This window comes from Pinus tabuliformis, chromosome 4_1, assembly GCF_031772625.1.
Source record: "Pinus tabuliformis cultivar Carrire ecotype Pingquan chromosome 4_1, CPIR1, whole genome shotgun sequence".
NCBI classification, from domain to species: Eukaryota; Viridiplantae; Streptophyta; class Pinopsida; order Pinales; family Pinaceae; genus Pinus; species Pinus tabuliformis.
The window spans coordinates 436,330,304-436,402,392 of NC_142303.1; the positions used below are offsets into that span (position 1 = coordinate 436,330,304).

At 37.9% G+C, this 72,089-nt stretch overlaps 1 protein-coding gene across 1 annotated transcript; it reads left to right on the forward strand.

Moving 5' to 3' along the window:
- Nucleotides 1-31,742: 31,742 nt before the first annotated feature.
- LOC149176181 (ethylene-responsive transcription factor ERF037-like) lies at nucleotides 31,743-32,745 on the forward strand. The gene has a single exon (XM_089423046.1). The coding sequence runs from the start codon at nucleotides 31,802-31,804 to the stop codon at nucleotides 32,387-32,389; it is 588 nt and encodes a 195-aa protein (XP_089279172.1). The 5' UTR covers nucleotides 31,743-31,801; the 3' UTR covers nucleotides 32,390-32,745.
- Nucleotides 32,746-72,089: the final 39,344 nt, after the last annotated feature.

Here is a 72,089-nt window from a genome sequence, read left to right on the forward strand (position 1 = left end):
CCCCTTTCTCACTAGCTTGCATTTCAGGTGCAAATATTTTCGAAAGGTAAAGATATACATAGAACTGTCATCGATGAAGGTGCTTCTACTTGCGTCATGCTGGCTTCATGTTGGCTCGCTTTGGGTTCTCCAACCCTATCCCCACCATTGAATTCCCTTAAAGCTTTCGATGGCCACACATTCATTCCAAAAGGTTACCTTGCTAGCTACCCCATCACTTTGAGTGGGAAAATGGTAACGGTGGATATTGAAGTTGTGGATCATAAACTTAACTATAATCTGCTTTTGGGCAGCAATTAGACTTATGCCATGAATGCCATTGTGTCTTTGGTCTTCCTATCATCCTATTTCCCTTAGATGGAAAGATAGTCACACTGGACCAGTTGTCCTTTTGCACCCCAGATTACTCCCCTTTACCTAGCGGCTTTGTACCCTTAGTGGGTGGTGCACCTGACTCTTACGTTAGTATCGATACTTATCTATTGAAGGGCCCTTCCCTGATGGGTTGTTTCCCTCTTCGCTGCCCGCAGTTCCACAGATGGTCTTTATGGTTTCATCCATTCCTCACGAACCGACCGATCCTTGGATCCTCACTGCCCCTTCAGACATTGTCACTTATGGAGAAAAAATGTTGTTGTCACCAGCTGAATTGGCCTACCAGGCCATTCAATCTGTATCCAAGTCTCTGGTCATTTTGGTGACGGCCAACAGTACCATTGCCCCTCCCATAACAGCTCCTTCTTTCGATCCCCTCAATGAAGTCCTACTTGTGGACGAAGCTATTAGAGAGATCACAAGTTTAGAAGAGCGACCTTGGGAGGACTCGCACCATCGTGTTTTGATATCTGATTCGGACATGATGCCTCTTCAAATCCTGTCATCTGACACACCTGAAATCGTTTCCTCACCATATACGATTATCCAAACTTTGGACTCGGAGGGAAACATGGGAAATCTTTCCAAGACATTGCTTATTGATATTTCAGTTAAGACATGCATCGTGGACAACATACAGATTGGAGCCAATCGCAATCCTGAGGATATTACGAGCTTCACCTACCCTTTTAAGGACTTCCACGATGTTTTCCCTTTGTCTTATGAGTAAATTCATGGCATAGATCCTTCTATTGTCAAGCATGAGATCAAGAAGTGTCGAGAATTCTTTTTATGGTATTTTTCTTGCTCGTTAATCCGAAAAATCCTCGAGTCTCCTTCTTTGGGCTCATTAAATTACCACGAAGAAAATCAACCGTTCTTTTTATGGTATTTTTCTTGCTTGTTAATCCGAAAAATCCTCGAGTCTCATCCTTCAGGCTCGTTAAACTACCACGAAGAAGACCGAGTGTTCTTTTTATGGTATTTTTCTCGCTCATTAATCCGAAAAACCTTGAGTCTCCTTCTTTGGGCTCGTTAAGCTAATACAAAGAAGATATGAGCGCTTTCATTTATGGGATATTTTATCGCTCTTAAACTGAAAAGTACCTGAGTTTTTCATCGTTGGGCTCGTTAAACACATACGACGACGGTCCGAGCAACTCTTTTTCGCTCTTTTTCTAGCTCATTAAACTGAAAAAGATCATTAGAGCATTCTTTTTAGGCGCTTTTTTCTTGCTCATAAAATTGAAAAAATCCCAAGTTTTTTATTTAGGCTTGTTAAACATTTATAAAGATGACCCAAGAATTCTTTTAGGTGCTTTTCTCACTCGTTAAATTGAAAAATCTCGAGTTTTGGTCACCAGGCTCGTTAAAACATCTCGACAACAACAAGAGCACTTGCTTTTTTGGGACCATTTCTCGCTCTTAAATCGAAAAAATCCCCGAGTTTTTCCCCTTCTTCGGGCTCGTTAAATCTATGAAGAAGGAATGAGCAGTTCTTTTACCTCTTTTTCCTTGCTCAATAAACTGAAAAAGCTACCTTGAGTTTTCTTCATTTGACTCGTTAAAATTTGATGAAGGTATTGAGTTTATTGTCGCGTGACTTATTTAAAATTCACGATGAAAAATAAATTTAGTTTGTCTCCTCGTACTTGTAAAAAAATGAGGTCAACATCTATTAAACATAGGTTTTTCTCTATCCGGATTCAATAGATTAACTCATGAAAAAGTAACCAACTCGGGTATACTATTAACCTTTTGTCACACCCAGTTAACAACTATGACAAAGGGACCACCCTGGAGTCGTTCTTTGCAATCTTTTCAGACTCTCTAAATATGAAAAGACCACCGAGTTGTATCATTTGGACTCATTAAATTGAACAAACGAGGTATAGAGTTGCTCTTTTTACGATCCTTTTCAGACTCTCAAAACATGAAAAGATTGACGAGTTTGCCTGTCTGGACTCATTAAACTAATCAGATAGGGCATAGAGTCACTCTTTTGGCGATCCTTTTCAAACTCTTAAAATATCAAAACATCAACGAGTTTACCCGTCTGGACTCACTAAACTAATCAGACGGGGAAGGTAGACAATACAACTGCATTCAGTATTAGAAAGTGTGGTTTGGTAGCAGGCATTCCCTTGAACATGGCACTCCCTCAAATAAACCTTCCTTTTGACAGCCTCTCAATATGAATCCTACCATCCTATGAGTTTTAGCCTAAATACCCCGATGTTCTTACATCTCTGTATCCTAACACTCTTTGGTGTTCGTGAGTCTAGTGCTGCATGGTTAAAATTGTTGTCATGCCTTCTGTTGTTCAAGGGTTAACCTTTTGTTTCCTCCATCAACCCATCAAGCATATCCTTTCATCATGCCCTCTCTCGTTTAGACCCAATGCTCAAAGCTTCCTCAAAAAACAAACCATTCTTGTCCGGTTTCGTGTCGATTGATGTAGGACACATTATTTCCTACCTTTCGACAGGTATCTTCCTATCAACTTCAACACTCTATCTAGGAAGACAACCCAGAAACACATTCAGTGCCTTGGTACTTGTAGACATTAGTGGTAAGTCACCTTGTTTTTTATCAGGGGTTCTCATTATTGGCTCCTGGTTAAACGATTCTATGAGTGTTCGACGACGAAAACATTTTTCACACTTGCTAGACTGTACTATGCATCTTGGAGACCATCACCATTATTGGTGGCCTTCCTCGCGTCTGTTAACGGTCTCCATTATTGACTGGTAATCAGATGATTTTGTGCATGTTCGACATAAATGCATATATTCACATGTATCAATCTATGCTATTTGATGAAGTGGAAATCAAGACCTTGGGTAGAGGCTTGCAACACTCAGCCTTGCTTTCTCTCCCAAGTTTTGTATATTGCTTTTTGGAGACAACTCATCAGAATGATCCCATTATGACACCGGATCCACATTGTGCTTATCGGCGGCCAGCATCATCATATATATTTTTTGAGAAAATCACTCTGACATAGCTACTGAGCATGGGAATGCCCGATTCAGGACATGATTTTAGTTGTTTTATATATGTGTGTTGTATCAGGTTTCCTGTACCACCCGAAGCTCCGATCCTCTCTCTCTTTTGGTCGAAAAAGGAAAATTATAGTTAAGTAAAGTATTTTGGCCATCGTCATAGCCTCTAATCTCACTTTAGGGGGCATCTGGTATACAACAAAATGAACCCCTCATCAACTCAGAGGGGAAAGACATGATAGCTAAAGCAAAGACCAAGATCACAAGCCATGTTTCCACACTAACACTGGATAAACACTGACAAAATGCTTTATAAAGCTTCTCTGTAAGCCTAAGGGAGCGTTAGTGACCCTAATAACTCTAGTTGTTGGTTCGGGAACAACGTTAGTGGATCCTAATGAGCATCTAGAGGTCAAAGGAGCGAATTGACTCATAAATATCTCTATATTCCCTGCTAAATCTACTCAGAAAAAAAAGGAAACATATTAAGTTTGCCCTATTTGTGGGATTTCTAAATCCTAATGAAGGAGGCAAATGGGAAAAGCATGGCAACATCATTGCTTTTACCTTAAGAGACTCATGGAGGAACTTGGCAACCCTAACTCAATTGCTACATAAGCAAAGCTAGGGCTGTGGTGATAGGGGTCAGATCATTTGAAAGGATAGCTTACTTGATTTTCGAGCATAGTCTCAAATCTAAGCATAAGAATTTGGTAAGAAGGGAGCGAGAGAGAGAGAAGTTGGAGGGGTAAGGGAAGGCTGGTGCAACAGATGGTTGTAATCATTCTTTCGACATTAATATAGAACTACAGTTGTACTGTCTACTCCGTGGTGTTGGTACTATCATTCATTTACTTGTTTGTCTAATACCTTTTAACATGAGTAGCTTACTTATGTGTAACTAGATGTCTTTTATGTATTCATGTATTAGTTATCAAGGTTATATGCTTTGATTATGCTTGTCTCTTCTATCTGCAGGACTTGATCTGGAGCCGACTCAGGGGACTTCCACCTAGCGTCATTGCGCTCTTTAGCAAATGTACACAGAGGCTTGAGGTAATCAATTTGTTTTTCTTTGATAGTTAGTTATTGTTTATGGACATGCATGTAACTCTGTGATAGCTACAGATAATCTTATAGTTTGCCAAAGGTCCCGGGAAGACCCACTTTTCATATCTCCAGATTAATAAAAAAAAAATGTGTTAATTCGCAACATTAAACTATATAACCAAGAGATTATACCTTAATATTATACATGTAAAAAGTTTGTCCCTTGAAATTCATTAAATCTGAATTTAATATGGTAATCTTGGTATTTATTACATAGCACAAATTTCACATTTCTTTATGGTAAATCCTGCAAACTCCATTTAACACTTGTACTCCTTTTTCCTCTCGAGCTATGGCGGGAGCAGGTCTCTAGAAGTTCACCATCTGTCCTCCAGTTGTCCTTCCTGCCTCAACATTCTTGTTCGATTGATGGTATTCAGCATTCGATCCCATCTAATGGTAGAAGGGACTTTTATCTGTTTTGGTAACTCGACGGTGAGTCTCAAAGGGTTTTGTTATGCGTCCGTCAGTGCTATTCTTGGCTCTCTGGTTATTGTGACTTCCCTGTGATTTCTTCCACAGATGGTCAAATTTATTGTTTTCATGGCTGGGGTGTGGCACGATGGTTCTATTCTATTGCAATTTCCAACCCTCACACAGCCCTAACATGTTTGTGATGTATTATTTGTTAATTCTTTCCCTCTGTACCCATTTGTGCTTCAGGGTTTCGATAATTTGTATCAATTGACTTTATTGCCATGTTGTATTTTAGGTTTTTCTGGAGATTTCTTCGCACTCCAGAGGCCTTCATTAGGTTCCTCTTATGGGGTTTTGGTGTGGCCTCATATTCTAGTCATTGATAACCCTTCGGATATGTTAACAATTCAGTTTTCCCATAATCAGTCTTAGTCTTGATGGCTTGAAAGGGGTGTGATATGACTCCAGATCTTCTATAATGCCCGCAGTAGAGTTTTGCTTGGCTTTCCTAGCTCTCAGGTTTTGATATAGTTATTATTTTGTATATCTTTCTATTGAGCGGAATAGCTATGCCTTCTGAGGCTTGCCGTTGTTGATGTATTATAATGTATATATATCTATTCAGATGGATTATTTAGGTAGTCGGTTTACATTTTTTGTTTGTCTATTAAATCCTTGAGGTTTTTTAGAGGAGGGTATCAAATCCTTGTTGGCATTATGATGAATGTGTTGTACTTGATGGCAACCCACTTGTAGCAGAACAACTAACTTGTATATGGTAACTAGATGAATCTACATAACTAGATGAATCTACAAGAGAGATATCAGATGTGACAGAATGCATGGCAGTTGTGTTTACAGATGTGACAAAATGCAGGGAAGTTCAAAGGAATCATTTCAGAAGTAATATGGAAAATTACAGTGTAACAAGTCTATTCAGAGGTAAAAGGGCACTGGTACAGAAGAACAGGAAGATGGAACTAAGGTCTACTGATCAGAATAAAGAAGGTAAAAGAAAAGTTTGATGTAAAGCAGTTTCAAAAGTATACGCAGGTCCACCTTGTCCAAGCAGCATATACACGTAGGTTAACAGAACAAAAGGAGTGTATATGTATACACACACTTTCACAGGAGGAAAGGCACGTACATGTTGGAAAACCAAGGTTTTGGTCCCAGGTATGTAGTCCAAGGTATTTTGGTCCAAGGTATTGATCTAAGGTATTTTGGTCCGAGTTATTGACCCTAGGTAGTTGGTCCTATGTATTGGTCCTAAGTGGTTTTGGTCCAAGGTATTGAGAAAGGCCTAAAACTATATAAGGAGGAGAAGATCATTATGCCAGAAGTGCAAGTATTGAATATCTTCTGAAGTGCTAGATCATATATACAGGTTATGATCTTCTGATGCTTTTCTTGATATGATCTAAGGATGCACCTATGTGGTTGATAATGGTTGATGGATCGGGATCATAAAGCCTTAGATGAATTATCATTATGTGGTTTGATCATGGACAATCTAGATCTGAATACTGAGGCATGTTTTATTCTGTAAATGTTATGATCTGGGTATAACTAAAGTCTGGAATGTCTGTGAAGTTTTAAGTTAGTATTTGCAGACATGTACGTTGTTTCGCTTTGGTAAAAGTGCGTAAACACGCTGGTTTGACACATCGAAGTAGTGTATACATTATGAACTACGATGTTTGAAGTAGTAGTTGGTTCTGGTTGTTGATGTAGAGTTCTGAGTTATACTTTATGTTCTGGTGATAGTGTTCTAAATGTTCAGATTGATTGATTGTGATTTACTTTAGTAATGATGGATGAGATCTAATGATGGATCAGGATCATAATGACTTATCATTATGTGATCTGATAATGGATGGGCTAGATCTGATTGCTAACACATGTTATGTGATGATCTGGGAATGTCTGAAGTGCAGCGAAGTTATAAGTAAGTATTTGCAGATCTATACGCTAGTTCGCTTTGGTGAAGTTGCATATACACGCTGGTTCAGCTCTTCTAAGTAGCGTATACACTCTGATGCATGGTTTTGAGGTTACAATTGGTTCGGAATGATGATGCAGTGTTTTGGGTCCAGATCTGTGTACTGGTTATAGTGATCTATCTGTTCCAGTTGATTGGTTGAAGTTGATTAAGTATGAATGAATGTTTAATTTAGTTGTGTCAGAGGTTCAGAGGTTGTCAGTGATTGATTGAGTTTGGTTGATTCAGAGAGTGATGATTGAGTTTCAGTTATCCAGATGTATTTGATGGTTGTATTTCAATGGTGATTGATTCTAAGCTTCAATTTTGTTGATGGTTCTAGTATGAAAATTGGATGAAACGAGGCCTTCATGTGTATTGTTGTGTACCAGGAGCATCCAATCTGAAAATTTATGAAACGTGGTCCTTGGAGGAAGAAAGAATGTCATAGTCTTCTGTAGGTTGGTGCCTACGTACTAGTAAACATATCGGCTATTACAAGAGATAGGGGGTTGTAGCTCCCTTCCAGAAGAAGCTGGAGAACGAGAGAAGGTTGTAACCTTCTGCAGGTTGAAGCCTGCGTACTGGTATGATTCTACACCAGTACAATGTTGTAAACATATTTTCTTATTATTAAAAGAAGACAGAGATGACAGCAGCAGGTGGTTTTCACCCACATTGGGTTTCCACCTTAAATCTTGGTGTTCATGTGTGTTGCTTATGTGTGATGATTTATTATGTTATTACTGCACATGGTTACTATTTAATATTTAATAAAGTAGTGATGGACTGATTAAAGATCAACATATGATGAATTAACTGAATCATAAGTTCACTGGATATACACTGGTTTCCTTAAGAACAGTTGCGTGCACACGCGAGATCCCTTCATTGAAGTAGCATATACAAATCTAATTATGGAAATGAAAAAGTTATTGATTTGCTAATACTGATTCACCCCCCTCTCAGTATTATTTCCAAAAATTGGTATTAGAGCAGGTCCTTTGATCGCTTGAAGGAGATCCATATAAACAATGGGAAAGAAGAAAGCACCTCAAAATAAGAAGGCATCTCAAAGGAACCGTGACAATGCGAGAGACGATTGGGGATTATGTGGAAAGAACTCTTCAGATTCAGAATCACCTCAAAATGAAGATGAACAAGAAAAAGAACTATCAGGTATGAATTTATCCTCTGGTGATACATTTCTCTGTTCATTTGAAGACGATGAAAGTGACAACAAAATAACTGAATTTTCTCTTATGGGTGAAAGAGAAAGATATCAAATAGAGGCAGAATTTAAAAAACTCACAGACAAAATTAGAGATGAACAAGATCTATTATACAAAAGGGAGTGTGACTTCAAAGAAGAAGCTACCAGATTAAAAGCTCAACTGGAGGAAGGAAACAAAGTAAGGAAGCAGTACAAGGAAAAGGAAGATTAATGTCAAAAGCTGTGGGATGAAGTGACATCATTAAGAAATGAAGTAAATAAAAGGAGCACAACAATCAAGAAACTTAAAGATAGATCCAGTTACTATGAAAGTATTGAAGCTAAGATCCTCTCTCTAAAAGAAGATCTTGAAAAATAAAATAAGCAAAATGAAGAACTACTACAAGCTCTTGAAGAACAAGAAAACGAAGTTCTCAAATTAAGGCAACAAGTGGAAGAAAGAAGAAAAGTTGAAGAAATCATGATGAAGCAGTATCTTGAAAAGGAAGAGCAACATCAGGGTGAGGTAAATATCCTAAAAGGTAAATTAGAAGAAAAGGATAAGCTTTTACGATTTCAAGATAGTACTAAGATTTTGGATGATATTCTTAGTAGTCAAAGGTCTCCTGCCATCAAAATTGGTCCTGGTTTTCATGAATCTGTTGAAAGTGAATCTAGCTCACAAGGTGAGGCAAGGGACTCTAATGCAAAATTTGAAATGCTCATCAAGGAGATGAGAGGTCAACCCCATCAACAACCAAGGAAAGAAATTCTTCAAAGAAAATCTTTTACTCCTAACTGTGGAAGTGATAATCGATTATTTCCTCAAATGAATAATGTTGAATGTTTTATATGTCATAATTTTGGACATGTTGCAACAAGATGCAGAAGTAGAATGGTTCAAGACCATCACACAGAAAGATCATCAACTTCCAGGTATTTTAAGGGATATTGTTTTTCTTGCAACATTTTTGGTCACAAAGCCATTGACTGCTATAGAAGGAATATGAAACATGTAAGATGTTATGCATGTGACAAGTTTGGACATATAGCAAACGAATGCAGGAAAAAAATTTCGGGCACCATACCAAAAGGAGAAAACATCATCACACTCGAAGATATGGAAGAAGAAGGAAGTATAGTCTGAGGCATGTGGCTGGCACAGTGTATAGACATAATAGACTCAGGGGGAGCTGAAAGTGTGAAACTTCAATGTTCTAAATCTCATACACATGTTTCGTGAAGACAAGTCGCATATATACGTGAGTTTGAAGCTGCACAGTCGCGCATATGTGGTTTGAGGAAAAAAGGCAGTGGGACAGACTCAAAAAATTGATTTTATATGGATCAGATAATTATCAATTATCTTTTCTGTCTTGATGATTGATGACTTCAGTATATAGAAGTGCTTTTGATCCTCATAAGTTGCTGATGACTTGATGAATATCTAATTTATGATGATGCCTTGATATTTCTTATTGATATATGCAATGATCAGATCTGATAATGAACAGGTGGAATGGGTTCAGAGGGAGAACATGCTATGCTTCTAAGAAAGCATTGTTGGTATTATTTTTAGAAATCTTTGGTACCTAATCAATGATGATGATGCTTATATGGCTAAAGTGTTTAAATGATACATATTGCTATGTTACGGTATGAGTTGCCTATGATGAAATCTCAGATGATACTTGTATTGCTTGGGGTTACATAGTTGTTATTCAGATCAAATTTATGGATAATTGTGGATGATTTTTGATGATGCATACAATACATATATGTTTCTTACATGGTGATCTTCATAAGGACAAGGAGAAGTACAAATCTTGAGTACTCAACTTCATTATTTGATGATAAGCCACTCATTTCTTTTATGCTGGTGTCATCATGCCTTCAAAGATGCATATGGTGTAGTTATGATACAAAATTCCTATAGTTCTTGGCTCTCACATCTGCTGGGGTCCCACCCTAACCCCCTTATTTATGTAGTAGGATCGAGTCATAGTTATAGTTAATTAAAGAGTCAATAAATCCCATATTAATAATTGTAAGTGGTTAACCCGCAATTAATGACGGGACCACAGTTAGTTGCAAATGGGCCATGGTATTAGATAGATGGTATTAATAAGAACCATGGTATTGATCCATGGTATTGCATGTATGAGTCATATATAAAGGATAGAGACTCCCTGCGAGGAGCATCATGTCTTATTTTGTAATCAAGCTTTGCTCTATTGGAGGTTGCCCCCTCGAAGAGGCAAGTGAACATTGCTTTTTGAATAATAAAATACTTGCTCTTGTTTCTCACTATTCTATGTTCTGGGTATATTTATTCGCATATTTGGTATTCTGGTAATCGTCTTGTAGGTTAAGAGCATAACAAGTGGTATCAGAGCCCTTTCCAGGGCGGGTGGGATCTCCATTTCTTAGCAATTTTTTTTTGGCTAGAGATGTGTTCTGGCCTCTTTAAACCACGGGATCTGTCGTTGAGCGCATAAACCTGCGGATTTGGAGAGGCATGCACGCAGGAAATACAAGAGGTGGTCACGCTTGTTGGACTCCATTGTAATCCCTATGGGTACCCCTTCGAGTGGTAGCGCATTATACAGAACCGCACACGGACTGTCTTCTAAGTACCCTCTGGGTATATCGGAAGCCCCCTAGCTCCTTTGAAACCTCGTCATAGATAAACCGTTGGCCGTCTTGCTGCTACAGTACACCGAGAACAGCACTCGGAGAGATTACTCGCCCGTACGATAGGGTAGTCGGGTTGTACGGCTAAGGGTACGGTTGATCCTCCTTAGTTAGAGCCTGAAACATTGGGTCAAGTACTACTGTAAGACCCTTATGTATATTGCGATCTGTAGCACCTGACACTCCTCGAGAGGATAGTTCCCTTTTCTATCTTGGGATCAAGCACAATCTCTGCTAGATCAGATCTAACAAGGGGGTTGCAGCAGCAGCAGACATCAGTCTCGCAGTTTCGAGTTAGCAGACGCCTTTCCAATTTATTAGATCCATCAGATCCGCAGCAGCAATCTGTTCGCCGATCAGAGCTACCCGATCAGCCATTCAGATCTCTCCGATCCACCAGATCTAAGTAGTTGTGTGGGGTTCCTATACCAGGGCGTGATTTTCGCAGGAATTTTGGTAGCATTGACATTTTAAGGACGGGGCGCTTATTGGTGATATAACCCATAAGAATCAGGACGACGAGCTAAGCAAGCTGGTACCATTCAATTGTTAGTGAAAAAAATTCGGGCGGTCCCAAATTTCAAGTACATCGGATCGGTGCATGGTAGCAACTAGAGCTCAAGCTATGGCCAATGACAGATCGACAAACTTGAACAATCCTTGCAAGCCATCCAAGCTCAGCTTGACAAACTAACTGACGCACTCTCTAAGGGCAAGGAGGAAGCCCGTGAGGAGGTGTATATTGGTAATGGACACAGTGAGGGTGAGTCTAGCCACTCTCTTCACCTCTGGGGCACCCACCAACAATCCCGTCCGCGACCTCCCAAGCTGGATATGCATAAATTTGATTGTTCTCACCCGGCCGCATGGGTAGAACAAATGGAGCAGTATTTCAATCTGAATAACATCTTAGATAATGAGACTCAGCTTATGGTGGGGAGCATGTACTTGGACAATGAAAGACGGCAATGGTGGGAATGGCATCAACGTTGCAATGGAAGTTTTTTGACTTGGGCCACCTTCGAAAAAGCTCTTACAGAGCGCTTTGACCAGGAATCTGCTTTTTTGGGTCGTCTCACTAAGCTCCGACAGACTGGCACAGTGGATGAATATGTTACAACCTTTGAAGCCTTAGCTTTCCGCACTGGGGATCTCCCAGATGCGTTCTACACATAATGTTTTATCAGCGGTCTTAAAGAGGCCATACAAGCCCACGTCCAACTACACCACCCTCCCACATGGTTGGAGGCTTGCAAGGTTGCTCGTAACGTGGAACGTGCGTTAGCAGCCCAGTCCATTCGCCCAAATTTCACCGCCAAGGGTCGCCCCCCACAGGCTCACAGCACGACTCAAACACTTAAGGTTCAAAAGGTGTCACCTGCAGAAATGGACGAAAGAAGAAAGCAAGGATTATTTTACTACTGTGATGAAAAATACTCCCTAGGTCATAAATGCAAGGAGCCCAAATTTTTTGAAATTGATGCCACTGATTACAGCTCATCGAAGGAAGCCCCACCACTTGAGGACCCAGAGGAGGTAGAAGAGGACAATCAGACGGACAATGTCCCTGACGAACCAGTTATTTCGCTGCATGCTTTGGCAGGAATTTCTTCACCTCAAACTCTCAAAATCAGAGGTTTTATTAAACATCGCTCAATAGTAGTCTTGATTGATAGTTGAAGTACACATAATTTCATCCATCAAAAAGTAACGGAAGCAGTGCATTGTTTTGTACGAGCAGTTTCTAACTTCCAAGTCCAAATTGCGGATGGGGGAACAATGAAATGTGAAGGCCGCTGTGAAAATGTCAAACTTCAAATGGGGGATTATTAGTTGAAGACCCACATGTTTGCCATACACATGGGAGGGTGTGACATTGTCCTCGGTGCTGAATGGCTTCGCACTCTTGGGCCAATCACAATGGATTTCCAGGAGTTATATATGATCTTTAAGCAGAACAACTCCACACATACCCTCCGTGGACTCTAGGCGGGAGCTCCCTCTATCATTAGCTCACATAGGATGGAAAAATTGCTAAAAAAGGGCCATCATGGAGTTATAGCTCAATTTAATGCCATCCAAGCGGTTGAACCCAATTCTTTGCCGATTCATCCTAAGATGCAACAGATCTTAAATAACCATATGCCAGTCTTTGACAAGCCTCATTAGCTTCCACCCTCGAGAGGGGAACATGATCATAGCATCACCTTGGTTCTAGGGGCCCAACCACCAAATGTGCGCCCATACAGATATCCGTTCACCCAAAAAAATGAAATAGAAAAAATAATCAAGGAACTTTTGGAAGCAGGTGTCATTCGTCCCATCATTAGTCCTTATTCATCACCAGTGGTCATGGTGCTCAAGAAAGATGGGGAATGGCGGATGTGTCCAGACTTCAGGGTCCTCAATAAGTTGACAGTCAAAGATAAATTTCCCATCCCCGTTGTTGATGATTTGCTGGATGAACTCAATGGGGCTCAATTCTTCACTAAGCTGGATCTTCGCTCAGGCTACCACCAAATTCGCATGAAGGAAGTCGACATTCCAAAGACTCCTTTCAGAACTCATGAAGGCCATTATGAGTTCCTGGTCATGCCATTCGGTCTTTGTAATGCCCCATCTACTTTTCAGAGCCTTATGAACCACCTTCTCAAACCATATCTCAGGAAATTTGTCCTTGTCTTCTTCGATGACATCCTCATCTATAGTTGCACTTAGGCCGCACATCTTCAACATGTAGATATGCTCTTGCAACTGCTCCGCAAGCATAAATTATTTGTTAAGATGTCCAAATGTTCTTTTGGCATGGAAGAAGTTGAGTATTTGGGCCACATTGTGGGGCGTGAAGGTGGACCCCAAAAAGATCCAGGCATTACAGGATTGGCCTCAACCTAAGACCTTGAAGAGCCTGAGAGGATTTTTGGGTCTCACAGGCTATTATCACAAATTTGTCCGCAATTATGGTCGCATTGCGAAGCCCCTCACTCAACTCCTCAAGAAAAATTCATTCTTCTGGAATGATGACGCACAACAGGCATTTATAGCTCTCAAAAATGCCATGTGTTCCACTCCAGTCTTAGCACTACCTGATTTCACCAAATCTTTTGTCATTGAATGTGATGCTTCGGGTATGGGTATTGGGGCGGTCTTAATGCAAGAAGGTCGACCCTTGGCCTTCAAAAGCCAACAACTAAGTGGGAAGAATCTGGGACAATCTACCTATGAGAAGGAAATGATGGCCATCTTACATGCAGTAGATACCTGGCGACCTTACTTACTGGGGCGACGTTTCCAAATCCGCACAGACCATCACAGTCTTAAATATTTTTTGGAGCAACGCCTATCCTCCCCACAACAAAATAAATGGCTCGCCAAAATGCTGGGATATGATTATGAGATCATTTACAAGAAAGAGCACGAAAATAGTGTAGCAGATGCATTATCTCGTCAATTTGAGGAGGAAAGTACCCTGCTTGCAATTTCCCTTCCCATTCCAGAATGGATTGAAGAGGCTCGCAAGGAATGGTTTTCACATCCCTGGCTCTCCTAACTCATTACTCAATTGCAGGCCGATCCAAATTCCACCAAGGGCTACTCGTGGTAGGATGAGATTCTTCTCTACAAGGAGAGAGTCGTAATATCACCAACATCCACCCTCAAAAGCAACATTTTGGCAGAATTGCACTCATTCCCCATTGCAGGACATTCAGGCTTTCACAAGACATATGCTCGCACTAGAAGATCATTTTTTTGGACAGGCATGAAAAATGACATCCTTACTTTTGTAGCAGAATGCGATGTCTGTCAACGCCACAAAGGGGAGATAGTCAAAGCACCAGGCACATTACAACCATTGCCCATCCCGGCATCTATATGGACGAAGGTTTCTATGGATTTCATTACAGGTCTTCCAAAGTCAGGAAACAAGTCAGTCATCATGGTGGTTGTGGACCGACTTTCTAAGTATGCTCATTTCTGCGCCCTACCCCACCCATTTACACCGACTTTGGTCGCTCAATATTTCATGGATCAGATCTTCAAATTGCATGGCATGCCCACTTCTATTGTGTCTAATCGTGACCCGATCTTCACTAGTAATTTTTGTTAGGAACTCTTTAGGATACAAGGCACCCAACTAAAACTCAGTACTTCCTATCATCCACAAACGGATGGTCAAACTGAAGCCATCAACAAATGTCTGGAAACCTACCTTAGGTGTTTCACTTCAGAAAAGCAACATCTATGGGTACAGTGGTTGCCTCTAGTTGAATGGTGGTATAACACCAACTATCATGCCACCACCAAAGTGATTCCCTATGAAGCAGTTTATGGTCAACTCCCTCCTTCCCCTAATTCTTATATCAAGGGGTGCTCAAAGGTACAAGCCGTGGATCAACTCCTACAAAACCGCACAACCATGCTCACCCATCTTAGAGAGAATCTTCATCAAGCTCAAAATTGCATGAAGCAACAAGTAGATCAGCATCACTCAGAGCGCCAATTTCAAGAAGGGGATCAGGTATTTTTGAGGCTGCAACCATATAAGCAAACTTCACTCAAAGACAAGGGTTGTCATAAACTATCTCCAAAATTCTACGGACCATATCAAGTACTTCAGCGCATTGGAGAAGTGGCCTACAAGCTAGCTTTGCCACCCACTGCAAAAATCCATCCAGTTTTCCATGTCTCATGCCTCAAGAAAGTGATTGGGAACAATTGCATAATTCAAACTAGTCTACTTGAATTGGATGAAGAAGGGTCAATCTGGCTCCAACCTGAATAGGTCCTAGACACACGAGAACGACACCTGCGTGGCCGCATGATCAGGGAAGTCCTCGTCAAGTGGAAAGACACCTCTCCGGAAGATGCAACCTGGGAACCAGCCACTATTCTTCAGCAGTTTCCGCAGCTTCAACCTTGAGGACAAGGCTATTCTTAAGGGGGAGGGCATGTTAGGGTCCCACCATAACCCCCTTATTTATGTAGTAGGATCAAGTCATAGTTATAGTTAAGTAAAGAGTCAATAAAGCCCATATTAATAATTGTAAGTGGTTAACTCGCAATTAATGACGGGACCACAGTTAGTTGCAAATGGGCCATGGTATTAGATAGATGGTATTAATAAGAACCATGGTATTGATCCATGGTATTGCATGTATGAGTCATATATAAAGGATAGAGATTCCCTGCAAGGAGCATCGTGTCTTATTTTGTAATCGAGCTCTGCTCTATTGGAGGTTGCCCCCTCGAAGAGGCAAGTGAACATTGCTTTCTGAATAATAAAATACTTGCTCTTGTTTCTCACTATTCTATGTTCTGGGTATATTTCTTCGCATATTTGGTATTCTGGTAATTGTCTTGCAGGTTAAGAGCATAACAACATCATTGAGGATTGTTGTTGATGGTATCAAGGAAGCTAGAAAAATGACCATGTGCTCATGGTTTGCTAGATACATAATTGATGGATACACATTATGTTGGATACATGGATGATTACTTAAGTTGCATATTGATAAATATTGTTGGTTGGCCAAGAGAATGGTGTTATTGCAAGTCGCATGAAGACATAGCTATTTAAAGACATGGATATTCGAAGACATGGCTTACTTAGTCACATAATGATGATGAGTTCTTACCTTATGATGATAGGTTGATACTCACATATGTTGATTATCATGGTTGATGCTTATCAGATGTGGGATGTTCCCTAGTGATGATACATGGTTGATATATTGAAGGTTCTTATGGAAAGATCATGCAGTTCTTAATGATGATGTTATGATCATAGATGATGACTATGGTGTTTTCACATACATATGATATGATGTGAATGATTTTGTGCTATTGCTTGGAGATATGACATATGCTTAGTTGATTCATGGAAGGTTATGATAAGGCTCTTTCTACTAAGAAAATAGAGCAAGTTGATCTTGATGAGATCAAGAGGATGAGTTGATATCTATATGCAACATACTTTGTCACACATTGATGATAATTACACTTGGGAACTAATGATGGACATATACAGGTTGTTGTTCTGGATGTTGTTGATAGATGCTTATGGTGCAGATCATACATGGTGTATGATAGTTGCTGATGACTATCATGGTCTTGGTTAGATATTTGGTCTCTGTTATAAATGTCATGTATATCATTCGATGTAAAGGTCATATAAATACCTATGATGCAATAATTTGTCTCTGTCTGTCATAGTATTTTGATGAGTCCTTTTTGGTCATACGATGTAATTTGTACCCCTTCTATGCATGGGAAGGATGATGTAATAATTTTTATTTCATTCATGTATAAATTGGTAGATCCCCACTTGGTTGGGTGGATGAGTCAAATTCGGTATATCCCCACTTGGTTGGGAGATTGGTGTATGTATGAGTCATTAGTGATAGGAAGGTCAAACTCACATAGTTGAGTTATAGAGTCATGTTATTCCTTTGGAAAATATTTACAGATTCTGCATGTGCTCAGGGGGAGCATGGATGATATAATGCATCTCAGCATGTACAAAGGGGGAGAATATCTTGGTCTGCTCTTTGCCCTTGATGTCAAAGGGGGAGAGTATTTTGGTGTTGCTTGTTATCTCTAATAGTTTCTACAACTTGCAGTAATCAACACCAACGTGGTTGCCATCAAGTCCAAAGGGGGAAATTGTTGGCATTATGATGAATGTGTTGTACTTAATGGCAACCCACTTGTAGCAGAACAAATCACTTGTATATGGTAATTAGATGAATCTACAAGAGAGATATCATATGTGATAGATGGATGGCAGTTGTGTTTACAAATGTGACAAAATGCAGGGCAATTCAAAGGAATCATTTCAGAAGTAATATGGAAAATTACAGTGTAACAGGTCTATTTAGAGGTAAAAGGGCACTGGTACAGAAGAACAGGAAGATGGAACTAAGGTCTACTGATCATAATAAAGAAGGTAAAAGAAAAGGTTGATGTAAAGCAGTTTCAAAAGTATACGCAGGTCCACCTTGTCCAAGAAGCGTATACACACGGGTTAACAGAACAAAAGGAGTGTATACGTATACACGCACTTTCACAGGAGGAAAGGTGCGTACATGTTGGAAAACCAAGGTTTTGGTCCGAGGTATTTAGTCCAAGGTATTTTGGTTCGAGGTATTGACCCTATGTATTTGGTCCTAGGTATTGGTTCTAAGTGGTTTTGGTCCAAGGTATTGGGAAAGGCCTAAAAATATATAAGAAGGAGAAGATCATTAGGCCAGAAGTGCAAGTATTGAATATATTTTGAAATGTTAGATAATATATATAGGTTATGATCTTCTAATGCTTTGCTTGATCTGATCTAAGGATGCACCTATGTGGTTGATAATGGTTGATGGATCGGGATCATAAATCCTTAAATGAATTATCATTATGTGGTTTGATCATGGACAGTCTAGATCTGAATACTGACACATGTTTTATTTTGTAAATGTTATGATCTGGGTGTAACTAAAGTCTAGAATGTCTGTGAAGTTTTAAGTTAGTATTTGCAGACATGTACGTTGTTTCGCTTTGGTAAAAGCGTGTATACACACTGGTTCGACACATCAAAGTAGCGTATACCTTATTAACTATGTTGTTTGAAGTAGTAGTTGGCTCTGTTTGTTGATGCAGAGTTTTGAGTTATGCTTTATGTTCTGGTGACTGCATTCTAGTGACAGTGTTTTGAATGTTCAAATTGATTGATTTTGATTTACTTCAGTAATGATGGATGAGATCTAATGATGGATTAGGATCATAATGACTTATCATTATGTGATTTGATAATGAATGGGCTAGATCTGATTTCTAACACATGTTATGTGATGATCTGGGAATGTTTGAAGTGCAGCGAAGTTATAAGTAAGTATCTGCATATCTATACACTGGTTTGCTTTGGTGAAGTTGCGTATACATGCTAGTTCGACTCTTCCAAGTAGCATATACACTCTAATGCATGGTTTTGAGGTTACAGCTGGTTCTGAATGATGATGCAGTGTCCTGTGTTCAGATCTGTGTACTGGTTACAGTGATCTATCTGTTCCAGTTGATTGTTTGAAGTTGATTAAGTATGAATGAATGGTTAATTCAGTTGTGTCAGAGGTTCAGAGGTTGTCAGTGATTGATTGAGTTTGGTTGATTCAGAGAGTGATGATTGAGTTTCAGTGATCCAGATGTATTTGATGGTTGTATTTCAATTGTGATTGATTCTAAGCTTCAATGTTGTTGATGGGTCCAGTATGAAAATTGGATGAAACGAGGCCTTCATGTGTATTGTTGTGTACCAGGAATAAAGAAGGTCATAGCTTTCTGTAGGTCGGCGCCTTCGTACTAGTAAACATATCAGCTAGTACAAGAGCCAGGGGGTTGTAGCTTCCTTCCAAAAGAAGTTGGAGAATGAGAGAAGATTGTAACCTTCTACAGGTAGAAGCCTACGTACTGGTATGAGTCTGCATCAGTACAATGTTGTAAACAAATTTTCTTATTATTAAAAGAAGACAGAGACGACAACAGCAGGTGGTTTTCACCCACATTGGTTTTCCACCTTAAATATTGGTGTTCATGTGTGTTGCTTATGTGTGATGATTTATTCTGTTATTACTGCACATGGTTACTGTTTAATATTTAGTAAAGCACTGATGGACTGATTAAAGATCAACATATGATGAATTAACTAAATCATAAATTCACTGGATATACATTGGTTGCTTTAAGAACATTTGCGTGCACACACGAGATCCCTTCACTAAAGTAGCATATACAAATCCGATTATGGAAATGAAAAAGTTATTAATTTGCTAATATCGATTCAGCCCCTCTCAGTATTATTTCCAACGACCCTATCCGAATGTGTCATTGGTTTAAATGCCACGGAGTTCTACAAACCTTTTAATATGAAGTTTCATACTTTTTTACCATTCGGTCGTTCCATCTTTTGATTGAAATTATATTGGCTCAGATATTGGGTATTTAATTTTTCGAACAGCTAATGTATTTATTCAAGCTTTCCATGGATCAAATGTTAGTTCTGTTACTGTCTCTGTATTTTCAATCTTCGTCGAATTTCATTTTAACAACACGCAAGAAGTTACCGAAGTCTTAGCTTAATTCTTGTCTTTAGCTTATATTCTCATTCATAAATCATCTTTTGATTTAACTTATGAGGTCTCTACGAGTTTACACTTGCAATATAAATTCAACTCTATAGAGTTAAGGTCCTGGGTTTAGTTCTTGCTCAGGTTCTGTAGGAGCGTTTCCGACCCTAAGAGTTCAATATTCCATTCTTAGCGTATTATGGTTTCAATTCTATAATTTCCTTACAACTTTCTGGAATTTCGCTTCTTGAGCAGTGAGCTACCGCAACTCTATAAGGGGTTCTTTAATGTTATGCTTGTTCATTTAAGTTGTCTTTGATGCTTTCAAAGTTTTAGGATACGGGGCTCGGTCCAAATGTTTACTTTTCCTGGTTAATGCAATTACTCTCTAATTTAGAACAGTTACTTATATTTGCTTCTTGTTCAACTGTATGCGTTCCCTTCTAGGGTACTACTATTTTACTAGTTCTTTCTTCTAAGTAAAATTTAACTAAAAAGACCTTTCGTTCTAATTTCCTATGTTACCTTTTTTCGTTCAATTTCTAGGTTGACTTCTTGCTACAATACCACAGGGTTTAATCCTTGTTTTTTCTTTTATGTAAATACAACGATGTGTGTAAATCCCAGTCCATGCTAGTGTCTATCATTTACATATTTAACAGAATTCAAGAATTACTAATTCTTCCATTCTTTGACATTTACTATATAGTCTTATAACTAAAATTTATATATTTGACAAATTTCAAGAATACACAGTCTTATAACTAAAATAATTACAACAATTGGTTATATTTACATGTAACAATGTTTCATGACAGTCAACTATTGAAGTCACAATTATAATTCAACAGATTCTATCCTCCCAACCATGAGACTTGCCTTCAGGTCCAAGCCTCCCCCCGAGCTTTGCTCACAAGACAGATGTCTTCTTGCAAGACTTCAGTCACAGTGTCCACAGCTATCTGGTCATCACCAGACTTAGCTTCCATCCGTTTGACCTTTCAGCACAACAAACATTCTCTCCCTCTCTCCTCTTGGTTCTCTCAGGTACTCAAAAATTACCCTCTTGATCCCTTGTTCGAGAATTCATAATCAGGGAAGTAATTAGGGTTAGATAACTACCTATCCAAGCTTCTTGACAAGATTTGTTAACACTCCATATTTGTTTCATTCATAATTATCAAATTTAAATACATAACTCAAATAATAATAACAATAATATCCAGTTTTTGTTTTACGATAGTAAACAAAATAATTACAATTTTCTGGGGACATCACAATAACGTAACCAATTTTTTTATATAACAGAAAACATCTAAATTTTTGGCCAAGTTCCTATAGAAATTCCGGCTTTGGGTTTCTTAACATAACTCCCACACAAAATTGCTTTAACTAATTATGATAAAGTCCCACCTTAAATAGTGTTCAACCTAAGACATTATTAGGTATTTTTTGTTTAGGAATGAGCATCCTTGATATAAAGACTTCTTAACTATGGTTAACTTACATGGTCACTCTTTATTGTGGGACCCGCACAAGTTGTGCAAAGGCAACAATAATTACTTTACTTCTGGGAAATATGAGAAAGAAAGAAAGAAAAATTTTACGTCCACAAGGCTAAAGATAGCCTATGGGACCTCTTTTAGAGTGAAAAAGTTGAAAAACAATATGCACCTCAAGAGATTTAATCCTCTTCAAAATGGATATATACTAGCGCTATATATGCATATACCATGTGTAACTTTTCATTTAAAACTGTATTTTTGAATGCATAAATGGACACTTGGACACTTGGATTGTGTAAACTACACCACATAAATTTGCAATTCCAACATATTTTTGTGAGGCAAAATTTAAATTTAAATTTAAAACTCGAATTAATGGCTCCAAACTAAGTTAATTTTTTTAAAAAGAGATACCTAAAATTCTAAAACAAATCCCCTTCTTTATGTTGATTGTAGAATATCCTCTAATCTGAAGGTCATTGGACTGAAAGATGCTCTTTACACATTGACTTTAGTCATTTCTTCTGTGCAATTATATTTTTTGTGTGTGGTTTGAGCAACATAGGCATAGGCACAAGTGTGAGACTATTGCAAGCATGAACACATTTCCTCCCCTCCATCCTCCACCCTTTAGGTTGTTATCTTTCCTTTGCTGCAACATTTTTGCAGTAACATCATAGGCATGTTCAATTCCTTCGATGTATCTTTGCGTCTTTAAGGAAAATTGTGCTAGTTGTATTTTCGTTTGTTTAAATGAAATCTTATTTATGAAATCATAATATTTATACATCTTTTTAGTGACTACTATTGCTATTTCCACATAATATTTGTACCATCCACCAGAAGAGATCCCTTCAAATCCACGGGTAAAGATCCCTTTCTGCTGGTTCAACCACAAAGCCTAACCCCTAAAATGTTAAGAAAATTGAACCCTTGACTTCTTAATAGCAAAAGTGCTCTAACAACCAATTGAAAACTAAACCTCAAAGCTAATATTAATTTTTTTTTTTACCCTAAAATATTATACTTTAAACGACTTCCATTTTCACTTTTCCCGATACTAAAGCTCAATAAATCATTATAACTCACCATTTATATACGGATTATTGAAAATAAAATTAAAAAATTTCAAAATAATTTTATATATCTTTTACGAAAATAAAAAGTTCATCCAATCAGGTCATGTGATAGCATAATGACCTGACAGCGTCCGGGTAACAATGACAGCGAAACTGTCCGCGGTGTAAAGAAAGGTAAAGCGGGACAAGGGAAAGTTCCCCCAAAACCAGAAAAACAGGGAAGTAGGAAACCCAGTGGTATCCCAGCCTCCCCAAACCGCCAATTATGACATCTTCCTCTCGTTTCAAAGAACACTGCTTCCAGAATTTTCAATCCGCTGACTGCTCATATATCTTTGCATCCATGTCGTTAGCTTCCCCACACTCCACGGCCTTTGCTTTTCATGATAGAATTAAAACAAAAAAATGTTCTTTTGAAGATTGATATGTTATTTTTTTTTCTAGAATATAATGTTTATCTGTGTAAAGCAGAGTTTGATATATATAATGAGTTTTTTTTAAACAAATGTGTAAAATTATATATTACAGATAAATCTAGTACATCATTATTTTTAATGTTGATTTTATATAATATTTTTAAAATAAAGAAACGCCATAAACTTTAAAATGTGGCCATAACATATTCATATTTTTTAAATATGCAGGTCTCATCTATGTTAGTGCATTACAAGTTTTTTTCCAATTTTGAAATAAATCAATTAATTCAAAGTTATACCAGAAATAAAATACCAATGTCTTTTTATAAATTTTACATATGTCTAAAAACATTAAATAAAAATAATAATTAATTTAAAATTATATATAAGACACATTAATACGAATTTGTTCAGCTTTATTAGTAATGAACATCTATAACATATAGATAATTATGGTTGAAAATTATAAAAGTTGTAAAAATGGTGTGTTTTTTATTTATGGAAACCAAATTAAGAGCCTAAAAACCAAAGTAGCAACCTCATCCATGGCATAATTGAAAAATGTGTCTTTGCCAAATATTTTTGAAATTAATAATACATGCTTGTTAATAACAAACATACACATTAATAACGCATGTGTCAGATTAACATGCACATATTATAGAACATGCACACATTATTTTTCGACCTTCCTTCTCTCTCTATCAATCCCTTCTTCCCCCCTCTCACTCTACCTCTCTTTTCATCCTTCTCTCTACTTATCAATTCCTCTCTTTGTCATTATGTTTTTCTCTTATATCAAGCTCTCTCTCCCCTTTACTAAGCCCCCCTATGCTCTCTCCCTAGCCCATCCACTCCCTCCCTCTTTGTCCCTATCCCTTTCTCTCTCACTTTCCGCATATTTCCCTCCTCTCTCCCCTTGGATGCTCTCTCCCCCTTACCCTATCCCTCTCTTTATCTATCTCTCTCCCTATGTCTCCATCTTTATATCTCTTTCCCCCCTTCCCTATAGCCTCCTCCTCCTGTCTCTCTCTTCCTTCTCCCATCTCTCTCCCTTTCTCTCTCTTCCTTCCACCCTCTCTCTCTCTCATTTGCTAAGTCCACCCCCCCTCTCTCTCCCTCCTAAACTCCCACTCGCTATCTTTATTTCCATGAATCCCCTTCTCTCTTATCACTCTCCCTATATTTTTCTCCTCTCTCCCCCTTCCCCATCCCTTCCTTTATCTTTATCTATAATTATTACTCCCTCTCTCTCATCCCCACATCTCTCTCTCTCTTCCCCCTCTCTCCCTTCCCCAATCTCTCTCTCTCTCTCTCGATTCTCCGTCTCTTCCCCTATCCTTATCTTTATTTCTCTCTCTAAGTTCCCCCCCTCTCTCCCCCCTCTCTCTCTCTCTCTCTCTCTCTCTCTCTCTCTCTCTCTCTAAGTTCCCTCTCTCTGCCCCCTATCCTTATCCACCCCTATATCTCTCTCTTTCTCTCCCTCCATTTATATCTCTTTCTCACCCGATACCTCTCCCTCCTCTCTCTCCTTATGCCTCCCTCTTTCTGTCTCTCTCCCGCTTTCCCTATTTCTTTGTCTGTCTGTCTGTCTGTCTCTCACTCTCTCTCCCTTCTCCCATCTCTCATGCCCCGCAACCTATATGTCTCCTTCCTATATCCTTCTTCTCTTTATTTCTCACCCTATATAGCTAACCTTGTTGATACACATACAAAGCTTGTTGCTGCCAAGGCTGACCTTGTTGCTGCAAAGGCTGGCTTTGCTGCTGTAAAGGTTGACCTTGCTGCTGCAAAGGTTGGCCTTGCGAGGAAAAAGGTTGAGAAGACTTATGAATAAACTGAGTCTGAGACTGTAAAGGTTGTTGCAACTGCGGAAAAGGTTGCCCCTATTGATGCAGTAGTTTCCCTTGCTGCTATAACGCTTGCCCTTATAGTAGCAAAGATTTCCCTTGCTGCTACGAAGGTTGCCCTTGCTTTTGCAAAGGTTGTCCTTGTTGCTGCAAGGGTAGTATGATAGTTCCTAGGATTATACCCTGAGGGTATTGATAGTTCCCGAATTGGACCCGGCCATATCCACCAGGAATAGTGGATTCAGCAAGCTGAACATATGGTCTAGCTTAAGGAATGTAAGGCGGATTAACCAAGTCTTGCGAACCATATGGGACATAAGCCTGTTGGAATGTGACTTGAAACATATACGGCTGCTGATATTGGATGTTACGTGACCCGGACAGACCAGCACGGTTAGGAATAACACCATAAAAAGGTGGATTCATTCCAAACATGTGAGTTTGTAATCCACTCACATTGGTTTCGCTTAACATAAGAGGAATATTCGGATCTTGCCCCCCAGGCGATGGAACAATCTGTCCACTCGATGGAGGGATAGAAGAACTTATCGAGACCTAACCTAAGACAGTCAGTTGAATAGGAAGAGTTGGTTGAAATGATGAAATAGGTTGAGACAGAATGGTAGGTTGAAACAGACTTGAAGTGACTACAGTTTGTACAGTGATTTGATAGGTCATGTTCAGGATCAACGAACCTAATGTAGGCATAGCATTGGAAGACAAAATGGGGTTTTGATACAACGGTGAGGGACTAGGAGTGCCCGAAACTAACTGAGCTAAAGTTGTATAGCCATGCAACAACATGGGTTCACTAGTCTCAGGATAAGAGAGAGAAGAGACTCTTCTTGTATAAGGAAATCCTTCTAGTGGGAACTCATATCCCTGCTCATCATCTACGTGAGGAGTATGGGTAGAGGAAACTTTTGATGACTCGGGGAAGAGACTGGGATCTCGCCTTCTGACTCCATAGATGGAAACAACTGGTAACGAGGAACCTCAGATGTACGAGGAGATAACTCCAAAGGAATACCAAGCCGATCGTACAGACTATAAGGATGTTGAGGAGATATCACAACATGATCAAACAATGGGTTCGGTGAATAGACAACCAACCTTTGTGGACTTTCAGGAGTCTGTGAACTCTCGGGGGTCTGAATAGGATTATCAGAGGAATTCGAATTAGCTTCTTGAGGTGACTAGGAATCAGATGGAGGCGAATGAGAAGAAAAATGTTGAATACTCAGAACAATTCCAAGTTCAAAACCTTGATCCTCAAGCGAATGAGGAAGTTCCAGATGAAGTGCTTGGGAGGACCCTTCAGTATTAGACAACGAAGGAGAACTACGAGATGGACTTAATGGTTCAGCCACGATGACTTCCTCTCAACAACAAAAAAGGAAAGGAAAAAGATTGTTTAGGGCTTTAACAATCTTGAAATTAACAGGAAATTACTCAATTTGGTCTAAGAAGCAACTTCTTGGCGTCAACATGTTTATCGTGGGCAATTATATTTTAGAAACAAAAACATTGCCTTTCATCGTTTAAGAGTTGAGAAAAGGGCGAAAAGGTGACTCTAGTTGCTTTCAATAGTTTTGCGAGCTTGAAAGGACAAGGTGCTCGATGATCTTTTAAAATTTAAAGAGTCAGAAAGGATCAAACGACGGCTCAGGTGAATCTATGTAAAAGGAGTACAAGTAACCATGAACTGCAATATACACCTCAACAAATAAATTTACCAAGGACTTGACATACATGCAGGAAATCTCCTCAAATGTTGTGTTCGGTGTATCACGTTTACAGGGTGGCAGATTCGACTTCTTGCGGATAAAGGTTTGCAACCTAGGGGCGTATCCCTTTATATATGCGACAGTACGGGGAGCACAAGCCTGTGCTATGTTTAGTGCTGAAGCAAATGACAACTGCTAAGTTTTAAAGACGCCGGAACAAGTCTATAACCTAGACAACTAGATATGATCGTTAATGTTTCAAATTATCCTTAGGTTAATTGATAGATTTTAAATTTGATCTTGTAATTATGTCTCAATTTCAAGGCCTTAACGATGTTACCTGTTCCTAAAATGCAAACTAGATGATGAAATGAAATCCTTCAATTCGATGAAAGCTATCTATGTAGGGAAGAAGATCACTCAAATCATGCATCAAACCAAATGCAAAAGTGCATCCATGACAATATTCAAATGCTAAATGCAAAATATGAAATCTAATCTTTCATATGATAAGCAAATGCAATGCCAAAACAAATCTTAAAGAAAAATTTCCTTAAGATATAATGATGATTTTTTCTCTTTTTCAAAATGCAACTAATGTAATCTAGTGCAAAGTAAAAGAGAATGCATGAAAGCCAACAAATATGAAAATATATTTCTCATCAATGATTTGAATGGAACTCAAAATGCTTCGAAAACTATGAAAAGAATAGCACTTTCACTTTTACTTTGAAACACAAAAACTTCAAAGCAAACACTTCCTTTTGATTCCAATGAGACAATCGATTTGTAATTTATAGTTCATCAAATGAAGCTTAAGTAACTTTCACAATATCCACTAATGAAAACAACTTAAAGCACAAGAACCAAAAAGTGATTTGCGAAGTATGTTTGAACACACAAAGACTTTTTAACACATGCAATGGATCTCTGATAGCTGATGGGAAGATCGACCAGTGGACGAAGGTTGACCTAGAAGACCTAGAACCCTAAAAGGCTAATCAAACTTCAAGCGCACTGAAACCAATGTTAAAAGACAATTGCAATAAGACAATGACAGAGTTAATGAAGAATATACTGATAGATCATAGGGAGAAGGAAAATAGAACTGAAAATAAGAAAGGAAACCCTAAATTTCTTAATTTTCTACAATCATCGTACCTGTCAGAAGGAAAGTAGCAATCATCGCTACTGTAACTAGAAAACCTGCAATATCATTGCGATTGTCAGGGTCAGACCCACGATGGTAAAGGAAAACAAAAAAGAAACTCAAAATTTTCAAGAACAGTTCAAATTAACAACCTTCAAACATCCAGCAGAAAGTGACACTGACTCCAGACAATCAATGAAGTTCAAAAATGAATGGTTGATCAAACTCGTCAAAAGGCAAGGTGAAGAAAGGGAAGCAAAGGGTCATAGGTTCCCAAGTGGGGTCGCCATTTTTTTGACAAGGTCAATCCTCTCTGCAGATAGAGACAATCCCTCTAGCCTAATTAGTGGGTCTAGCAATTGAAGTGACAATCAACTAGATATCTTCCTAGATTATAATTGAAAAGTAGAACAAGAGAGATGGTCTACCTTGCTCTGATAGTATTTCGATTTCCTTTCTTGAGATCCTTTAGCCGCTTGCGTCACGAACTTGTTCCTTCTTTTTTCAGTGCTTATGTACCTGCACAAGTGATCAAGAGACAACAAAGCATGTCAAAACCAACAACAAACCCAATAATAACCTACTTAGCTAATCAAGGAATGCCAAGCCAATACATACATGAACATATATATTTTGGGAAGATGAACCAGCAATTGTATTGTTATTTAAAGAATAAAGGGAATCTTACAACCATAACCTTGATGTTGAAAGGCCCTCCATGAGTGGTAATCCAAGTCCAAGCCAATAAACTATCCTAACACTCATTCTCCAATCTAATGAATAGCCTCTAAGCGCAAGCTCAACATAGGGGTGAAAATGGACATAGATCAACCATTTGAGAATGGGAGAGGAGGAATTTATAGGATGGGAGAGGGAGTTAGGACTTCTCCAAAGATAGGATTAGGCCCACATCTCAAGGAGGTAGCTCATAGGGATGAGACCAAGAGGTCAAATTAAAATGATTCGACCTCATCTATGCGAAACCACCTTGAACTCGCCGCTCTGGAAGCTTCTAGATCACGAAGCTTCTCATCCTCTTTGGGAAAACTTCCTTTTTGAGACCATCACGAATATGAGAGGGAACAAAGCGATGTCATCGCTGGCTTAACACGGTGCAACAGGCAATCATCTCAGTTTTGAGCTTCATAAAGGCGATGACCCTCATTTTAGGGTTTCAAGAGCTATTTCTTCAAGGAAAGCTCCCTCGAGAGATTTTCCAAGCAAAGTTCAAGGAGCGATCTGAATTGTATACATGGATGGGTATACTGTACAATGATCATGTTTCGGGCACTTCATGGTATGTCATAGGGAAGTGCAGGAGGCGTGAAAAAATATTTTGTAACACTACTAGTGCTGATTTAATATAAATGAAGGGATGTTATCTTCATAATTGAAGAATAGAAACAATTAAAAACATTTGCATTACATGTGGTTATTGGCATGAGATGATGTGGTCCCACTATAACCTTTAACCTTTAAAATTATCCTATACTCTTGTAACAAAAATGAAAGTATGTTATCTTGATAATTGAATAATAGAAAACAATTAAAAACATTTACATTACTTGTGGTTGTTGATATGAGATGGTGTTCCTTGAAATTTTGTTGGGACGACAACAACCACTACTTGCTTGTCTTCTCATCTTTCTTTCTTTTTTTGTCGTTCAAAATGGATTTCAGTAGATTTTCAAAATAACATAGCGTACAAAAATGATCTCAGCAGTCCCCACTCTCTCATTTCGACCATACTTTTTAAGATTGGGGGCTACATAATACCAGGGAAGACAAATTGAATGCATTATTTCTGGAGCACATTGTGGCCTTAGCATAGTAAGAGTAACGAAAAAAGAGACCTGAAATGAAAACTACATATAAAGGAGGGGGACGGGGGAGAATCACAGGCGGAGCTACAAAGTAACCAACACGATCATAAATATGGAAGTCAATGTGTTCCACATGCGCTTCTACGTTGCGAAGGTGGTCATTTGTGCAGTGATGATTACGTCAGAGGTTGTCCAAATGCCCCAAAAACCCATTTTGACTATATTGGATATCAGTAAGATAGGTCACTATCTCATTATGGTATTCATACCTATGGTCCCTAAGAATGTCAATGTCAAGTTGCATGTGATGCAACTTCTTTATAATGGATTCCATGGAAGCGGGCGCCACAAGGTTGTTTGGCAAACTAGCTAGAGAGATAGCCTCAGCGTGCTCTTTTCCTAGCTGACCGAGTTGGTAGAGGATGAATTGTGACCTGGCTCGAAACACCCAACTTGGGCATGTTGGCCCCTCCCACGGTGAGGATGACCTCGTTGGCGGGGCATGCTGAAAGTGACAGTGGTTGACAACCAGCTACAGGGAGAGTGCACAGAGAGTCCTTTTTTTAACCTGCAAAAAACACAACACTTCCCAATACCACGAAACCACTATCTTGAACGAATATGAACCACCAAATCAACACCACAACCAGAGGGGCGAGACGCGAAAGAATTCACCCAGACCAGAGAGCAAAGTGGAGCAACCCCTGCATACAACCCCAAATATTGACACAAATAAAGAACGCCACCCCAATTATAGAAGAGGATATATTGTTGACTTTAGACTAGAGAGGAGACCCAAGCCAATAACATAATTTACTAGCAACCAGAATGATACCCACACACTTGTGAAGACCAGAAAGAGCCCTCACGAATGGGAGTGGAACCAGAAGCTATCGCAGGTGCGAAGAGGGCATATAGCCAACGAAGGCGTGGAAACTATACCAAACCGCGACTGTCCAGGTGCCTGGATCCCAAGGGTAGACCAGGTGACATATCCCAAACCACACTTGAAAAATGCAATTTTTGTTTACACTCCTCACACAAGGTCGAAACCCCAGTGAGGTGCCATAGACCTAGACCCGAACACCTTCACTTTCCATCCAACCCAAATGCATTGCCCAGATTGCCAAACTGAAGCGGATTGCTTGTCAGGGTCCGAATTTAACCACAAATTACGTGAAGGAGATCATCGCAGAGGGAATGAATGTAGAGACGATGCATGAGGGGGAGTTAATACCTGCATAGAGGAAAGTACATACCTGCATAGAGGAAAGTAGGCCTTGATGGCCTCGCACGTAACACCTGTGATCACCCTATCGTCGGGTCTTCTCATCTCTTGTTAAATACATAAGTAAAATTATTTACAAATATCATCAATTGATTTGATTTTGGTGAGGTAAAGGATGAAGTTTTAGTTTCAGATTTGAATTTCATTTTATAACCTAGCACCAGGAATAAGATTTGAATTTCATTTTGTAACTTAAGTTATTTAAAAATAAATAAACAAATATTTGAAATGATTGGAAGAAGATAAAAATGGACCAGGAATATGATTTGAATGAATCTTATTTGGTACCTTATGTAATTTAAAAATAAATAAAAATATATATGAAATGATTGGAAAAAGATTAAAAGAGATTAGGAATATGATTTGGATGCTATTTTGTACCATCTATGATTACTTTTATAAGGAATATGCATGTCTCATTCAAAAATTTAAAACTTATTAATACGTTTCAAATATAAAAAATAACAAAGGCTGCAGCCTTGCTCTGAAAATTACTGTACATTGACAAAGTAAGACAGCGTCTCAGGAAGTATCATAGCGGTATTGTATACCGTGTAGAAAGGCAAAGTGGGACAAGAGAAAGTTCCCCTCAAAAAACTTGCAACTACGTACCCCACTGCTATCCCATCCTCCCCTCCCAAACATAAAAAGGAAAAGCCATACCTTACGAAAAGACCGGGTTTTAATGCCCCACCGGTAATGAATAGACGAATACATCTCTTTCGCTCTTTCAATATCCAAAAGCCATTCTTTCCTTGAATTACTCGTTTACAAATACATCTCTTCGGCTTTCTCAATATCCAAAAGGCAGTCTTCCTTTGAATTACTCGTTTAAAGCACACTCCATCTCACTTCTCCTCTGACATCTTCCTCTCATCGCCTGAAAGAACAACCACTATACGCGCTTCCAGCTTTTCCACTCCTCTGACATCTCCTATATATCTACGCATCCATGTCTGTAATTCCCTCACCCCCCGGCCTATGCATTTCATGGGTTCACTTCACTAACTGCCGCCGTGAAATATCACTAATTTCGCTTCAGAGTTTCTGCAATATTGCCAAATATGGAGTTTTTGCCTGATCATGCCATTGCTCTATCACACGAAGATCGCGGTTCTCGCCAATTTAAGGGAATCCGACTGCGAAAATGGGGGAGGTGGGTATCTGAAATCCGGATGCCGAGATCCAGAAAGAAGATATGGCTCGGCTCATACACAACCCCCGAGCAGGCTGCCCGCGCTTACGACGCCGCAGTGTATTTTCTCAGAGGGCGCAATGCCGAATTCAACTTTTCGGTGCCCGACATTCCGACTGTGTCTCCCCTTTCCCCTGAGCAAATTCAGCATGCCGCCGCCGAATATGCCTTGGGCCAGGCCCCTTCGAGTTTGGCCTCTTTCGTAGGGTCCCCCTCGCAGTCGTCTTCGGTTTCGGAAATGGAGTTGGCCGGAGACAACTTTCAGATATGTGAGGAGAGGCAGGACTTGGCGCTGTGGTGGTCGACGCTGGCGGGATCTGACGGCATCGGGATTCCAAATTTGGAACTATTCGCGTCCACTGATGAGATGTCGGCGTCGGAGGTCCTTCCCACTTCGGCGGAGCAGGAGGAGGAGAGGTACATGTGGACAGATCTCTGGAATTTCCAGGACGTTTGAGTTTGTCAGACAATGAAGCATACAATATGTCTTTTCAGATTCACGTGGATCACCTGTACTAAGTTGGGGAAACTCCTATTTTCAACTCTATGAAAAGTAAATGCGCTTTGACATACGGTCAATGCGCTCTGACATACGGCCATTATTTGCCTTGCATGTCAAAACATATTTACTTTTCTATATAGTTGAAAATAGAAGTTTCCCTCAGTTGGAAAGTGGGACCTCTTCCTGTCGTAGTCAAAACGTTTGGCCTGACTATTGTTACGTGTAGGATGACAGCTATCCAAGCTTCACGTCCATAGACTCTGAAATACTGGCCGTATACTTGCAGAAAAAAAATAACAAACAAAATTTGTAGACCCTCCGTTAAAGGCGAGGCAAGCTCAAAATATCAATGGTTGTTCACTTTGTTAATATTCAGATCTTTTTCCACAATATTTTCAGAATGAGAATTTTAAAATTTCAACATTTTCGGTTTCCCCGGAGCAAGCTTGGAAATTGTATATTTAAGTTATTTAAATTTCTAATTTTAATATTTTAAGGGTTTTTTAAAATGGTGAATCAATTTATAAATTTAATATGTGATATTTTTTAATAATAAAAATTATGTTTTATAAATTTAACATGGTATCTTTTTAATAATTATTAAAGGAAAGTAAAAAGCCGGAAATGCTTTATATTGATTTTCTCCGGTGTGACGGTAATATGATTCTTTAAGAATTAATATAATAATGGATTGTAACAATCCATTTGAATATTTTAGTAATATGATTCTTTAAGAAATTATATAATAATGGATTATAACTATCCATTTGAATCTTGAATATTTTAAGTGTTTTGAAAATGGTGAATCAATTTATAAATTTAAAATGTGTTTGTTGTTGTTGTTTGATTTTTTAAGTAATTATATAATAATGGATTACAATATCCATTTGAATATTGAATATTTTAAGTGTTTTGAAAATGGTGAATTAATTTATAAATTTAGTATGTGTTGTTGTTGTTGAATTACAAGTTACTATGTAAATTATATGTATATAATTTTTAATTTGGCTGAAATAATATGTAAATTATATGTATATAATTTTTAATTTATTTGGCGTATATAATTTTTAATTTATTTGGCTGAAATAATGTGTGTGATACATTTTGATTGGAGATCTGTTTTTTATCTGCTAAACAAAAATTTCATAGATAAATTTGTTATTTAACTTAGGAGGTGATTAGCAATATACTTAAGTATGTTTTAATTTTATTTTTCATTATTTGTTTTTATTCCTGGTATTTATAATTTAACTATTTAAGAAAATACACTAAATGTTTTCTTAAAAATTAAGATGATATTAAATAAAGTTTAAGGATCCGATTTTAACATTCAATAATTGTTGCCTTATAGCCAATTTTGTTTACTATATAAAAGTATAATTTATAGATAAATTTGTTATTTAACTTAGGAGGTGATTAGCAATATACTTAAGTATGTTTTAATTTTATTTTTCATTATTTGTTTTTATTCCTCGTATTTATAATTTAACTATTTAAGAAGATACACTAAATGTTTTCTTAAAAATTAAGATGATATTAAATAAAGTTTAAGGATCCGATTTTAACATTCAATAATTGTTGCCTTATAGCCAATTTTGTTTACTATATAAAAGTATAATTTAGAATTATTTAAATTTATATATATATATATATATATATATATATATATATATATAGTTTATAAACTTATAGTTATATTTGTCCATTTTCTGCTTTGATTCTTAGATAGTTGGGTAATTAAAGTGTAAAATATTTTTCGAAGGTTGATATTTTTTGAAAGTTGATGGACAATAATCACAAAATTAGAATTTCATAGTAATTTGTGAAAAAGATATATCTATATATATAATTATTTTTTATTTATTTATTTTTGTAATCTTTGTGGGATTACAATTTCATCATGTCCAATATATCACCCCAACTAGGGGGAATTGAACTTGTAACTTCACTTCAAGGAGTGTCTTAACAGAGCTCTATCCAAGACAGTGTGAACTATCTAAAATTAATTTTAATAAAAATAAATAAACAAATATTTATTTTACTTAAATTGTAATAATAATTGTAAAAAAAATTATAAAATAATTTAGAGATTTTGTAAATTTCAATAATGATTTTAATTTAATAATAAAGTAGAAATCTCTCTCTCTCTCTCTCTCTCTCTCTCTCTATCTATATATATATATATATATATATATATATATATATATATATATATATATATATATCATTTTGTTACCGTGTCTATTAAAATATATATATTGCATTTTGTTACCATGTTTGTTTATATATATATATATATATTTTCTTTTGTGATCTATAATGAATTAAGAAAAGTCTTTAGTAAAATTATTATAAAAATAATAATAATAACTATATAATTTTAAGGCCGTCTTAGATTAAACATTAAATTAGTACATAAATATTAGGAAATGAACTTAATTATATTTTTCATTATTTTAAATTGTCTTTGCATTTTTCGTTCTAATAATATGAGTAATAGCTACCACAAGTGTAATAGAGCTTAGCTATTAAAACATAAATAAAAGAATCAAATTAACAATATCAATAATATTAAAATATAACATATCATGAAGCACTTTCTAATAAACTAAACTTTTAATTCTAATATATTAATATAATTTCCAACATGCATCTTATTAAATTATGTTTTGGTACTACCTAGATTATCTCTCTAACATTATTCAATAACACGTTCATCATAGAATTAATCTATTTTTGCTTAAGTACAAATATTAAAAATAAATGCTAGAAAATAATGAAACCATTAATAATTAGAATAAGAAGTTCAAGTATTGTAGTGATTTTATAAATCCTAATATTTTTCAGCATAATGTTTTTAATATTGTAAATTAAAAGAAAAATATATATAACTATTGTGACTTGCAAATTGATGTTAAAAATAATTAAAATAATTCAAAATATTATGGAATAAACCATTACCTAAAATTTGTAATTAAAAAAAATTAGAGTTTAAAAATGAATATTGTTTCCGTTAACATAGCATACTATTAACCACCTAAGGCTCAAACGAGGTTGGTATAGACACCAGGGCCTGGTTAAACCATTGGGAGATTTACGAGAATGTTGCATTGCAAAACATTAATAACATTAAAAATATTGTTACTTCTAAGTTCAAAGAAAAAATGTGGTGTGAGAAAGATTTAGCAGCTAAAATAAAATTAAGATATTATAAGGAGGTCATCAACCCCACCCTAGAAGATCAAAAGTATCTCTATGTTTTAACTAGCTCAAAGAAGAAAATTAATATAGCCAAGATTAGAACAAACTCTCATGAGCTCCATAGTGAAACGGGTCATTGGGCAGTTCGTAAAACACCATGGATGGAAAGGATATGCTGTCTCTGTGAGAATATGAACATCGAGGATGAAAATCACTTCCTCTTAGAGTGCCCGACAGTTCCTAAAACACCATGGATGGAAAGGACCTGCCAGCTCTGTGAGAATATGAACATCGAGGATGAAAATCACTTCCTCTTAGAGTGCCCCACGTACAACCACATTAGATTTCAGTTTCATAATCTTTGTTGCAATACTGACCTTCCTAGCTTTTTACGATGTCAAAATTATAGTGATCTCGGGAGGCTTCTCTCCAAGCTTTTTGAGCATAGGAATAAAATCTTAAATCAAACTAAATAATAATTCGTTTCTTTAGGTCCAATATACCAAAGTTTGGTCTCAGTGGACGTTAACCATCATCATCATCATTAATATATGACATAAATTTCCATATTGAAAGATTATTATTTTGTCGACATAATTATTCTTCAATTAAGAAAATAACAAATAAATTTTGTATTTTGATTTTTTTTCCCATATTTCAAACATTATATATAAAATTAAGATTTTAAAAAATATTTTAATATATTTGATTTTTTTTCAAAATATTATATAATAATATAATAATAATAATAATTTTCATCTTAATATTTAAAGTATATATCCATGATTCAAAAATATGTATTTTATTATTTTCAAAATACTATAATAATCATTAAAAGATGAATAGTATCCATGTAGTGATTGGGTCAAGAAACTCTTGGTCCCCCAGCTATATCATTGAAAAGCCTATGACAACCTTGCCCATGTGCTCATCCTCTCCCAAGTTTGCCATTAGGAATGGTGTGGAGATTAGAAAATCGTTATAATCATTGCAACAAGAGATGATGATGTTGCCACATACGACTGATGAGGTTATGTACTAGTAGGGAAAAAAAGCAAGTATTGGTAGGTAGTACGGTTTTTTTGGAAGTTTGTTTGGTTTAATTTCTCTAAAATCTGGCTGGAATTTTTTGAAATCACAAGCACACAATCTAAGTGTTTTAGAGATTTTTCGGGGTGCTGAATCCAATATATACAGTCAAGAAACCAATTTAAATAACACAAATCAAGATTTTGCCTCAAATTTTTCCATCTGATTCCGACACGGAAAGTCCAAAAAATCACACAAAAACAACTCCAAAAAAATAAATAGAAACAACTAGTTTAAATTTACATCATGAATCTACACAATAGTCATATATCTTATTAAAAGTTGCGCTGCTGTCATCATCACTCGGATAATGGACAGGAAAAATTATATAAAATCGAAATTTTACAAAAGGAAAAAAAAATACTTGTACGAACAAAACTAATGGTTTTAATAGAATACTATATGAAAGAGGAAAGTCAACAAGTTGGAAACATTGATATTGATTCTCTCCCATATTATCTCCATTTAAAAAAAAAAATTGAAAATGATTATAATCTTAACATAAGTAATATTTGCTAAGTGTAAAGAGCACATAATTAGCTTATCATAACCATTATCGGTTAACTATAAAGAGCACATAATTAACTGTCATTACCATATAAATGGTATGACATGACAATGGCAGAATGTTTAACAACCATTGAACAATTAGTAAATGGGACTCATGATTTCAAGGTTTCCATTTTTATTAATAGATTGTCAACTGCATAGTCGACTATCCTAACCATACACAAACCCTCATATTACATACGAAGTATTATCATTAATGATTCAGGGTTGATTTGTTGCGAGATGGTACAAACTTTATGGTGGACTTTTAATGAAAGAAGGCCACTTGCCAGGGAAAAGGGACGGTCTTCTCTGGAGGCTTCTCCATAGCGGACAGTTGTCTCCTAGCTGCTTGGTTGACTGTGCCCCATCGAGGGCTCTCCTTGCTGCATTGCATTAGACGGTGGAGGTTGCTGTTGGTGGTATTATGCTTGGTCGGGCTAGGGAAGGGTCTTTACTGTTGTGTTGTTTCGATGGAGGGTTTCAGCTCCTGTTCTCGCACAAAGGGTTTCTCCCTGTGGTAAACTCTGAGCCTAACCTCCATTAATTTGTTTGCACTGCTGCTCTGAGAGGCCTTCCGCACTCTAACTGCCTTTCCTTCTTGACCACAGTGTGCTGCTATGGCTTTGGGCACTGCTACAGGGATGTTGGAGGTGTTCTGCGACAACCCGGGTAAGAAATTCAACCTTAAGGGCGGCGTTTATATGTGTTGCAACATTTTAATTCATTTTCCAGCGTTTTCTAACCTAGCCTTGTTGACAGGGTTTGCAGGTGCAGTTTTGGGTGGCCTGGCTCTGGCTGTCGAAACTCCAAAATCTCTTTACGGTCTTCAACGGGTATGAGCTTGACACTGTTATATCTAAGAAAAGATAGAAGGGCTTTTCTGAAGTTTCTGGCCCCTGATCTTATGAATTTTGTGTCGCACATTTAAGACAAAAGTGTGGTGGTATTTGTTCTAGCTTCAAATTTCTAGGTTTTAACTAGGTTAAGCTTATTATTCACTTCTCTTGTTTAATGAGACCTTGAGTCTCTGGTCCTTGAGGCGATGTATTCATCTTATGAGAAGCTGGACCTGAGGTCTCTACTCTTTTTGAAAGTATTGTAACTGTTCTTTTAATTTAAGGGTTGCTACTGTAATCAAACTGTTTGCATGATTATAGCCGGCTCGACCCAGGGTTTTGGTTACAATGTATGGCTGAATAAATTTTCCTTCTGAACTGTAATTTTGAAGAACGTTTTCTATCTTGGGTTAATGTAAATTTACTATTATTATTTATGCAAGCTTCGCGGAGTCTTGTAGGCTCATTTATTTACTTGTCGTTTGTATTGAAAAGAATGTTATGAGCTATCTTTCGCACTCTGAGATTATATTACTATGTTTCTTCACTTACTCTATTTCTTCGCATTCTGAAGATGATGTATTCTATCTCACAGGTTATTTCATTTTTGTTAAAGGTTTTCATGTTTTTAGCTTTCCCTCTCGTAGTTAAAGGCAACCCTTGTGGCTATAATACTTACAATTCTTACTGTTTGCATACTGCCCTACTGATGCACTAGATTCAGGTTCATTTATTAGTACCCAACTTTGGGGATCCCGCTTGATTAAAGTAGGATTGTGCGTTTTGTCTTAATATTGTGAAAGGTTCTCTGGTATTAATGAAACAAAGGCACTTATCTATTTATTTCTTATTCCTTTATATTAAAGATTTAATCACTACTTGAACTTATGCTTAGATTCTCTGTCAAGTTTTCTTTTTCTACCTGTATTGTGCCATTAAGAATTATGTTGCTATCTGGGAAATCTTCTAGTTTAGGAATTCAGTGTTGTCTCTTAAGTTTTTCAAATTCTATCTCATATTGCAGACTTCTGAACTTAAAGTTTCCAGTATATACATGCACAATGTTAATAGCATCTTTAATTACTATTCATATATGTGTCTATATTAAATTCTAGCATTCTGTTTCTAATATTAAGCAACATAATATTGCTGATAATAGCTAAGCAAAATATTCCAGATATAAACTTATCTGGCTTGTTGAACTGCTTATAGACCTTTTAACTCGATTTGCCTCCCAACCTTGAGACTTGCGCTACAGCGCCCTTAGTCTCCCCCGAGCTACCCGATCTTGGGTAATTTCTTCAAGAATCTCAGTCTTGAACAATAGCAGATATCTAGTCCTAACCAGACTTATCCACTGCTTTGTCTGTGTGTCTCTACAACATAGTATCCACTGCTTTGTCTGTGTGTCTCTACAACATAGTTTTCTCTTTCCTTACTCCTCCTTTCCCCTTGATCGTAGATGTCCCGCCTCCCATCCTCTTGATCTTTTTGGGATGGATTTTTCATAGGAGTAGTTAGGGTTGGTAACTGCCCAACCTAACTATTTCTTGAGAACTAATTCCATCACCCCCTGACATATATCTTCTCATGAAATTATAACAATTTATTTGCTTGCCATATTTCCAGCACTAAATTTCTTTTAACAATTAAAACAGAATTTCTAATTACATAAACTTAAATCAGTTCCAGTTTGTTTTACTTGCAGTAAAAAACATTTTCACATTCACAAGGGACATCACACATATGACATGAGCACGATGCTTTAAGAAATTATATTACAGTGGATTATAACTATCCATATGACAATATTATCATAATTGATTATAACCTATGTTGCACAAATTTCTGGTACGCGGGAACGAGTATCCGACGCAGCTAGAAGTTTTGCCCAAATTTATAGGAAATGTCAAGTTTGGAGCAGCAATAATATAATATTTTAAAATTAAATATATATTAAAAATAAAAATAAAAAAATTTATTTATTTCCATCCAAAACTTGTCAATCAAATTCCATTTTTGAAAGGAATATGTAAAATATTGAACATTGAAACACTGCCAAAAAAATCAAAATATTAATTCATCAACAATTTGTCAATCAAATTCCTTCCGAGCAAAGAAACATGCAAAACTCCCAAACCTGAAAAAAGGTTGTTATTACTCGATTATTAGGTGATTTTATAAACACTATATGTTAAGTCATTGGTTCAATTCTTCGCCCTTGATGTAACCTCACTAATATATATATATATATCAACCTCACTAATATATATATATATAGAGAGAGAGAGAGATAAGAAAAAATAAAACAATAGAATTTAAAACCAATGTTATTATAAAAAGAGTTTGTATAATAAAATTATAAATTTCCAAGTTAATATATATTTTATACTTAAATAAATATGAAAATTAAATTAAAAAATGTTTCTTTAATAATATTTATATTTCATAATTTCAACTAATTTTTTTCTTTAGTTTTCCATCTTTTGTCCATTCAGATCGGGCGATAATGAATTGGCTAGGCACTTCATCTTCATTTGGATATAAGGGCTTTCCATAAACGGGTTGTTTCTCTTAATTCCAGACCCATATCCAAATCTAAACCCAATGACATAACCCTTCCCTTCGCATAGTTCCATCAGTTTATGTAGCACCCAAGCTGGCAGCATGAAATACACCTAAGTTTGCACTTATTCATTGCAGTGAAGCTCCCAAAACGTCAAAAATTGGTTGCAGTGAAGCTACAGGAAAGCTCCAAAGTACTTGTTGAAGCTCTTGGAAGTTTTGGAGCGTTTCTGACCAACTCCCAAGCTCCCAAGAGTGGGGGAGCTTCAGGTACATGCTCTCCAATGCCTAGGAGCAGTACTCGTGTAAATATGATTATAACTATCCATATGACAGTTTCTATCAGAAACCGCTTTAGCAAATTTATATAAGCTTATATCCATGTTTTTGCGTCCTCAAATTTCGATGTTGATGATTACAATAAATTATTTAAAGGTGTAATCCTTATCAAGTTAAAGGGTTCAATTTTATGGAAATAGTTTGAGAGTGGTAACGAGTCATGAGAATAAAAAATGATTTATAGAGTATTAAAATTTAATTGAATTTTTTATAATTTCAACAAGTAACTATTTTTGGTAGTTTAATTTAAATATAGTTAAATTAAAGTAAAAATATTGAATTCAAGTTAATGTTAAAGTTTAAAATCAAATTAATTTAGGTTTCATTTATTAGTAAATTGAGTTATTTTGTTAATTGTAATTCAGCATGTGGTGACAAAGAATCTAATCCTACCCACCCATAATAATAATGATTTATTATTCTGAGTGGGCTTAACGGTTAGGAGCATGTGTTTCCTCCTAAGAGGTCACGGGTTCAAAACCAGAGGGGGTGGATTATGTATACCTTCATAGACTTAGCAGTCAAATAGTTGCGTGGAGGTGGGTCCCTTGTCTCATAAACGAGGGGGTCTCATACACCAATATGGTGTCTAGCTTGGATGTGACCTTAAAATTGGATAATAATAATAATAATAATTCCCCCTTGTCCCACAAACAAGGGGGTCTCATACACCAATATGGTGTCTAAAATTGGATAATAATAATAATAATAATAATTCCCCCTTGTCCCACAAACAGGGGGGTCTCATACACCAATATGGCATCTAGCTTGGCTGTGACCTTAAAACTGGATAATAATAATAATAATAATTCCCCCTTGTCCCACAAACAAGGGGGTCTCATACACCAATATGGTGTCTAGCTTGGCCGTGACCTTCAAATTGGATAATAATAATAATAATAATAATAATAATTCCCTCACATAGTATGAAGTAAAAAATGGAATTCCATGAACATTTTTAATAGCTATAGCTATAGTTGATTTTTATAAACCTATTAGATTTTCTAACTTATTATATTGTTTTGCAAATTAAATAATTACGAGAATATTGTAGTTAAATAAAACAATTTTTTTTATTTAAAAAAAATTATAAAATTTTGATTTGTTGAAATAAATTAAAACATTCATTGATTAAAAATATTTAATTCAGGTTAATGTTAAAGTTTAGAATCTCATTAATTTGTTTCACTTATTAGTAAATTGAGGTATTTTGTTAATTGTAATTCAGCATGTGGTGAAAAAGAATCTAATCCAACCCAACCACAATACTAATGATTTATTATTCCCTCACATAGTATGAAGTGAAAAATGGATTTCCATGAACATTTTCAATAGCTATAGCTATATGTTAAATATAGTCAAGATATGAAATGTAAATTATTAATTCCATTTACTGTTAGCATATATGTGCATTTATAATACATTCTTGTGACTGTTGGATTCATCTTCCAATGTCTCTTGGACTCCCTTTGACTGTCCAACTTCCACACCTTAACCCTCAGTGGATTAGGTGTCCAATATTCCCCCCTTAATCCGAAGTAGTATGTATGAGTCCAAGAAGAGAGCTGTAATAGAAAATGTGCAAAAATGCATCGCAGCACTAGGCTGAATGAGCTCTTTGAAATGTTGGTATAAGGGGGGTGGTTAAAGGATGACCACCAACACTGGAATGCTTAGTGCAGTTCCAGAAACTCTTCCAAATCTAGCATGAAGATGAGGTCTTTTGCTAGAGTAAGTGTTCCTCATGATTTGAAGAGGGAAAACTTCAACCTTGAAAGGGAGGTCTCGCCCTGCATAAAAAGGGATAACCTCAACCTGAGAAAGGAGGTCTCAACCTGTGATGGTTTAAGGATGACCACCAACTCTGGAATGCTTAATGTAATTCCTGGAACTCTTCCAAAATTGGCAAGAAGATGAAGTCTTCTGCTAGAGGAGTGCCCCCAATTCTTTGAAGAGATGTCTCAACCTTGCATAGATGGTTTAAGGCTGATCATCAACCGAAGGCATGCTCAGGGGTATCTTTGTCTATGGCTACAACTCTGAATTTGGTATGATAGGTTGTGGCTCAGGATTGCTTGATGTGGCTTTGAAGCTTGTAGATGACCATCACTTCCCCCCTGTCAGATACAAGGTGAGATGATGGAGAAAACTGAACTGCAAGATTGTTCAATACTCTAGAACAAGTTATGACATATGACTGAAATATCTTCTTGGCTGTTGAAGCCCATTTCCAAGAAGCGATCCATCCAGGATGAATCTTTGTTCTTGCAGGAGGCTTGTTTTTGAAGCATTTGTTTGAGGAATGAGTGGTTTTATGATAGTTCTCACATGGATGAAGATAAAAACAACGATCTTTCATATGGCCAGCTTGGTCACAATGTTGGCATTTAACCATTTTTGGTTGTTGTGGAAGTGGAGCAAGATCTAAAAGAGGTGAAGATAAACCATCATGAATAAACCCAACACTTTGAAATTGAATGGGCTTAGAATAGTCTGGAATATGAAAGGATGCCTCCTTACCATATCCAATACCTGTTTTGTGCTTGTTGTGGACAAGCTCTTCCCAAGGTCTAATGATTTTCTTGGGAAGTGCATGCTGAATTTCTGCTCCTGCATGCAATTCCATTCCTTCATTAGGTACTGGATCTGAATCAACTTGCTGCTTATGGGAGTCTGTTTCAATGTTTTGAATAGAAACAAGTTCAGAATGATGACTCCACTGTTGTAATTCTTCTTGTTGTAGCTTTGTCTAAAGCTGCAAAAAATCAATCTTTTCTTGTGAATCTTGTAAACATGTTCTAATGTCACCAAGAGAAGCTTTGCTTAATCTTACTGTGTCTTCAATAGTAGACAACATTAGAGTGCTTAATAATTCTAACAAATCATCTAGTTTAGCCATCTTTTAATCTCAAGAATCAGACTCAGCAAAGAATGTCAGCTTCAAGATATCAACTAATGTTTTCAATGTATCTCCTCCTTTTACGGCCAAGGAACATAAAATCCTGACACAAATTTGTCAATGATAGTGCACTCAGAATCTCAATACTTGCTACAAACAGACATAAAAATGTGAAATGACCAAAGCTTATTCTCAATGAAATATCCTTTTATTCACAGTCTTGACTCTTCAGATGACATAATTTTGTCTTCAATGTAGGGAAACATTCGAATGAAAAACAGGCTACAATGGATTTGAAAAGAGTATAATAATACTTGCATATCCCAACACTTAAATTATAAGTAGCTAGTTAGAGGAGGGCACTAAGATTATAGTCTGGAACTCAAACTGTTGTAGAATAATGGTACCCAACTGAGCCTTGGTATCTTGTCCCCTCCACAAGTTCTTTTATAACCCATGAACATAAGTAGTACAACAATTATCTCAACCCAGAAATCAGTCACAAGTTTAGTAATATACTTAGAAGTTCATCCAACACATAAATCCATGTTTAACTCCACAAATGACAAGGAACTCGTGCTTGCTTTCCCAAGATATGTCAGTCCATATGAAGAGAAGAAGCTCGGATTTCTTGGATAGTTGTAGAGCCTATTATATTAAAAGTCAGCCTCTCATTCCAAAGAAGATTGAGGTCCTTCTGTTTTGCATGGGTTTGACACCTCTGTCAGTTTTTTCTTTAGAAAAGGGGCTTATAGAACCTTGGCCATGAGGCTATGGGAAACCACCCCTTCGACCAAAAATTTCTTCATACTCATTCTTTATTCACTTCTACCACAAAATGCAAAACTTTACAAAGTGAAAATTGCAGGTCTATCACTCTTCAAAAAAAGCTTACCTCTGGTCTTTGTCACCAATGAATGCGCCAAATATCTATGTTGGTAATGAATATCAACACGCTATGGTGACTGGAGGCTTTGGTTTTATCAGAAGCCACAACACTTCACAAATAGACTTCGGGGTGATTTAACGTTTAACGCAGGGGATTCCTACGTCACCCATAATATGCATGTAAAATGTATAATCTTGTCTGTCCCAGGAATTTCAGACTCTCTGCTGAGTCAACCTTCATTACTTAATAGTTTAAGCCCCCCTTCATTACTCTCACAGAATGATTTGTTTATTACCCACATATTACCCTTAATCCATTCTTTCCATCGGAACTCTATACTCTCCCTTCATTACTCTTTTAGTCAATCCTTAATGTTCTCACATATATAACCAACCCACTCTATAACTATGGTTATTCATGGACTTGCCCATAAAATTCCTATCAACGCTTTATTTCTATTATAATGTTTACATAATAGAAATATTCCAAAACACATGTAAACCATACCTTTCCGCCTTTTCCTCGATCTTTGCACATTGCCTGATGCTTTCCTTTATCGCATTCTTGGCTCATCGCACATCACAGTTTTCACAATCCACCAACAATTGATTCCTGCGAAATACGAGAGTTAACCTCTGCTATTCGATCAACCCTTTGATCTGACGGTCCATAGTCCATCGCAACATCACAAATCTCGGCTCATCGCAATATCACAAATCTGGGTTTATCGCTGACCAAACTCTTTTACCGAACACGATTTGCGATTAAATCTCCGCCATTGATCTGGTTCTTGATCCGACGGTTGTCGCAACATCGCACGAGAAACTTGCACGACGTTTAGCCACCCTTTCGGAGCCAATAGGACTTTAGATTGCGATTTATAAATGTTCGGGTCCGGGTTTAAGACTATCATCTGATCAACTTAAAACCCGATATCCATTGGATAACAGGAGCCATCCAATCTTCCGGTCTGCGGCCCTTCATCTAGCATATGGATTAACCAACTCTCAACCCCCGTAGTTGCCTATGATGTAAGCATTGATTGTGGGATCGACAGTTAGGATTTACTGCGACACTTCAACCAGGCTCAAGGACTTTCGCTCTCTCCTACTCCCGCTAGTCTATTGATCACCGTCGATCCACCATGTCGATCTGACGGTCCAGATTGATTCTTGCCTTTCACCTTCCGCAAGTACTTGGAATTAAACTCCATTGTTCATTTCTTTTACTTATGCCATTTCTTCAATGTTCCTCTGTGGTTTCGGCTTCCTCCAAGGTTCCGGTCCTTCGTTGTTTTGTCACACAACTTCCTCCTTAACTCCGCTCACACCTTTATGCTCCTCCACCTTCACTGTAACACTAAAGGCTTCCTTATGTACTATCGATGGGTACAAAGCCGTAACACCTCACTGTTACTTTTCTCTATATTTCGCTTCCTTTCTAGATCTGCACCTATAACCTATGTTACACAAAATAATTCAATATCATATACAATATACATCTCATTTACGCAATACACACACATGAACTCAAAATCGAGTTGTCTATTTAGTAAACATGTATTTACACAGGAACTCTTTCCTTGGCCTGATCTTCGGTATCAGTGGCCCTCGTTCCTGCCCGTAGGCTTACAATTTGATTGATTGACTTCTCTAACTACCTCTCTCACTACTGACTGACTATATTTTAGGCTTATATTTATACAAAAGTTTCTGTTGAACTAATTCTGGTTCAGATCCTTGATTTGCTGAACTAACTCCTGAAAATCTTCTAAGTCCACTTTTAACTCCTACTTATCCCTAAGAATCCTCTCTAGTTCCTCGAATCATGAGACCTATAAGAGTTACAATTGATTTCCAACTCTCTCATCATCATTAATCACTCATGTTCTCCTACATTCGAGAGCATTTACAAACATCCTCACACTTATCTAATTAATTTCTACTTTAGCCACTCAAAACATTAATAATTACATACATAGGAATCTAACTTCCTTGAAAACACAAGACCCCCTAATTCAACTAAAACATAATGAAATTGTTGAGCTGTATGCTCCTGCATCAGACTCCCAAGGTTAAAATAATCAAGATCTCCTGATCATGTTCTTTTTTCTTTTGTCTCCCTGGATCCCATACTTTATTCTGTAATTTTTCTTTGGTTGTTGATGTTGTTTGTTGTTGTTCTCCAGGTTTCCACACTTTATGCTGCATTGCCTCACTAGCTATGCTCTCATAGTCTGCTGCTGTCTTGTTCTTGTTGTTGCTTTGCTTTCTTTCTGTTGTCTTCTTCCTTTGAGACTCCTTTCTCATCAAATCCATCATCAGTTCAATTTCTATGTCCAACTCACTTCTTTGCTGGACTCTCTCCTCTTCCTTTCTTGCATATCCTTTACAATCTTCATCAAGTTCTTTCTTCCCTATTGGCACTTTCAGCCATTTCTCCAGTAGCTTCAATTCTGTCTCTCATTCACTGATCCTTTGATGAGAGTTTAGTCCTTCTTTTTTATTGACTGCCTCAACAGTTTCCTTAGTTATCTCCACTGTGCCTATCACCATGATGGAATGATGATCCTTTACTATGTTTCTAGCTAACATAGTCTGTTCTTTAAATTTTCCTTTAATCTTCTACTGGTTACCTTCACTTTATAGTTGTTGTTTCCTTACTGCCACCCTTTCATTCTTTTCCTATTTCATGATTATCTATTTCTGCATTAAATCTTGACTTTCCAGCATTCTTTCCAACAATTGAATATCTCTCTTCCATGGATTAAACTTTTCCACAGAATCCTTTTCCTCCATCTTTACTTGGTTTCTCATCTGTGCCAAATTTCCTCCAGCATCTGCAACTAAACTTGTGCTCACAAAACAATTATTAAAACCAAAACAATAAGGCCTCAGTGCCTCTTCTTCCTTTGGAAACACATCAGTATGCTACTTTGATTTCTCCTCCTTTATCAACACATCAATATGCTGATTTGAATTATCAAAAGAATTCATGAGACTGTCAGTTATTCTCTCGTCCACACCATCTGCTTCAATGGTTTCTTCCTAGTCTTGTCCAGTGTTGTGAACTCCTTCCTCTGCAATCACACTGTCATACTCTGAATTTCGCAGCAAATACTCCAGAAATTCAAGTTCCCTGTGACACTTCACAAGTATTTCATCATCACTTATAATTCCTACATTTATACTTAAATTATCAATTTGAAAATTACATAGTTCAAAAGTCTCAATTGTTGCTTCACATATCAGTTCTTCATACTGAATCTCATCTCCTTCTTTCACAAGAAATTGTTCTTGTCTTGTAATAGCTCCAAACATCAATGTTTTACTAAAGTCTTTCTGCTGTTCCAAGTCCTCTACATGACTCATAAATATTTCGATGGTCTTCTCTTTAGCCTCTTTAAGCCCTCCACTTGGTTGCTTGATTTCCTTCTCCACTTCTTCTTGCTTTTTGCCATCATCATGAGTCAAACTTCCTTTGCTTTCAGTCTTTGTAATATGCTGAAAAGTAAAACTTTTCCTCAATTGTGTACAGGCATTTACATGAGACCTATCCATCTCACCTTCTTTCAGAACAGAATTTAGATTCTGCCTGTCTTCTTCCTCCTTCTTTACGACAATATCAGCAAATTGTCTTTCTTCACATGTTTCACCTGCAAGCATACCCAAATTATCAGATTTAAAATCATGTGACCCTTCGGTCTCACTTGAAGTTTCAGTCTTCAAGTCTTCATCTTTATCTTCACCCAGAACTTCACCTTGCTCTAGTTCACAAATGGATACTTCCATTTCCAACTCAGCCCCTATGAGTTCTTCCACTAGGCTCTTCACTTGTCTTGGTTGTAGCCTTCTCTGTAACTTATGCCACTTCATTGGCTTTTTCTTCAAGACCCAACCTAGTCTTTGGCTTTCCGCAAGTATCATCATTAATACATTGAGTTGTTCTTTCATCTTTGCAATCTCTTTGTCAATTTCCTCTTGGCTCATTCTCTTGCCATTTGTCTTGGCATTCTCCTTCTTCACTTTTCTTCTGCTGTGGTCTTCCTCAGAACCTTTGTTATCTCTGTTATGGCTATCATTAGTCATATTCTTCTCTATCTTCATGAGTTCCTCACTCACTTACTATGAGCTGCATTAAAGCCTCTGCAACAGTAAGTCTTCCCTGCTGCCACTTACCTCACCAAGCTTTCCTCTGTACTTGGTCTTTTGGCAAGCACTTGGTTCTCTATCTTTGGAACCACTTTTGAGCACTTCGCTCTTCTCCTTCTAGGCTTCAACTCATCTGCATCTTTTAATAACACAACTGTCCTCTTGTACTTTAATCACAAATGAAATACTAGGTTTTGACCACCTCTTCTTTCACTCAGAAACTCTTACCAACTTTCTTCATCCCTTAGCAATTCTACCCACATCCTTTGTGGAATTTCCTTTGTGAGCTGCAACAATACCTCTGCAGTAACAAGTCTCCTTCTTGCTACATATGCTTCACTAAGCTTCTCTCCTCTAAGCTCAGTCTTTTAGCATTTCTCACTTTCTTTCCTCTGGAACCAATTGAGCACTCCTTGCTCTAGGTTGCTGCAATCTTCTCACCTTCCTTTGCTGTCACCTGTGTATAAATGTTATTCAAACCAAAGATCATTCCCAAGCTTTCAAAAGCTTGCTGCTGCCAAAGTCCTATGGCCACCTTAAAATGATTATGCTCATCTTCCTTCTGAGAACATTCTTATCATCTCTGTCCAACCTTCAGTTGGATTCTTCAGGTTCACTGCCACTTTTCATTCACTTTGTTCTTTAGAACATATCAGCTTTCTTTGTCTATCTGCTTCTATCAATCTTTACTCTATCTTTAACCTGCAAAACTCAAACCAGAGTTAAATTAAATAATACCTGCATGGTTTCACAAGCAGTCTCCATCCATTCTTCACATTTGAGTGAACCTTCGCTTTCCAGAAAACAAACATCACTATGTTTTCTTTATGCTCCTGCAATGTCTTCTTAATAATATCACTTACTCTCATCTTATCTCATGCCTTCTACTTATCAGATTCAAACAACCTGATCTCCACCTACATGTATACACATCTTTAAAATATAACACAAAATTTCCTTATTCTGCTCTAATACCACTATGACGTAGGGGATTCCTGCGTCGCCCACAGTATGCATGTAACATGCATAATCTTGTCTGTCCCAGGAATTTTAGACTCTCTACCGAGTCAATCTTCATTACTTAATAGTTTAAGGCCCCCTTCATTACTCACGCGGAATGATTTTTGTATTACCCACAAATTACCCTTAATCCATTCTTTCCATCGGAACTCTATACTCTCCCTTCATTACTCTTTTAATCAATCCTTAATGTCCGCACATATATAACCAACCCACTCTATAACTATGGTTATTCACGAACTTACCCATAAACTTCCTATTGGCACTTTATTTCTATTATAATGTTTACATAATATAAATATTCCACAACGCACGTAAACCATACCTTTCTGCCTTTTCCTCGGTCTTTGCACATTGCCTGATGCTTTCCTTTATCGCATTCTCGCTCATTTCACATTGCAATTTTCACAATCCGCCAGCACTTGATTCCTGCGAAATGCAAGAGTTAACCTCCGCCGTTCGATCCATCCTTTGATCTGACGATCCATAGTCCATCGCAACATTGCAAATCTCAGCTCAATGCAATATCGCAAATATGGTTTTATCACAGAACAAACTCTTTTACTGAATGTGATTTGCGATTAAATCTCCGCTATCGATCTATTTCTTGATCTGACAGTTGTCGCAACATCGCACGAGAAACTTGCACGACGTTTAGCCACCCTTTCGGAGCCGATAGGACTTTAGATTGCGATTTATAAATGTTTTGGTACGAGTTTAAGACTATCGTTTGATCAACTAAAAACCCGATATCTGTTTGATAACAGGAGCCATCCAATCTTCCAATCTGTGGCCCTTCATCTAGCATATAGATTAACCAGCTCTCAACCCCGTAGTTGCCTATGATGTAAGCATTGGCTATGGGATTGACGGTTAGGATTTACCGCGGCACTTCAACCAGGCTCAAGGACTTCCGCCCTCTCCTACTTCCGCTAGTCTATTGATCACTGCCGATCCACCATGTCAATTTGATGGTCCAAATCGATTCTTTCCTTTCACCTTTTGCAAGTACTTGAAATTAAACTTCGTTGTTCATTTCTTTTACTTATGCCATTTCTTCATTGTTCCTCTGTGGTTTTAGCTTCCTCCAAGGTTCTGGTCCTTTTTTGTTCTATCACACAACTTCCTCCTTAACTCAGCTCACGCCTTTATGCTCCTCCACCTTCACTGTAACACTAAAGGCTTCCTTCTGTACTATCGAAGGGTACAAAGCCGTAACAACTCACTACTTTTCTCTGTATTTTGCTTCCTTTCTAGATATGCACCTATAACCTATGTTACACAAAATAACTCAAGATCATATACAATATATGATGTAGGAGCATGAGACTTGGAGGGAAAATCTTCAAACTTATTCCAAAAATAAAAAAAAATCTACAAGCAAAGGAGTGGGATCCTTTAGCCATCAATTTCCATGTTTTTCTAGTTTAGCATAGAGATAGAATCTAAGAATAAATCATGTTGTAATAAATGTTAATAGATAAGTTATAGTGGAGGTTCTGGAGGAGAATACCTCGTTGAACAGATAGGATTAGTTAGCATAGTGGAGGTTCTTGAGGAGGATGTCTTGTAGAACTGATAGTTGTATTAAATTAAGCCTCTGTTTTAGGATCTAGTTGTTAATACGAACCAGTATATATGTAATTTGGATGTTATTGTAATGGGATTTGGACCGCATGCTTTTATCGCATATTTCTCAAGGAAGAAGGGATTTCTCTATGTATTGGTCAATCACGGAGGCATGGTTACCTCCGAAACCTTTCTATGCATCTGAACTGTATTTGCTTGATAAACTGGTATTTGTATGTGTATTTGGCTTCGTTTCTTTTCTTCTTAGTCTTAATAACAGTGATTTGGCCTTGTTTTCCAACTAACACTTTGGTTGAAGCCTGTTGGAGTGTGTTTCCTTTATATCGGCGAGCCCTGGCTCCTTTATATGCATTGTAGAGTTCCGCAGGCAAAACTCTAGTTTACACTAGAAAATCATGGAAAAACTTAGCCAGAATGGAGTTCTGGACTTGAAATATTATTATCCCTGGCTTATACCCTTATTGGGTCTGAAACCAATATCGCATCGCAGAACTACAGTGGAAAGGAACTAACCTTAGGAACCACCGAAGTCCGAAGTGCGATGTTCGGATCCGAAATACTATAGAGGAGGGTTTGATAACTTATCGGGTCTGCGAGTGTTATCGCATCGCAAGTCTCAACGGGAAGCACTTAGCGAGGGTGTATTGGAATCGCCGATTGCGATTACCGATAACACTACAGTGTTATTGCATCGGGGAAGGAGCATTAGAAGTGTCGATAGTAAAGCATCGATAGTGTTGTTTCAGTTCCTCGTAAAATAACCCGCCGATAGTGTTATTCCATTCCTTTGGAATAAAGCCCCGTTGATAGTGTATTTTGCCTATTAACACATTTTCTTTGGTTTACAGCACCGATAGTGTAATTTACGTTTATATGTGTTATTCCCATTCAAAAGCCCTACCGATAGTGTATTTTGTAATTCTTATGGAATTATAGCTCCGATAGTGGTAAAGAATCCTCGGTTGTGTAATTTGTTCCCGATATCAAGGGTTGGGGCGATTATTGGGAAAAGAGTGGTGATAATGATTAAAAAAGGGGCATTTATGAACAATCAGTCAAAAATAGATGATTGATACTCCGGTGGATGAAGAAGAAGGGTTTCAGCCAGAATTAGAGGAAATTATATCAGGATTAGGGTGTTTGTCTATATCACCTGCACCCAGGCCACCATTAGTGGTATCAGAGCGACCTTTTGACACTGAATTGAATCTCAGAAGCAGAAGAAAGAAAGTTAATATGGCTTTTAGAGTTGGAAGAGGATGTGGTAGAAGAGGACAGCCAGTTGCAAATGCTGAAGTAATGGAAGCTGTGCAACAGATGCAAGCAAGGTTGGAGGCATTAACAGCAGGGAGAAATATAGATGATGGGGATGTTAGTGAGCCTGAGGTTGAAGTTGAAGGAGAGGAGGAAGCTGTAGCAGTTACTCCTGAGATGAGATTCTTCCAGTCAGTGTTGAGATCCACAGCTAGGCCAAAGACTAAGGTTTCAATATATGAAGGAGGACTGAATCCAGAAGAATTGATAGACTAGATTAATGGCATGGAGAAATTCTTTGACTATGAAGAAACAAAAGATGAGAAGAAGTAAATTTTGCTATCACCAAGCTAAAAGGCCATGCAGTGCTTTGGTGGGATGGAGTGCAGGCAGAAAGAAAGAGACTTGGCAAGCAACCTATCAAAAATTGGAGTAGGATCGTAGAAAAACTAAGAGGTAAGTTTCTACCAAGTAATTATCAGCAAACCTTGTTCAAACATATGTAGAATATTAGACAGAGGTCTATGACAATGAAAGAATACACAGAGGAATTCTATAAGGTAAGCATAAGAGCTGGACAAACTGAGGATACAGATGAGAAGCTGGCTAGATATGTGAATAGCCTTAGGATGGACATTCAAGATGAAATAAGTATACTGTCTCCTAAAACAGTAGAGGAAGCTTATCAGATGGTACTAAAAGTTGAAGAAAAGCTCATGAGGAAGCAGTCTGCCAGAGGGAGAGGCACTTTCCGAGGAAGGGGAACTCAAAGTGGTAGAGGAAGATCTACAACACCTAAAGATGGAGCTAGCAGTGGCTCAACCCAGCATGGTGATGCAAGTGGCAGAGGGATTTTTTCTAGAGGAAGAGGAGGCAGAGGAAGAGGAAGAGAAGTAAGATGTTACAGATGTAACAAACTGGGACGCAAAGCTTTTGAGTGCCTAGATAATGCAGGAACAAGCCAAAGGAATGAAATTGTTGCTCAAGTTGAGGGAGAAGCAACAACAACAACAGCGGAAGAAGAAGAAAATATACTAGAGAGAGGAGAATCTTGGTAACCAATAAAGTTTTGATCAAGCCAACAAAGGAGATAGCTGAACCATCACAAAGAAAGACCTTGTTCAGAACAGTGTGTAAGGCTCAAGGGAATGCTGTCAGATGATCATTGATAGTGGCAGCACGGATAATTTCGTCTCTACAGAAGTGATGGAGAAATTGAAGCTCAAGACAATGAAACATCCAATACCTTACAAGGTGTCATGGTTACAAAAGGGACATCAGCTGTTAGTGAATGAACAGTGTGAAGTGGAGTTGTAGTTTGGAAAATATAAGGACAAAATTGTATGTGATGTGAGGTCAATGGATGTGTGTCACATATTGCTTGGAAGACCTTGGAAATATGATAGAGGAGCTATGCATGATGGAAAAGAAACACCTGCAAGTTTGGTAAAGATGGTATCAATCATACGTTGCTGTCTATGAAAGAAGAAGATGCATCAGGAAAGAAGATTGATCCAAAAACTCTGTTACTGGGAGGAAAGAAATACTTGCAGCAGATTGAAGAGAATGAGGTAAATTTTATTGTAATTTGCAAGCCCAAGGTAATAATGACTTCCACTAAAGTTTCTGATTTACCCATTGGAATTCAAGAAATGTTGGACAACTATTGTGATATCATTGTTGATGATCTGCCTAATGAGTTACCACCCATTAGAAGAATCAGCCATCATATACATTTGATTCCTGGAGAAAATCTACCTAACAAAGTGGCTTACATAATGACTCCCACAGAGAATGAAGAGGTTAGGAAGCAGGTTCAGGAACTGCTTGACAAAGGGCTGATCAGAGAAAGCTTGAGTCCTTGTGTAGTACCAACAATGTTGAGTCCAAAGAAAGATGGAGGCTGGAGAATGTGTATAGATTCAAGATCCATCAATAAAATCATAATTAGGTACAAATTTCCTTTACTTAGGATTGAAGATTTAATGGATTGCTTGAGTGGAGCAAAGTATTTTTCAAAACTAGATATTAAAAGTGGGTATCATTAGATAAGGAAAAGAGAAGGGGATGAGTGGAAAACTGTCTTTAAGACAAATGAGGGATTGTATGAGTGGAGAGTAATGCCTTTTGGATTGTCAAATGCACCAAGTATGTTTATGAGACTCATGAATGAAGTTATTAAAGAATTTATTGGTAAATTTGTAATAGTATATCTGGATGATATATTAGTTTACAGCAGGTCTAAGGAGGAGCACATGAGACATATGAATTATGTCTTACAAAGGCTACAACAAGAGAAGTTATTGCTGAATTTGAAGAAGTGTTTATTCATGAAAGAAGAGAAAGTGTACTTGGGTTTTGTTATTTCTGCTGAACGGCTGAAGATGGATCCAGAGAAGATCGAGGCAATCATGGAGTGGCCTTCACCAAAAGTTATTTTGAGGTAAAAAGTTTCCATGGTCTTTCTAGTTTTTATAGAAATTTCATAAAGAATTTTAGTAAGATCAATGCACCTATTATTGAGACCATAAAGAAGGATAAGCAACCATTTAGATGGACTGCTGAAACAGAAAAGAATTTTCAACTATTGAAGAAGAAAATCACTGAAAAGCCTATTTTGGTTCTCCCTGATTTTAGTAAGCCTTTCCAAGTGAAGTATGATGCCAGTGGAGAAGCTATTGGAGGTGTTTTAAGTCGGGAAGACAGACCTATAGCTTATCTTAGTGAAAAGTTGAATGATTCCAAAAAGAAGTATTCTTCTTATGATAAGGAGTTATATGCAGTTGTGCAGTCACTGAAGAAGTGGAGACATTATCTAATGTCAAATGAGTTCATACTTTATTCAGATAACCATGCACTACAGTATATTATGCAGTAGCCAAAGCTTAGCTAGAAACATGCTAAATGGGTAGAGTATCTTCAAGGTTTCCATTTTGTCTTGAAGCACATAAATGGCCAATCAAATAAAGTTGCAGATGCCTTAAGTAGGAGAAATGTATTACTTCAAGAGAGTCAAATTAAAGTGCTAGGTTTTTATTTTCTTAAAGAATTATATGAGACAAATTCAGATTTTAAAGAGGCATTTGAAACTTGTATGCATCCTGTTTTGATGGATAGGAGTAAATGGTTAGATTATACAAGATGGATTGTTGTTTAAAAGGAATCAGCTGTGCATACCAAACTGTTCTATGAGGGAGAATTTAATTAAAGAAAAACATAGTGGAGGACTTGCAGGACATTTTGGTATAGAGAAGACTTATGAATAGTTGAACAGATTTTATTTCTAGCCAAAATTGAGATTTGAAGTGGAAAAGTATGTGAAAACTTGTAAAATCTATCAATATGCAAAGGGAAGAAGCCAAAACACATACATTACCAATTCCAGATAGGCCTTGGGATATGGTAAGTATGGATTTTGTTTTGGGCTTACCAAAGACTCAAAGAGGGAATGATTCAATTTTTGTTGTAGTGGACAAATTTTCAAAAATAGCATATTTTATTCCATGTTATAAAACTAGTGATGCTACTCACATTGCTAATTTGTTTTTTAAGGAGATTGTAAGATTGCATGGGTTGCCTAAAAGTATTGTCTCAGACAGAGATTCCAAATTTTTTGGACATTTCTGGAGGACATTACGGAAGAAGTTGGGAACTAAACTAAGTTTCAGTTCTGCCTATCATCCACAAACTGATGGACAAACTAAAGTTGTGAACAAGAGTTTGGGCAATCTTTTGAGGACCCTTATTGCAGAAAATCCAAAACAGTGGGATCAAGTGTTGGCACAAGCTGAATATGCATATAATGACTCACCTAACAGGAGTACAGGACAAAGTCCCTTCCATATAATTTATGGAATGCATCCAAGATGAGTATCTGGGTTAAGAAACTTGGGAAAAGATGAGATGAGAAGTGCAGAGGGTGAAGATTTTTCTTCAGAAATGCAAGCAATACATGAACAAGTGAAGCAACAGCTGCAGGATAGAAACATCAAGTACAAGACCAGAGCAGACATGAGAAGAAGAGAGGTGAACTTTGAAGTTGGGGATTTGGTTTTAGCACACCTTAGAAAGGAAAGATTTCCAAAAAGGCAGTATAATAAATTAAAGTTCAAGAAAATTGGACCATACAGAGTATTAAGGAAGTTTTCTGCAAATGCATATGAAATCAAATTACCCCATCATGTTGGAATATCTCCAATTTTCAATGTTGCTGACCTGTACAAGTATGAAGGTGAAACTGCAGATGATACAACACAAGATCAAGAGACACAAGAGATTGACTGGGTAAAACAGTTACCTACAACAAAAAAGTTACAGTCAGAAAGGATTTTGGACAAGAAAGTGCTCAATAAAACCAAAGGACAAGAGTACTTTCAGTATTTTGTCAAATGGAAGAATCAGGCAACTTCTGAAGCTACTTGGGTAATAGAAAGCATGCTACAGAAGCTGGGCAGTTCTGTAGAAGAGCTCATGGACAGGAGCCCATGAAGAATTTTTTCCTCAGGAGTTTGATGCAGGAGCATGAGACTTGGAGGGAAAATCTTCAAATTTATTCCAAAAATACAAAAAAAATATACAAGCAAAGGAGTGGGATCCTTTAGCCATCAATTTCCATGTTTTTCTAGTTTAGTATAGAGATATAATCTAAGAATAAATCATGTTGTAATAAATGTTAATAGATAAGTTATAGTGGAGGTTCTTGAGGAGAATACCTCATTGAACAGATAGGATGAGTTAGCATAGTGGAGGTTCTCGAGGAGGATGTCTCGTAGAACTGATAGTTGTATTAAATTAAGCCTCTGTTTTAGGATCTAGTTGTTAATACGAACCGGTATATATGTAATTTGGATGCTATTGTAATGGGATTTGGACCACATGCTTTTATCGCATATTTCTCAAGGAAGAGGGGATTTCTCTGTGTATTGGTCAATCCTGAAGGCGCGGTTACCTCCGAAACCTTTCTGTGCATATGAACTGTATTTGTCTGATAAACTGGTATTTGTATGTGTATTTGGCTTTGTTTCTTTTCTTCTCAGTCTTAATAACAGTGATTTGGCCTTGTTTTCAAACTAACACTTCGGTTGAAGCCTATTAGAGTGCATTTCCTTTATATCGGCGAGCCCTGGCTCCTTTATATGCATTGTAGAGTTCCGCAGGCAAAACTCTAGTTTACATTGGAAAGTTGTGGAAAATCTTACCCGGAATGGAGTTCCGGACTTGAAATCTTATTATCCCTGGCTTATACCCTTATCGGTTCCGAAACCAATATCGCATCACAGAACTACAGTGGAAAGGAACTAACCTTAGGAATCGTCGAAGTCCGAAGTGCGATGTTCGGATCCGAAATACTATAGAGGAGGGTTTGATTACTTATCGGGTCCAAGAGTGTTATTGCATTGCAAGTCTAAACGGGAAGTGCTTAGCGAGGGTGTATTGGAATCGCCGATTGCGATTACTGATAACACTACAGTGTTATCGCATCGGGGAAGGAGAATTAGAAGTGCTGATAGTAAAGTGCCGATAGTGTTGTTTCAGTTCTCGTAAAATAACCTGCCGATAGTGTATTTAAAGTGCCAATAGTGTTATTCCATTCCTTTGGAATAAAGCCCCACCGATAGTGTATTTTGTGTATTAACACATTTTCTTTGGTTTATAGTGCCGATAATGTAATTTACGCTTATTTGTGTTATTCCCATTCAAAAGCCCTGTCGATAGTGTATTTTGTAATTCTTATGGAATTATAGCTCCGATAATGGTAAAGAAGCCTCGGTTGTGTAATTTGTTCCCAATAACAAGGGTTGGGGTGATTATTGGGAAAAGAGTGGTGAAAGTGATTAAAAAAGGGGAATTTATGAACAGTCAGTCAAAAATAGATGACTGATACTCCGGTGGAGGAAGAAGAAGGGTTTCAGCCAGAATTAGAGGAAATTATATCAGGATTAGGGCGTTTGTCTATATCACTTGCACCCAGGCCACCAATATACATCTCAATTACTTAATACACACACATGAACTCAAAATCGAGTTGTCTGTTCAGTAAACATGTATTTACACATGAACTCTTTCCTTGGCCTGATCTGTGGTATCAATGGCCCTCGTTCCTACCCATAGGCTTACAATCTAATTGATTGATTTCTCTAACTACCTCTCTCACTACTAACTGATTGTCTTTTAGGCTTATATTTATACAAAAGGTTTTGTTGAACTAATTCTGGTTCATATCCTTGATTTGTTGAACTAACTCATGAAAATCTTCTAAGTCCACTTTTAACGCCTACGTATCCCTAAGAATCCTCTCTAGTTCCTCGAATCATGATACCTATAAGAGTTACAATTGATTTCCAACTCTCTCATCATCATTAATCACTCATGTTCTCCTACATTCAAGAGCATTTACAAACATCCTCACACTTATCTAATTAATTTCTACTTTAGCCACTCAAAACATTAATAATTACATACATAGGAATCCAACTTCCTTGAAAACACAAGACCCCCTAAGTCAACTAAAACATAATGAAATTGTTGAGATGTATGCTCCTGCATCAACGTTACCTCTCAACACTCAATACCATTACCAAATGGACCTAGAATATTAACTGCAAAGAGCCTTAATGAATAGGAGACAAAAAACTTACTGTATTTCTGCCTTAGAAATCCACAACAGGGAATGATCCGGATTTAAATAGGAACACAATAAATTACAGAGATAACCATAAACACAGAGATGCAGTGGAAATAATACTTCATTTCATTAATGTAAAATACTGAAATATGCTTACAAACAACAATGGAAATAAACTAGCTAGGGCGATGGTAGCTTATCTCTGAGAAGAGATGTGGTGGCTACATGCCTCTGAACTGTGTTACAATGAGGCTTGAAGGCCTATTTATTATTGAGAACATGGGAAAACCCTAAACATCCAAAAACCTAACCCTAGAAGATGAAACGCCAAACTGTGGGCCCTATTTGGGTAAATTGGTACATCAACTTCCCGGGGTCGTAACTTTGGCATACGATCTCCGTTTGACACGTACAATATCTCGTTAGAAAGATCTATCTGCGAAATACAACTTTGAGAACAACAACATAAGTCTATGGACCCATGTTGCTCCCAATTTTCCCAGAAAACGTCGTTTAGGGCCTCAAAACGGCTCCGGAAGTTCAGGACCCAAAAAACTGCTAAAAATAGTAAATTGTGCTACAATTAAGGAAACTGAAAAGCTGAAAGAAAAAATGGTGGGGGTCCAAGTGGACTTGGTGGGTGGCCACCAATATCCACCTGGATCATTCCTCCCCCCTTAGGAAGCAATGGTCCCCATTGCGTTGAGTTCCTCCATGAGATGAGGAAACTTCTGTTGAACTTGGTCCCTGGTGAGCCACTTGCCCTGGTGAAGGAGTTGGCCTGCTTTGACAACTCGATACAGTTGGATATTCTGCTGGTGAGTGTGCTTGATCTGTGTGTCCATGATCCGATTAGTTGCAGCTTGTTCCATGCAATCTGGATTTAACTCTGTGGGTGTGAGTTGTTCTGCAATGTCGGATGTATCTAGTAATGGTGGAAAGTATGGCCGAGGGCGGTCCACATTGAACACTGGGTGCAGGCTCAGAAATTGGGGATTGCTGAGCTCAAATTCATTATCTCCCACAGCCTTGGTAATGGTGTAAGGACCATATCGGAGTGGTATGAGTTTCCGATAGGCTCCGGTAAGGCGTTCTTTTTGCAAATGCAACCAGACTTTTTCGCCCACTTGAAACTTGTGTGGCACCCGATGTTGATCATGTCGCTGCTTGTACTTGGCATTTGATTTCTCTAGAATGTCATGGACCTGCTGGCGAATGTGTTGGATATGCTCAATGAAGTTGTTTGCCTTATCTATTTCGGACTGGACATGAGCCGAATTTACGTGAGTAGCTGCAAATGGCATGGCCACATCAATGGGACATAGTGGCTAGAATTCCAAGCCCACCTGAAAAGGGTTGTGGCCAGTCGAGCTGTGGAGAGCCCAGTTGTAGCTGTGTTGAACATAGGGGAGGCTCTCGTCCCATGTGCGTGGATGCTTTGAGTTTTACATGCGCAGAATGTGTACAATCATCCTATTGACAACCTATGTATGGCCATCAATTTGAGGATGGAAGGTTGTGGACTTAGTGAGTTTGGTGTCCAGCATCGACCAGAGACTGGACCAAAATATACTGAGGAACCTACTATCCCAATCTAATATGATATATTGTGGGATCCCAAAGTGTACCCACACTCGTTCAAAGAAGAGTTTAGCAGTGGCTTCTATTGTGATATTCTTCTTGTAGGCCGCCATAATGGCCATCTTCGAGAACTTATCGACAACCACAAAAACATAGTCATTTCCATGATTAGTGGAAGGAAGGACTGACATGTAATCCATGGAGATGGATTCCCAAGGTTGACTAGGGGTAGACAGCGAGGTATAGAGGCCTTGCTTCTTAACGGTCAGTTTGGCAATGGCGCAGGTAGTGCATGATCTGATGTACTTCCTGACATCCTGTCGAAGATTCGGCCAATAGAAATACTTCTGTAGTACTGCCAACATTTTCTCGACCCCGAAATGCCCAGCAGCCCGACTGTAGTGTGCTTCCCAAATCATCTTGGCACGCTCGCTTGAAGGAACAAAAAGGTGATCCAGGTGGCATAACAGGGCATCCTGGAGGTGAAAATCTGGAACATGCCGACCCTCCAAGAGTGTCTGGTATGTGTGGCCAAATTCTGGGTCGCTTTTGTAGAGAAGTGGCCAATCAGAAGTCTCATGCCCACAAGAGTTGAGCAAGGTGGTTAATGCCATGATCGGTGGTCGACTGAGGCAATCTGCAACATTACTGGTGCTGCCCTTCTTATACTTGATATTCAAATGGAACTGTTGCAAGTATGTGGACCACTTTTGATGGTGATCTAATGCCCATGTTGAGTAAGGACTGCCCCAATAGCATAGTCAGAGGCATCTGTCTCGACCTCAAATGGTTGTTGCAAGTCTGGCAATGCATGCACTGGTTCCGAGCAGAGGCGATCTTTCAACTCTGTGAATGCCTTTTGTTGAGATTTAGACCAAAAGAATGTTTCTTTCACTCCTCCCTTGGTGACTTGACTCAAGGGCCAAGTGATATGAGAAAATCCCAACACGAACCTGCGGTAGAAGTTGGAAAGACCTAGAAAGCTGCAGAGCTTTGTTAGAGTGGTTGGAGAGTGCCAATCCGGAATGACTTGGATATTGGCTGGATCCACATGCACCCCCTGTTCATCAATGATGTATTCCAGATACTGAACCTGGGTCATGCCAAAAGTGCATTTCTCCAAATTGGCACATAACTTGTGTTTCTGCAGTGTATGGAGAACCTGTCGGATGTGGTGGAGGTGCTCTTCCCAGCTCTGGCTGAAGATCAGGATGTCATCCAAGTATACAACTACAAATGAGTTGGTGAATGGCTGCAAGATGTCATCCATTAGCCTCATGAAGGTTGCAGGAGCATTCGTCAATCCGAAAGGCATAACCAACCATTCGAAAAGGCCCTCCTTGGCTTTGAAGGCAGTCTTCCACACATCGAAGGGTTCGATTGGTACCTGGTGATATCCTAACTTCAAATCGATCTTGCTGAAATATTTTGCCCCCTTCAGTTGGTCCAGGAGGTCATCAATCTGTGGGATCGGGTACCTATTACAGACAGTGATCTTATTCAGCGCCCGATAGTCAATACAGAGTCTCCAAGTCCCATCCTTCTTCTGTACCACCACGATCAAGCTTCCACGGGGCGATGAACTCGGACGGATGTGACCTTTCTGCAACAGCTCCTGAATCTGCCTCTTGATTTCATCGTTCTCCAGAATGGAGCGCCAATAGATTGGTCCATTTGGCAGCGGTGCACCTAGGGTTAGATCGATGGAGTGCTTGACCTAACAGTGCAGAGGAACCCCTGCGGGGGACGTGAAGATGTCCTCATACTCCTCCACGACCTTGTCCATTTGTAGTTGTCGTGTGGAGGGGCCCTGTCTGGAGGTCATGGCCACCGTCTTCTTCTCTCCTTGAGGGCGTATCATCAGGAAAACAAATTTCCCAGTTTTGGAAATGAGCGTACTGCATTGTTTTGTAGTAACCAAAGAGATGGCGGTAGGCGGTGCTACCTCCAGTATCATATACAATTTATTTCCCAATGTAATAATAACAGCACGGGGCCTTGATTCATACACAGCATGTCACTTCCACAAGTATGGTTGTCCTAATAGTACATCACAAAATTCAAGGGGAGAAATGTCACACAATACCTCATCTGTGAAGGGCTTGATGTTGTATGGAAGGTGACACTGTTGGCTCACGCGAAGATCTCGTCCTTGTTGAAGCCACCCGATGGTGTATGGTTGTGGATGTGCTGTGGTCGGTAAGCCCAACTGCTTCACGACCTCTGCCGAAATGAGGTTCTTTTGGCTCCCGCTGTCGACAATGAACTATAGCAAGGATCCCTTTACCCACATCTGGGAGTGGAAGAGATGCTCCTCCTTCTCTGGATCTTTGGGTTCCTCTTTCTGGATCTTCGAGGTGGAAACAGTGGCGTTGGGCTCCGCATTGATAATCTGCTTCCCTTTGTCATTCCCCTTGTCGGTTTCTAACTCAGAGTTGGAACATGAATCTAATTCTGAAACCTTTAGCTCAGCCACTAGAGATTGCTTGGCCTGATACTCACTTGTGTTGTGAGTGGAGCTCTTATGGAACTCACACCATTTTCTCGTGTCCTTTCTCAGCTTCGCGGCATTGTTCTTTGCTTGCAGCTTTGGCGAGTTGTCTTGGGCTACCTCGCCCGGGCTTTGTCCTTTGTTCTCTGGTTTGGGGCACCTTTTGCTTGCTTCAGATTCGCAAATCCAAAGTCTCGCTTCTTCTGTTTAAACTTTTTCTCGACCTTGATGGCATATGGGTATGTTGTGCTAAGCGAGGAGACGTTCAGGAATTCTCTTTCTTCCTAGATGTACTTGTGCAGGCAGCCACGGTATTTGAGTATCAAATGCTGCTCCGAATCCTTGATACCCAACTTTGTGCGAAGGGTATGGCAAATATTGGTAAACTCTGGCACGTCTTGGTCCCTTCCCTGCCGCAGCGTGGTCCACTTTATGTATTGATCGTCATAGCTTCCGACAGGGTCGTACTGCTCCTTGATGGCATCCTGGAATGAATTCCAAGTGGGTGCAGCTGAAAATAGTGAGCCAGTATTTTCATCCTTCTGCTCGCAGTAGGTTTCCCACCAGTCCTTGACGTGGGGAGCTGCTTTGAGAAGAGCGAAAACAATCTTTTCCTGACTCGAAAATTCATGAACAGAAAAATAACCTTGTAGAAAATTTAACCATTTATCTACGACATCTACGTCTATCTGACCCTAGAATATGGGGATTTCAAAATTAACTTGTACCTTAAAGGGCGTGGCATTTCCAGAGTAGCTGTTGGAAGCAAATGCATCTCCTCTGGGTAGCCGCTTAAGGATCTAGGCAAAGCTGTCCATTATCGCGTTCCTTTGTCGCTCGAGGGCTTCTTCGAGCAAGATTTTGATAGGATCTCCTGCCCCCTCGTCTTTCTTCTCATTCGCCATGGGAGGCAGTCGTAACTTGTGAGGCTGGTCTTGCAAAGGTTCAACCAGTTGAAGCCCTAACTCCTTATATCCCGACCTCGTTGGGGACATGCAAATAAAAACAGAGAAAAAGCAGACCGCTATGATACCACTGATACGGATTTAAATAGGAACACAATAAATTACAGAGATAACCATAAACATAGAGATGCAGTGGAAATAATACTTCATTTCATTAATGTAAAATACTGAAATATGCTTACAAACAACAATGGAAATAAACCAGCTAGGGCGATGGTAGCTTATCTCTGAGAAGAGATGTGGCGGCTACATGCCTCTGAACTGTGTTACAATGAGGCTCGAAGGCCTATTTATTGTTGAGAAACATAGGAAAACCCTAAACATCCAAAAACCTAACCCTAGAAGATGAAACACCAAATTGTGGGCCCTGTTTGGGTAAATTGGTACATCAACTTCTTGGGGTTGCAACTTTGGCATACGATCTCCGTTTGACGCGTACAATAACTCATTAGAAAGATCCATCTGAGAACTACAACTTTGGGAAGAGAAACATCAATATATGGACCCATGTTACTCCCAGGTCTCCCAGAAAACGTCATTTAGGACCTCAAAATGGCTACAGAAGTTCAGGACCCGAAAAACTGCTAAAAATAGTAAATAGTGCTACAATTAAGGAAACTGAAAAGTTGAAAGAAACAATGGTGGGGGTCCAAGTGGACTTGGTGGGTGACCACCAATATCCACCTGGATCAGGGAACGTAGGCTCACTGAAAGTGGTGAGATTCTTTGCATACTCGAGTCTAAGAATTCACACACAACAATATTACAGGATTTGCTGAATGTTTGGCCGCAAAGAGTGGCTGAAAGTTCTGGCAGTTGGTGTTGGATGTCTTGGACTAGGTTACATTATGGGAAAACATGCAAGACTTCCCCTACAAAGGGAAAATAAGTGTCGATTGCATTGCTCCTATGACTCGATCTCCTTCCATATTGTCTACTGTTCAATTCCGGCAATGGCGCTGCTACTGGAGTCGTGCTAAAGACACCTCTCAGCCTGAGAAAATCAGAATGGATTGGTTAGGCCCTCAAGTCGACATCAGTTAATACTTTTGCCCAGTTCCAATCCTACAACACTATTACTCTCAGCTTCTGGGCCGAGGCTTACAACGAAGAGCTGATCAAGACGATGAAAAAAGTGGCATCTCCTGTCAGAGGCATCATGATGATGGACGAGTCCAACGCCACCTGCAACAAATGTCTCCTATCTCAAGCCCCTATCTCATGGTAATGGTGAGTTACCCAAGCGATGTGGGGACTATACACATGAATGGGAGTAATTTTACTCTCTTTCAGTGCCACTGCAGAGAGCTCGCAGAGCCCGCAAAGCCCGCAAGGGAGTCAGAGTGCAAAGGGGAGCGAGTTGTCGGAGCTGAGCTCCGGGGACTAGAATTTTATGTTGCGGGAGAAATAATATGCCCTTTTAAACTCTACCACAATGACGATTCTTTAATAAATATAATGACCCTTTGAAAATCAAATCAAAAAACAAAATATAAGCAATTCTGTCTTATTTTTTAATAATGAAAATAATTAGCACAACCACATTAGTAAATGTGGTTGATATATGCCATTCAACGTCATTTTCGTAACAAACTACCTTGTGTTCAAGAAAATAATTATTCCCCTTGTCCACATGTTGTCTTATCATTCACAGATTTGACTCTCAAGAGCTCTATTATTTGTTCATAGTCACTTGTAATATGTAATGTGTCTAAGAAAAATGGGCCACAATCGTTGTTTGTTGGTGTCAGTATTTTGTGGTGTGAATCTTGTCTATGAGTAGAGAATTACAACTTGAATTTTAATTAGTCCTTGAAGCAAGTGACTATGCATGCAAGTCATGTGAAAACATTGAAGCTTGAGCATGAGTCTTAAAGCCATCTAACCTTAAGCATTGAGCTTGGAGCCGCTTGGTAGTTTGTGTGATTGTCTTGGTTTGACCATTAAAGTAGCCGAAGTAAGTCAGATTGTGAGTAGTGTGTGCAGCGCTACATATTTTTGATTAGTTTTAAAGTGGTATGATGATGTTGTGTCTTTGATCCCATTAACTTTGAAAGGATCTATAGGCTTTATATGGAAACCCTGACGACATCGCCATTGTGGATAACAACACAATCAAAAAAATAATATCATGACCGCTTCTATGTCTAGTCACGAGTTTTAGGCTAGGCCCCATCCTCCTACCACTACTACAAATAGATTAAAAAGAGACACAACTTCCATTAGTATAGTGCACAAGTGTTATCTTTTCCAAGTCATCAATCTACAAGTAGTTGTTCAAATTTACAAGATATTTCCTTAACAACATGAAAGTCCATTATCGTGGCTCTTACTAGAAGTACTGACAAAGCAACCGAGGAAATTTTCTTGAAGTTTGGCATGGACGGTGTGTTATGGAAACTAGTCTCTCTTAAAAAGTGCATAGTGTACTAGTAGATATCTAAGATCACGGGTCACCGTGTCACAGTATACAGAGGTTATGATTGTTTAAAAAGTGGAAGTTGTTATAGGTAATGTGGTGTTACTTTTTAACATTCTAAGGTTGATTATATAATTGGGTTCACTAAGGTTGATTATATAATTGGGTTCTAGTGACTATTATTAAGGTTTAAAATAATTTTTAATTGGAAAAATGTCTTGGAACTTAACAAAATTAATCATTGTATTGAGTCTATCCAACTCAATACAAAGTGTAGTGGTTTGTTAAATTTGGCTACTCGAACAAAACACACTTAAGTATATAAATTCAAGACAAAATTTGAACCATGAAAATAATAGAGGATGAAAGATGTTATGTGGCAGATGATCACATTACAGCGTAGGTCATTAGAAGAGGATTTGAGGCATAAGTGGATCATGGACAAATTAGCGAGGTTCATCATGTATGTTATGTATCTCTTCACAGTGTTTCATAGTATTGTAATATTTTATGATGTAAATATAATTTGTGATTCTAAATGTAAGAAGTGTTGTAGCTAAAAGGGTGTTCTAGATATGATTTTTTTTCTCCTTGAACTATTTTTCGAGTAGTGCGCTATAAAGCTTTGATTGGTAGGTGCATATAAGGCCAAGATCAATACATCTTGTAACCAGACTACTTGCCTAGACAATTGGTGAGGACAATGAATGGCACCCATGTACCTTGGTAGATGGAATTAGGTCCATAGGATGGTTAATGAATCAATCTCTATGGTTAGATATATGTTATAAATTGGAGTACAAAAACTTCCCAGTTGTTCTAAAGTATCAGTGGTACTTTGGTTTCCAGCTGGTACGTGATGAGAATTCATCATATGAAAGGAGGAGCATGGACACATTTTGTGGTAGTAATGAGTTACATAGTTCTTGATTGAGAAACCAAGATTGGTTGCAAGCTAAATTTTTGGAGAGGAATAAACAATTTGTAGTAGGGAGGACAAAAAGGTCCTAAATACAATAGAGAGATCTTTGGAGAGCATGTTACAGTTCTTGTGACAGAGATAACAAAGGATAATGGTTGGAGAAACAATATAGGTTAGACGGTAGTGGAGAAATGAAAGTAAAATATAGTGTGAATGTGTAAAATAATAACAGACTGATGAGCATATTGTAATGTGAGTCACACATTGTAGCAAGTCTATAGTCTCATGTTTGGCTTGATGTAGTGGTCCTTCATAATGTATGTACTGATATCTCCATGAGTGGATTTTTCCATTGAATGTACCTGAGTCGATCATGGTGTAAGTTTGATGAGGCATGTGTACTCTCGTGTAGTTTATGGTAATCTAAAAACTACTTTGTAAGTGTAGGTTTGTAGTAAGATGAAAACACCCGGTGTGATATGATGAAGTTTGTGAGAGACATGGAAGGTAAGAATAAGGAATCATGTACAGTGTTATCATTCCTTGGGTGTGTGATGCAAGAGAATTAAGAGTATGGTTGAGGGTAAGTTGATAAATCCTAGAGCATGATTGAGGGTCAACTGAGAAAATAAAAATAAAAATTTGTTTAATAGTAACTATACCTTAAAACATGGTTAGTCATTATTTCTACTCTTAAAAAGGTAAAAATGTAGTTTTTTGAAATGAGTGTACAATAACATAATAAAATATACATTCAATACATTTGTATATAATCATGTGTTTAAAATTTATAAAAAATGTAAAATGATTATTGATTGAGAAATGTAGCAATCATATAAATTTAAAATTTAATTTCTTCGACATTCCCTTTTCCTGCTTAGGGGTATGCTAGTATAAGATTATATCCTTGTTTCAATGTATTCAAATTTCGATGTTGATGATGTCAAAATACATGCCATTTATGCATATAATAATTTATTTAAAGGGATTAATCCTCGTCAAGTTACAGGGTCAAATCTTATGAAGAGAGATTGAGGGTGGAACTAGTTATGAGAATAAAAATATTTTAGAAAATATTTAAACTCAATTGTATCTCTCACAATTTTGATAAATAAATTAAGTATATCACTTTTTATAAATAGTATATTATCCCAGGCTAAACTCAATTTAATTTGGAGAAAGAAAACAAATCATTTAGAATAACAAACTATTTATAAAACAACTTTATATATTTTATTTATCAATAGCTAAATTAAAAAGAAATTTCAAACACCATTTAAATATAACATTGTATAACTTTTTAGAAAATGTATTTTCATTATAAATAACACTTTATTTGAAATCCTAAAAACTATATGTTATTAGTCCTTGCTTCGTCAGGGACTATAGCGCTCATCTCACGGTCAAAGTCTCTTGACTCTCAATTAGTTTATGGATTTATAGCAACTTTAACAAAAGTTTTGGGAAAATCCTAAATATATCTATTTTTCCATTAAATTCAAAAATAATTTTCTAATTTATGGAAATCTTATTTCTAATTGTCCATTGGCTGAGCAAGATTTGATGTGACATAATTCTACTAGTGGAGGGTAATTTATTTTTGGTATATGTCAGTGTTTGAAAAATCATTTTAAAATAAAAAATGACTAATTTTGTGAGTGGTCATTCTATCTCTGAGTGCTCTGACATTGACATTAACATTGTTATGCCTAAAACTGCTACTGATCTACCGAATGATGCCAGAAATGATGGGGTTCTAGGTCCCTTATGTAATCAAGGGGGTGCGGGGAGGTGGGGGTTGGACAAATATGTAGAGGAAGATTTTATATATTAATTTAATATCAAACTTATACTATTTTATTGTTTGAAGAAAGGGTGCGTGGGAAGTGCAAGAGAAAGGGTGTGCCGAGAAATTGTGTGTGGGGGAGTTTGTGTCCCTTGCTCTGCACACCATTCTCCGCACACACGTTTTCTGACACTCTTAATGCAAATATTTGTTTCACCAAAATCCCCTTTGCTGCTTAGAGGGAAAGATCAACATTCTGTTTCATTGCTTTTGGATGGTGCAATAAGAATTTATATACTAATTTTCTAAACACAAATATTGAAGCGAGATAGGATGTCACTGCATTGCCCAAAGACAAATACTCTTGTTGGAGAAACAATTTCCCAAAGCATATCAACGAGATTATATCTACTTTTTCTATGTGAACAAATTATTTCTTTTCTTATAATACTTTTAAGCAAAGGCCAACACACAAAATAGGGGCCTGAATGATTTTCTTCGAGGTTATCCATTTACACATGGATCCATTCTTTCAAGTCCAACTCATTTTCATCAACCCACTATCATTTTTGAAATTTAATTGTATGCAAAGAATACAACAACGTGACAAAAAAACAAGTGGGCACTGACTAAATCACAAAAATCTGGTGTTGAAAACAAGCCTTATGACCTAAAAGACCCCTAGAAGCATTCATTTTTCTTTTCTTTCTAGTTTCTAGCCACTTGCAAGTGCATCGACGTACTTAATACATAAATTGAAAATTTTGTCAAGTCCAATCTATGGCAAGCTGAGGAAAAATCTAACATAACTTCTTAAATTTATTCCCTCCATAAATACTTGTGAATTTTCATTCACCAAGACTTAAATCTAAAATTTAAAGAGCCACAAAATAGTTTTCTAGTGGCGTTAATCTTCTTTTGTTGCCGACGATTTATGTATTTAAAAAAACCACACAAATGCACAAACCAAAAATTAGTTGAAAAAACAATAAATATGTCAAGCCAGGAGGTAACTCCTCAAATGTAATCATATTATTCATTTAGGTTGTTCATTATTATATACAAGAGGGAGTGACTGCTTAGTTCATCTCCCGATGACTCTCCATTTCCTCTATTATTTATTTACACTAATTACAGTTGTTCAACCAATCCCTATGATTAGGTGTCAACATTCCCCCCACTTAATATGAAGGGATGTTGGTGAGTCCAAGCATCGTTTTGAATCTTTCAAGCTTTTCTCTTCCAAGCGCTTTGGTGAAGATGTCTGCAATCTACTCATTAGTGGAACAATCGCAAAGATGGATTGTTTTGGCCTCAACATGATATCGAATCAGATGATATTTTGTATTGATGTGCTTCATTCGATCATGGAACTTTGGATCCTTGGACAACTTTATTGCCGAGGTATTGTCAATCATGAGTGGAGTCGATTGTACTTGTTTTACCTACAAATATTCCAAAATTTTCCTAAGCCACACAATTTCTTTTGTTGCTTCAGCTGTTGTTAGGGTCCCACCCTAACCCCCTTATTTATGTAATGGGATCACGTCATAGTCAAGCGTCAATAAAGCCCATATTAATAATTGTAAGTGGTTAATCCACAATTAATGACGAAACCACAGTTAGTTGCAAATGGGCCGTAGTATTAGATAGATGGTATTAATAAAACCCACGGTATTGGCCCATGGTATTGCATTTATGAGTCATATATAAAGGATAGAGACTCCCTGCGAGGAGCATCGTGTCTTATTTTTGTAGTCAAGCTCTGCTCTATTGGAGGTTGCCCCCTCGAAGAGGCAAGTGAAAATTACTCTTTGAATAATAAAATCATTGCTATTCTGTGTTTTGGGTATCTTTTCTTCGCATATTCTGTATTTGGGTATCATTTTGCAGGTTAAGAGCATAACAAGTGGTATCAGAGCACTTTCCAGGGCCGGTGGGATCTCCATTTCTTAGCAAAATTTTTTTGGCTAGAGACGTGTTCCGGCGTCTTTAAACCACGGGATCTGTCGTTGAGCGCATAAACCTACGGATTTGGGGAGGCATGCACGTAGGAAATACAAGAGGTGGTCACGTCTGTTGGACTCCCTTGTAACCCCTGTGGGTACCCCTTCGAGTAGTAGCGCATTAGACAAAACCGCGCACGGATTGTCTTACACGTACCCTCTGGGTATATTGGAAGCCCCCTAGGCTCCCTTGAAACCTCGCCATAGATAAACCTTCGGCCGTCTTGCGGCTACAGTACACCGAGAATAGCACTCGGGGAGATTACTCGCCCGTACGATAGGGTAGGCGGGTTGTACGACTAAGGGTACGGTTGATCCTCCTTAGTTAGAGCCTTGAAACATTGGGCCGAGTACTACTGCCAGACCCTTATGTATATTGCAATCTGTAGCACCTGACACTCCTCAAGACCATAGTTCCCTTTTTCTATGAGGGGATCACACAGCATCTCTTCCAGACCCGCTTGTGCAAAAGGGT

What these genes read in the sequence shown, in the direction of transcription:
- LOC149176181 (XM_089423046.1), top strand. Translation starts at nt 31,802, where the DNA reads ATGGAGTTTTTGCCTGATCATGCCATTGCTCTATCACACGAAGATCGC.